General features: G+C 47.7%; 4 protein-coding genes across 6 annotated transcripts; all 4 read left to right on the forward strand.

The window, feature by feature from the left end:
- Positions 1-13,507: 13,507 nt before the first annotated feature.
- Positions 13,508-23,177, forward strand: LOC119976337 (zinc-binding protein A33-like). Of its 2 annotated transcripts, none has more exons than XM_038816802.1 (6): positions 13,508-13,623; positions 14,007-14,101; positions 15,969-16,202; positions 16,999-17,021; positions 17,107-17,225; positions 22,285-23,177. In XM_038816802.1, exons 2-6 carry the CDS (start codon positions 14,096-14,098, stop codon positions 22,797-22,799), a joined length of 897 nt encoding a protein of 298 aa, XP_038672730.1. In that variant the 5' UTR covers positions 13,508-13,623; positions 14,007-14,095; the 3' UTR covers positions 22,800-23,177. The 2 variants fall into 2 exon arrangements, with proteins under 2 accessions (XP_038672730.1, XP_038672732.1); XM_038816804.1 differs by having other exon boundaries at positions 22,315-23,177.
- Positions 23,178-28,949: 5,772 nt separating this feature from the next.
- On the forward strand, positions 28,950-37,102 carry LOC119976328 (zinc-binding protein A33-like). 2 transcript variants are annotated; one of them, XM_038816784.1, is made up of 6 exons: positions 28,950-29,403; positions 29,799-29,894; positions 30,660-30,893; positions 31,681-31,703; positions 31,789-31,907; positions 36,019-37,102. In XM_038816784.1, the coding sequence occupies exons 1-6, from the start codon at positions 29,008-29,010 to the stop codon at positions 36,573-36,575; spliced, it is 1,425 nt and encodes a 474-aa protein (XP_038672712.1). In that variant the 5' UTR covers positions 28,950-29,007; the 3' UTR covers positions 36,576-37,102. The 2 variants fall into 2 exon arrangements, with proteins under 2 accessions (XP_038672712.1, XP_038672713.1); XM_038816785.1 differs by having other exon boundaries at positions 36,043-37,102.
- A 3,813-nt stretch (positions 37,103-40,915) lies between these two features.
- LOC119976498 (zinc-binding protein A33-like) lies at positions 40,916-48,777 on the forward strand. The gene is made up of 7 exons (XM_038817042.1): positions 40,916-41,374; positions 41,757-41,852; positions 43,153-43,344; positions 43,738-43,839; positions 44,163-44,185; positions 44,271-44,389; positions 47,971-48,777. Exons 1-7 carry the CDS (start codon positions 40,979-40,981, stop codon positions 48,501-48,503), a joined length of 1,461 nt encoding a protein of 486 aa, XP_038672970.1. The 5' UTR covers positions 40,916-40,978; the 3' UTR covers positions 48,504-48,777.
- A 5,118-nt stretch (positions 48,778-53,895) lies between these two features.
- LOC119976343 (zinc-binding protein A33-like) lies at positions 53,896-63,566 on the forward strand. Its single transcript, XM_038816812.1, has 6 exons — positions 53,896-54,345; positions 54,729-54,824; positions 56,059-56,292; positions 57,084-57,106; positions 57,191-57,309; positions 62,806-63,566. The coding sequence occupies exons 1-6, from the start codon at positions 53,950-53,952 to the stop codon at positions 63,336-63,338; spliced, it is 1,401 nt and encodes a 466-aa protein (XP_038672740.1). The 5' UTR covers positions 53,896-53,949; the 3' UTR covers positions 63,339-63,566.
- Positions 63,567-70,240: the final 6,674 nt, after the last annotated feature.

Below are 70,240 nucleotides of genomic sequence, written 5' to 3' on the forward strand. Positions count from 1 at the left end.
AATAAAGCCTAGAATACTATATGCTTCATTAACTGCTCTCTCCGTCTGTCCTGCTACCTTAAATGATCTATATGCATATACACCCAGGTCCCTCTGGACTGACCCCTCTTAAGAATTGGTCCTTGTATTTTATATTGACTGTCCATGTTCTTCCTACCAAAATGCATCACCTCACACTTTTCGGCAGTGAACATGAGAACATAACATAAGAAATAGGTGCAGGGGTAGGCCATTCAGCCCTCCAGGTGGCCCTGCCCCTCAACATAATCATAGCTGATCTCTTTGTGGTCAAAGCTCCACTTTCCTGCCTCTCCCCCCAAAACCATTGACTCTCGTTGATCAAATCGTTGTTGAACCTCGCCTTGGATGTATTCAATGAGCCAACCTCCACTGCTCACTGCAGCCGGGAATTTCAAAACGCGAACGACCCTCTGTGAGAAGAAATTCCTCCTCATCTCCACCCGAAAGGGGAGAAGCCTTGCTGTAAAACTGAGCCCCCAGGTATCAAATGAGGGAACCTTCTATGCTCCCTTTCCCATTGATGTGTCATGACTCACGACCTCTCCCTTGAGGTGAGTCGCCCTTTAGGCCTGAGGCCTACCCCTCTGATACAAACACATAATAATCTATTGGTGCTGTGTGATAGACCTCACAAGACCCACGGGATGACCCAAATGATCTCCCTGTGGGGCTTGTGGTGTACAAGCTCCCCCGCCCCCCCCCCCCCCCCCCCCCGTTGAGGGATGGAGGCCTTGCAACTTGTGCTTGGTTAATCTAGTGCTTAATAGCCGGCCCTGATTGGGACCGGCATGATTGATAGTCCCGGCTGGGACCCATGTGCTGCAGGCCCATTTGCGGCCTTTAATTTGATTTTCCAAATAAACCTAAATTTATACCACCTTTCCGGGACGCCTGAACATTTTATGCTGGCGATGAGGAAAAAAAGAACAGCTACAATTCTGGACGTGTGGACTGCATTTGAATTTTCAACAAGGGAACAAGGTCAGAGCAAATTTTAAAACGCCGCTTTGGAGTCTTTGGAGGCAGGCATATGAGCCCAGTATGCCGAATAAATGCGGTATTATTTACAGTTGAATGCAATTATAGGAGACGACCAACAAACGGTGATCCTCTTGACCGGTCCAACATTCAGTGTGATCAATACCCTTACCTATCCGGCAGCCTCCAGATTCAAAGACCTTTCTTTGATGGTAGGTCCATCAATGACAGACCATCATGAACCCAAACTATCAGTGATAGTGCAGGTGTACTGGTTCAACACAGTCAGCCGACCTCAGGGGAGTCGGTCACGGAATTCCTGAATGGCCTGTATAGCTGGACGGAAAGCTACATCATCTTTGACATGGACCAAGTCCGGCAAAATGCCCGTGCTGCAGGTTTCTCCACAATCGCCGGACTGACCATGGCTGCCAGCTGAGTGGGGTTGGCTGTGTGAGATGTTTAAGTGCTGCTCAACTTTGTTAACGGGGGTGGCTGACGAGCGCGGTCCCGGCGAATCGGCTGGCGAGCCTTCATTTGCATTGTGAAGCCCGTGGGGTCTCGTTAAGTGGATCAATTAACGTTGTATTGCATTTCCAGCCTCGCCAGGCTAGATGCCAGGAAGCTCGCAGCAGTTCCCGCTCGCTACCACACTCGGAAATCTCCAGAGAATCACACTCTTTGATTCACAGAATCACACAGTGCAGAACAGGCCATTCAGCCCATCAAGTCTGTGCTGACATGTGAAAAAAAAGACCTGCCCGACCGACCTAATCCCATTACCAGTACGTGACCCATAGCAATGAATATTATGACGTGCCAAGGGCTCACCCAGCTGCTTCTTACACGACGTGAGGCAACCCACCTCTACCACCCTCTCTGGCAGTGCATTCCAGACCGTCACCACCCTCTGGGTACTCACATCTCCTCTAATCTCCTGCCCCTCACCTTCAACTTCTGTCCCCTCGTGTCTGACCCTTAAACTGAGGGGACCAGCTGTTCCCTACCCACCCTGCCCATGCCCCTCATAATCAGTCAGAGCGACAGCAAATTACATTTATTTTTAGAAAAACATTTTATTAGGGTATTTATAGTTTTTATTATAATAACAATAACAACAACATGAACAGAGTATATTAGACATTTCCATCCTTGACACCTTAGGTCTCTACATTCGGAGGCTTCCAGTCCCTCCACATCAACTGTATCCATCTCCAAGCTACCAGGGAGGCAAAGGCTAAAATGTCAGCCTCTCTCGCACCTGGACTCCCGGCTCTCCAACACTCCAAAGATCGCCATCTCTGGACTCGGCACCACCATTGTTTTAAGTACCGTGGACATGACATCAGCGAAACCTTGGCAAAAGCTTCTAAGCTTCAGGCATGCCCAAAACATGTGGACATGATTTGCTGCCCCCCCCCCCCCCCCCCCCCCCCCCCGCTCGCCTCACAACCTGTCCTCTATCCCAAAAAACCTGTTCATCTGGGCCACTCTCCTGTGTGCCCGTTGGACTACCTTAAATTGTATCAGGCTGAGTCTGGCACGTGATCAGGATGTTAACCCGACCTAAGGCATCCGCCCACAGCCCCGCCTCTATCTCTCCCCCTAGCTCATCTTCCCACCTGCCCTTTAGCTCCTCTATCTGAATTTCCTCCAACTCCATAAGCTCTTTGTAAATATCCGATACCTTCCCCTCTCCCTCCCCCATTCTGGAAACTACCCTGTCCTATATCCCACGTGGTGCAGGAACGGGAAGGTCGGAACCTGCCTTCTCAAAAAATCCCATACCTGCAGATACCTAAAACCATTCCCTGCTGGCAGTTCAAATTTCTCCTCCAAATCCTTCAAACAGGGGAAGCTCCCATCTATAAATAAATCTCCCATCCTCTCAATCCCTGCTCTCTGCCATTTCCCGAAACCTTCCATCTAGCCTTCCCGGTACAAACCGATGGTTATTGTAAATCGGGGCCCAGACCAATGCTCCCTCCGCTCTCCTATATTTCCTTCACTGCCCCCAGACTCTCAGGGCCGCCACCACCACGGGGCTTGTGGAGTACCGGGCCGGTGAGAATGGCAGAGGTGCTGTAATCAGTGCCCCCAGATTTGTGTCCTTGCATGATGCCGCCTCTACGCACTCCCACTCTGAACCCCTACCCCAGTACCCACTTCCTAATCATGGCTATATTTGCCACCCAGTAGTAGTTACAGAAGTTCGGCCGTGCCAACCCACCCTCCACCCGACTACACTCCAGCAACACTTTCTTCACTCGTGAGGTTTTACCCGCCCACACAAAGCCCAAAATCACCCTATTTATAAAGCCGGGGAGGCACTGAAAAACAAACAGAAATCTGGGGAGGACCGTCATTTTTACGGTCTATCCGCTCCCCACCAGTGACAGCGGGAGCATGTCCCATCTCCCAAAGTCCTCCTTCATCTGCTCCACCAGCCGGGACAAGTTTAACTTGTGCAGTGTCTCCCATTCCCGAGCCACCTGGATTCCCAGATAGCGAAAGCTCCTTCCCACCATTCTAAACGGCAGCTCTCGCAGTCTCCTCTCCTGCCCCCGCGACTGAATCGCGAACATCTCACTTTTCCCCATTTTCAATTTCTACCCCGAAAACCGACCAAAATCCCCGAGGATCCGCATAATCTCCCCCATCCCCCCTAACGGGTCAGAAATATACAGGAGCAGGTCGTCCACATAAAGCGAGATTCAGTGTTCCCCCCACCACAGACCAGCCCATTCCAGTTCCTAGAAGCTCTTAACGTCTTTGCCAATGGCTCTATGGCCAGAGGGAGAGGTCACACCCTTGCCTTGTCCCCCGGTGCAGTTTAAAATAGCCCGACATCAGCCGATTCGTTCGCACGCTTACTACTGGTGCCTGATACAGCAACCGCACCCAATCAATGAAGCCCTGTCCAAACCCAAACTTTCCTAACACCTCCCACTCCACCCGGTCAAAGGCCTTCTCCACGTCCATCGCAACCACCATCTCCATCTCTCCCCCCCCCCCCCCCCCCCGACTCTGAGGACATCATGATAATGTTTAGGAGCCTTCCAACATTGGCCCAGAGTTGCCTTCCCTTCACAAACCCCATCTCTTCTTCCCCGATCAGCTCCGGAACACAGTCCTCTATCCTTGTGGCCAAAATTTTAGCCAGCAGTTTGGCGTCCACATTCAGTAGGGAGATTGGCCTGTATGACCTGCAGAGCTCAGGGTCCTTCTCCCACTTTAGAATCAATGAGATCGAGGCCTGTGACATTGTTGGGGAAAGGACACCTCGCTCCCTTGCCTCATTAAATGTCCTCACCAGCAGCGGGCCCAACATCTCCGAGAACTTCTTGTAAAATTTCAGTGGGTAGCCATCCAGGCCCGGGGCCTTACCCGACTACAGGCCCTCCAGACCGTCCATTATTTCCTCAATTTCAATTGGGGCCCCCAACCCTTCCACCAATCCTTCCACCATCTTCAGGAACTTCAACTGACCCAGGTACTGCCTCATCCCCTCCAACCCAGCCGGGGGTTCTGACTCATATAACTTGCTATAAAACTCCTTAAACACCTCACTCACCCCCACTGGGTCCAGGACCCCATTCCCACCTCTGTCCTTTACTCTCCCTATCTCCCTGGCCGCCTCCCTTTTCCTCAGCTGCCCTGCTAGCATCCTCCTGGCCTTCTCCCCATAATCACATACCGCCCCCCTCGCCTCCCGCTATTGCTCCAATGCCTTCTCTGTAGATAACAGGCCAAACTCCATCTGTAGCCTCTGCCGCTCCCTCAGTAACCCCACCTCTGGAACCTCCGAATATCTCTTATCCACCTGGAGTATCTCCCCAACCAACCTATCCCTCTGTGCTCGTTCCGCCTTTTCTCATTGGGCTCATATCGAGATTAGCTCCCCCCTAACCACTGCCTTCAGAGCTTCGCACTCCGTTGCTGCCGAGACGTCCCCCCCATGTCATTTATTTCCAAATTGTTCTGGATGGACTTGCTCACCCGCCCACACACCCCCTCATCTGCTAATAGTCCCACATCCAACCTCCATAACGGGCGCTGCCCTCTCTCCTTACTCACCCGTAAATCCACCCAAAGTGAGGCATGGTCCGACACAGCGATCGGCAAATACTCGGTATCAACCACCCCCGCCAGTAACGCCGTGCTCAGGTAGTCGATCCGAGAATATACTTTGTGGGCATGGGAGAAAAAAGAAAACTCCTTAACTCTTGGCCGTCCAAAACTCCATGGATCTACCCCCCCCCACCCCCCCCCCTCCCTGCCCCCCACCTGCTCCATGAACCCCTTTAGTTCCTTCGCTACGGCTGGCACCCTCCCTGTCCTAGATTTTGACTGGTCCAACCCTGGGTCAATGACTGTATTGAAATCTCCCCCCATTATCAGATTATAAGATTCTAGATCCGAGATCTTACCTAACACCCGCTTCATAAATTCCACATGGTTCCAATTTGGTGCATATACATTCACAAGTACCAGCCGCATCCCCTCAAGCTTCCCACTCACCATGATGTAACTGCCCCCCGCGTCCGACACAATTCTCCCTGCCTCGAATGCCACCCGTTTGTTGATCAGGATCGCGACCCCCACCTGGTCTGAAAGTCCAGCCCTGAATGAAATACTTGGCCGACCCACCCCTTCCTCAATCTGCTCTGGTCTATAACCTTGAGGTGTGTCCCTTGTAACATTGCCACATCCGCCTTCAGTCCCCATAGATGCGCGAACACACGAGTCCTCTTAACCGGCCCATTTAGCCCTCTGACGTACCAAGTGATCAGCCTAGTGGGGGGGAAGGGGTGGGCCACCTGCCAATCAGCCATCGCCCTTCATAGGCCAGCCTCCAGCTCACGTCCCTCACCTCCTCGGGTATCCGCCGTCCTCGACCTCCCTATTGTCCCCTAGCAACAGTTCCTCCCCTGTCAGCAGAGTTGCTCCCCCACCCCTCCCCCCATTAGCAGCACCACAATCCCAACCCCCCCATACCAAGCTTATCACCTGCTCACCCCCCACTGCGCTTCCGTAAACTAGCTCACCTAGCTAGCCTGGTAGCTCCCGCCCATGGTGCCAGACACCTTTTCTCTCTATGTTCTCCTTCCCACCACCCCCCTACTCCCCCCCGGCTTGGACATACATATTCAGAGCATCACAGTCCCCAGTAAACAAACAGCAAATAGTAGAAAAAATCCTTCCATCCATCACCCACCAGTATAGTTACTTTACTTTTCTGAGCAACTGCTCAAACATCTTAACAAAATGAAAATCAAAGAAAAAGGAAGGGGCAAAAAATACAATAAAAAAAAACAAGCACTGCATATCCAGGACCTCACATAAATAACTTTAAGCCAATTCGACCCCGCAATGCCCTCCCTCATGGTTCAGTGTCCTTCGACCCCTGCCCACCTTTTGTCCTTGATAAAGTCCATAGTTTCGTCCGGTGATTCAAAGTAAAGGTCCTGGCCCTCAAACGTGACCCAAAGACGCGCTGGTTACAACATCCCGAACTTCACCCCCTTCTTGATGAGGGCCGATTTTGCCCTATTAAATCCGGCTCGCCTTCTGGCCAGTTCCACGCCCAGGTCCTGGTAGATGCGCAACTCACAGTCCTCCCACTTCCAGCATCTGCTTGGCCCACCACAAAATCTGATCCTTGCCCAGGAAACGGTGCATCCCCACCACAATCACCCTCGGCTGTTCCTTCGCATGCGGCTTCCTCGCAAGCACTTGATGCGCTCTGTCCACCTCCAAGGGTCGCGTAAACGTCCCCTCTCCCTTCAACCTTTCCAGCACACTTGCCACATATGCCTTCGCGTCTGATCCCTCACTACCCTCTAGGAGGCCTACGATCCTCAGGTTCTGTCACCTGGACCTGTTCTCCAAATCCTCCACCTTATCCTGCAGTCTTTTCTGGTGGTCCTTCATCAGCCCCACCTCAGCCTCCAACCTGGTTAGATAGTCCTCGTGCTCGGACACCTTTTCCTCCACCTTCTGGATCGCCCGTCCATGGGTTTCTAGCTCCTGTTCCACCCGATCAATCGATGCCTTAATCGGGTCTAGTGTATCCTTCTTTAGCTTGGCGAAGCTCTCCTCAAACAACTTTACCAGCTGTACCATCGACCACTGTGCCACCGCACCAGGATCCTGCGCCCCCGCCAGGCTTTCCTGCGCTACCGGTTCTGCACGCACCTTCTTTGCTCGACTGTGTCTCCTTGTAAGGCCACTTCTAGTCCAATGCTCCATACACTGGTGGGGAATTTCTCCTCACTGTCTCTCTCTCTCTCTCCACCAATTATTCCATTAAATTCCGACAAAATCAGGAGAAAAGGACCAATAGCTCCGTCACAAGCGGGAGCTACCAAATGTGCGACCTCCGACTCCATGGTCACAACTGGAAGCCAGCAAATGACATTTATACAGCACCTTCTGGCCGTCACCACTGTTGTATTATATTGTATGTACTGGTATTACGGTAATGCCCCTGTACTACAGATACGGGGGTAGATCCCTGCCTGCTGGCTCCGCCCAGTAGGTGGAGTATAAATATGTGTGCTACCCGTACAACAGCCATTTCGCCAGCTACTGTAGGAGGCCGCACATCTCTGTGTAATAAAGCCTCGATTACTCTCTACTCGTCGTAATTGATAGTGCATCACAGCTTTAATGTAGTTAGCAGACAGCAGGCAGCTGAAAGGATAATCTCAATGTTGGTGACAAAGTAATTCCAGATGTGGAGATAAGAACATAAACATAAGAACATAAGATTTAGGAGCAGGCGTAGGCGATATGGCCCCTCGAGCCTGCTCCACCATTCAATGAGATCATGGCTGATCTTTTGTGGACTCAGCTCCACTTTCCGGCCCGGACACCATAACCCAAAATCCCTTTATTCTTCAAAAAACTATCTATCTTTACCTTAAAAACATTTAATGAAGGAGCCTCAACTGCTTCACTGGGCAAGGAATTCCATAGATTCACAACCCTTTGGGTGAAGACGTTCCTCCTAAACTCAGTCCCTAAATCTACTTCCCCTTATTTTGAGGCTATATCCCCTAGTTCTGCTTTCACCCGCCAGTGGAAACAACCTGCCCGCATCTATCCTATCTATTCCCTTCATAAAATTCAAATGTTTCTATAAGATCCCCCCTCATCCTTCTAAATTCCAACGAGTACAGTCCCAGTCTACTCAACCTCTCCTCATATTCCAACCCCTTCAGCTCTGGGATTAACCTAGTGAATCTCCTCTGCACACCCTCCAGTGCCAGTATTTCCTTTCTCAAGTAAGGAGACCAAAACTGAACACAATACTCCAGGTGTGGCCTCACTAACACATTATACAATTGCAACATAACCTCCCTAGTCTTAAACTCCATCCCTCTAGCAATGAAGGACAACATTCCATTTGCCTTCTTAATCACTTGTTGCACCTGTCAACTAACTTTCTGTGACTCATGCACTAGCACACCCAGGTCTCTCTGCACAGCGGCATGCTATAATATTTTATCATTTAAATAATAATCCCGTTTTCTGTTATTCCTACCAAAATGGATAACCTCACATTTTTCAAAATTGTATTCCATCTGCCAGACCCTAGCCCATTCACTCAACCTATCCAAATCCCTCTGCAGACTTCCAGTATGCTCTGCACTTTTCGCTTACCACTCATCTTAGTGTCATCTGCAAACTTGGACACATTGCCCTTGGTCCCCAACTCCAAATCATCTATGTAAATTGTGAACAATTGTGGGCCCAACACGGATTCCTGAGGGACACCACTAGCTCCTGATTGCCAACCAGAGAAACACCCATTAATTCCCACTCTTTGCTTTCTATTAATTAACCAATCCTCTATCCATGCTACTACTTTACCCTTAATGCCATGCATCTTTATCTTATGCAGCAACCTTTTGTGTGGCACCTTGTCAAAGGTTTTCTGGAAATCCAGATATACCACATCCATTGGCTCACCGTTATATACTGCACTGGTAATGTCCTCAAAAAATTCCACTAAATTAGTTAGGCACGACCTGCCCTTTATGAACCTATGCTGCGTCTGCCCAGTGGAACAATTTCTATCCAAATGCCTCGCTATTTCTTCCTTGATGATAGATTCCAGCATCTTCCACTACTGAAGTTAAGCTCACTGGCCTATAATTACCTGGTCTCTGCCTGCCTCCTTTTTTAAACAGTGGTGTCACGTTTGCTAATTTCCAATCCACCGGGACCACCCCAGAGTCTAGTGAATTTTGGTAAATCATCATTAGTGCATCTGCAATTTCCCTAGCCATCTCTTTTAGCACTCTGGGATGCATTCCATCAGGGCCAGGAGACTTGTCTACCTTTAGCCCCATTTGCTTGCCCATCACTACCTCCTTAGTGATAACAAGATGGACTGGGGTGGGCACAGTAAGGAGTCCACAACACCAGGTTAATGTCTAACAGGTTTATTTCAAATCACAAGCTTTCAGAGTGCTGATCGAGGTCATTTCAAGCAAACCTGTTGGTCTTTAACCTGGTGTTCTCTGATCGTGTTTTTGGGATCCTTAAGGGGGAGGGGGAGCAGCCCCAAGTCGTGGTCCACATAGGTACCAACGACATAGGTAGGAAGAGAGATGGGGATTTGAGACAGAAATTTAGGGAGCTAGGGTGGAAGCTGAGAGCTAGAACAAACAGAGTTGTTATCTCTGGGTTGTTACCCGTGCCACGTGCTAGTGAAGTGAGAAATAAGGAGAGAGAGGAGTTGAACATGTGGCTACAGGGATGGTGCAGGAGGGAGGGTTTTGGTTTCCTGGATAATTGGGGCTCATTCTGGGATAGGTGGGACCTCTACAAACAGGATGGTCTTCACCTGAACCAGAGGGGTACCAATATTCTGGGGGGGAGATTTGCTAGTGCTCTTCGGGGGGGTTTAAACTAATTCAGCAGGGGGATGGGAACCTAAATTGTAGTCCCAGTGTACAGGATGTTGAGAGTAGTGAGGTCAGGGATAGGGTTAAAAGTTCAAAAGAGGGCACCGGCAAGCAGGACGCTGGTTTGAAGTGTGTCTACTTCAACGCCAGGAGCATCCGGAATAAGGTGGGTGAGCTTGCAGCATGGGTTGGTACCTGGGATCTCGATGTTGTGGCGATTTCGGAGACATGGGTAGAGCAGGGACAGGAATGGTTGTTGCAGGTTCCAGGATTTAGATGTTTCGGTAAGAACAGAGAAGATGGTAAAAGAGGGGGGGGGTGTGGCATTGTTAATCAAGGAAAGTATTACGGCGGTAGAAAGGACGCTTGAGGACTCGTCTACTGAGGTAGTATGGGCCGAGGTTAGGAACAGTAGAGGAGAGGTCACCCTGTTGGGAGTTGTCTATAGACCTCCGAATAGTACCAGAGATGTAGAGGAAAGGATTGCAAAGATGATTCTCGACAGGAGTGAGAGTAACAGGGTAGTTGTTATGGGGGACTTTAACTTTCCAAATATTGACTGGAATACTATAGTTCGAGTACTATAGATGGGTCAGTTTTTGTGCAGTGTGTGCAGGAGGGTTTTCTGACACAGTATGTAGACAGGCCAACAAGGGGCGAGGCCACATTGGATTTGGTACTGGGTAATGAACCCGGCCAGGTGTTAGATTTAGATGTAGGTGAGCACTTTGGTGATAGTGATCACAACTCGGTTATGTTTACTTTAGCAATGGGCAGGGATAGGTATATACCGCAAGGCAAGAATTATAGCTGGGGGAAAGGCAATTATGATGCTATTCGGCAAGATTTAGGATGTATAGGATGGGGAAGGAAACTGCAGGGGATGGGTACAATCGAAATGTGGAGCTTTTTCAAGGAACAGCTACTGCGTGTCCTTGATAAGTATGTACCTGTCAGGCAGGGAGGAAGTTGTCGAGCAAGGGAACCGTGGTTTACTAAGGAAGTTGAAGCACTTGTCAAGAGGAAGAAGAAGGCTTATGTTCGGATGAGACATGAAGGCTCAGTTAGGGCACTTGAGAGTTACAAGTTAGCCAGGAAGGACCTAAAGGGAGGGTTAAGAAGAGCGAGGAGAGGACACGAAAAGTCGTTGCCGGATAGGATCAAGGAAAACCCTAAGGCTTTCTATAGGTATATCAGGAACAAAAGAATGACTAGAGTAAGATTAGGACCAATCAAGGATAGTAGTGGAAAGTTGTGTGTGGAATCAGAGGAGATAGGGGAAGCGTTAAATGGATATTTTTCGTCAGTGTTTACACTGGAGAAAGACAATGTTGTCGAGGAGAACACTCAGGTTCAGTCGACCAGGCTAGATGGAATTGAGGTTCAAAAGGAGGAGGTGTTAGCAATTTTGGAAAATGTCAAAATAGATAAGTCCCCTGGGCCAGATGGGATTTATCCTAGGATTCTCTGGGAAGCCAGGGAGGAGATTGCAGAGCCTTTGTCCTTGATCTTTACGTCGTCTTTGTCGACAGGAATAGTGCCGGAAGACTGGAGGATAGCAAATGTTGTCCCCTTGTTCAAGAAGGGGAGTAGAGACAACCCTGGTAATTATAGACCTGTGAGCCTTACTTTGGTTGTGGGTAAAATGTTGGAAAAGGTTATAAGAGATAGGGTTTACAATCATCTTGAAAAGAACAAGTTGATTAGCGATAGTCAACACGATTTTGTGAAGGGTAGGTCATGCCTCACAAACCTTATTGAGTTTTTTGAGAAGGTGACCAAACAGGTGGATCAGGGTAAAGCTGTTGATGTGGTGTATATGGATTTCAGTAAGGCGTTTGATAAGGTTTCCCACGGTAGGCTATTGCAGAAAATAAGGAAGTATGGAATTGAAGGTGATTTAGCGGTTTGGATCAGTAATTGGCTAGCTGAAAGAAGACAGAGGGTGGTGGTTGATGGCAAATGTTCATCCTGGAGTTCAGTTACTAGTGGTGTACCGCAAGGATCTGTTTTGGGGCCACTGCTGTTTGTCATTTTTATAAATGACCTGGAAGAGGGTGTAGAAGGATGGGTTAGTAAATTTGCAGATGACACGAAGGTCGGTGGAGTTGTGGATAATACTGAAGGATGTTATAGGATACAGAGGGACATAGATAAGCTGCAGAGCTGGGCTGAGTGGTGGCAGATGGAGTTTAATGCGGAAAAGTGTGAGGTGGTTCACTTTGGAAGGAGTAACAGGAATGCAGAGTACTGGGCTAATGGCAAGATTCTTGGTAGTGTCGATGAACAGAGAGATCTCGGCATCCAGGTACATAAATCCCTGAAAGTTGCCACCCAGGTTAATAGGGCTGTTAAGAAGGCATATGGTGTGCTAGCCTTTAGAAGCAGGGGGGTTGAGTTTCGGAACCACAAGGTCATGCTGCAGCTGTACATAACTCTGGTGCGGCCGCACCTGGAGTACTGCGTGCAGTTCTGGTCACCACATTATAGGAAGGATGTGGAAGCTTTGGAAAGGGTTCAGAGGAGATTTACTAGGATGTTGCCTGGTATGGAGGGAAGGTCTTACGAGGAAAGGCTCAGGAAATTGAGGTTGTTTTCATTAGAGAGGAGAAGGCTGAGAGGTGACTTAATAGAGACATATAAGATAGTCAGAGGGTTAGATAGGGTGGACAGTGAGAGTCTTTTTCCTCGGATGGTGATGACCAACACGAGGGGACATAGCTTTAAATTGAGGGGTGATAGATATAGGACAGATGTCAGAGGCAGTTTCTTTACTCAGAGAGTAGTAGGGGTGTGGAACGCCCTGCCTGCAATAGTAGTAGACTCGCCAACTTTAAGGGCATTTAAGTGGTCACTGGATAGACATATGGATGAAAATGGAATAGTGTAGGTCAGATAGGCTTCAGATGGTTTCACAGGTCGGCGCAACATCGAGGGCCGAAGGGCCCATACTGCGCTGTAGTGTTCTATGTTCTATGTTCTATGGTGTTTGAAGAAATTCAAGAGCACCTCCCTTCTTTGTGTTGAGGATGTGGTTGGGGTGGGGGAGATTTGCAGGGGAGGGAACTGTTTTAAAGACTGGTGTGGTTCACAGAGAAAAGGAAATAATGTTATAAATCTGACTTTATAAAAGTAAAAAAGGCTCCAGACACAATAAAGGGGTTAGTTTGATTTAGTTACAAAGTTCCTGACACTGAGTGTGTCACTGATCACGTGAAGTGAAATCCAGGAAGTGGAACGCTGAACAGGAATTGAAAGTGAAAGAGCTGGAACAGGGAAGGAGAGAGAGACTCTGGGCACTGAGATGGCATCTCCAGATCTCACACAGGAACTAACCTGTCCCATCTGTCTGGAGATATTCACCCACCCGGTGTTTCTGGAATGTGGGCATCATTTCTGCAGCTCCTGCATCTCCCAGAGTTGGCAGAAGGTCCCGGGAGATGTTTCCTGCCCCCAGTGTCGACAGGTCTTCACCCAGAGGAACGTCAGGCCCGCTCGGACCCTCATTAACATCGTGGAGAAGGTTAGAGAGGTGAAGGTGAAGGTGACACAGCCACAGGAGGAGTTTTACTGTCAGGAACACGAGGAGAAGCTGAAACTCTTCTGCGAAGATGAACACAAAGCGATCTGTCTGGTGTGTGGGATGTCCAGAGCTCATAAGACGCACAGTGTGATCCCAATAAAGGAGGCAGCCCAGATCTTCAAGGTACTGGATCACTGCTCCTGCCACAGGTAGATGGGGAAGAGGGACAGGGTGTAAGTCACAGAGAGAGAGAGTGTTTGTAGAATGTGGGGAGGGGAAGAGAGAGCGGGAGAGACAGGGATAGGGAAGGGGAGAGGGATGTTGAAAGAGGAGAGGGTTGGAGCGAGTAGAGGATTGATTGAGGAGGGGAATTAACCTGGAGGAGGATAATTGCAACAAACAGAATTAATCCACAGCTTCTACTTTGTTTATTGAGTGTAATCAATCCTGAGAATATCTCCTTCTCTACCTCACTGGCCTCACTCTATTTAAACACAGCAAACTCCCCCAGAAGGTGACAATGATTGTTTCCTTTGACAAACCCATTTGTGTCCTTTCTGTCTCAGAACAAGTTAGAAACATCATTGGAAACTCTGCAGAAGCAAATGGACCTCAGTCTTCACAGTAAAAGAGAACGAGAGGATGGATTTTCCACATGAAGGTAGGAGAGTGTCCTTTAGGCTTTGTGTAAACTTCCCTGTGTTTGTTATTCAGAGTGAGTGAGCTTCTCACACAGTCAGAGAGAGAGTTTTACTGAATAAAATCCAAAGTACACTGCGGGCTTCTCCCTGAACTGCAATATAAGGGACCGTCTGTAAATTGCAGATTATTATAACAATGTTTAACTGTATTATTTTCTCTCTCAAGCCAATCCCATCGATTGATGAAATAAATCATGTGTGTAACTCACTCCCGGGGATCCATTATTCTATATATGAACCATCGATTAGAATCCCCTCGATTAGATTCCAGTCTGTAACTCACTCCCGGGGATCCATTATTCTATATATGAACCATCGATTAGAATCCCCTCGATTAGATTCCAGTCTGTAACTCACTCCCAGGAATCCATTATTCTATATATAAACCATCTCAACCCCTCGATTAGATTCCAGTCTGTAACTCACTCCCAGGTATCCATTATTCTATATATAAACCATCTCAACCCCTCAATACGATTCCAGTCTGTAACTCACTCCCAGGTATCCATTATTCTATATATAAACCATCTGAACCCCTCGATTAGATTCCAGTCTGTAACTCACTCCCAGGTATCCATTATTCTATATATAAACCATATGAATCCCTCGATTCGATTCCAGTCTGTAACTCACTCCCAGGTATCCATTATTCTATATATAAACCATCTCAACCCCTCGATTCGATTCCAGTCTGTAACTCACTCCCAGGTATCCATTATTCTATATAAAAACCATCTATACCCCTCGATTAGATTCCAGTCTGTAACTCACTCCCAGGTATCCATTATTCTATTTTTAAACCATCTCAACTCCTCGATTCGATTCCAGTCTGTAACTCACTCCCAGGTATCCATTATTCTATATATAAACCATCTGAACCCCTCGATTAGATTCCAGTCTGTAACTCACTCCCAGATATCCATTATTCTATATATAAACCATCTGAACCCCTCGATTAGATTCCAGTCTGTAACTCACTCCCAGGTATACATTATTCTATATATAAACAATCTCAACCCCTCGATTCGATTCCAGTCTGTAACTCACTCCCAGGTATCCATTATTCTATATATAAACCATCTCAACCCCTCGATTCGATTCCAGTCTGTAACTCACTCCCAGGTATCCATTATTCTATATAAAAACCATCTATACCCCTCGATTAGATTCCAGTCTGTAACTCACTCCCAGGTATCCATTATTCTATATATAAACCATCTGAACCCCTCGATTCGATTCCAGTCTGTAACTCACTCCCAGGTATCCATTATTCTATATATAAACCATCTCAACCCCTCGATTCGATTCCAGTCTGTAACTCACTCCCAGGTATCCATTATTCTATATATAACCCATCTATACCCCTCGATTAGATTCCAGTCTGTAACTCACTCCCAGGTATCCATTATTCTATATATAAACCATCTATACCCCTCGATTAGATTCCAGTGTGCAACTCACTCCCAGGTATCCATTATTCTATATATAATCCATCTGAACTTCTCGATTAGATCCAGTCTGTAACTCACCCCCAGGCATCCATTATTCTATATATAAACCATCTGCATTCCGCGATTAGATTCCACTCAGTGACTCAGTCCTTGATGCCTATTATTTAATAATAAACTATTGGAATCACTATATCATGTTTGTAACTCAGTCCCACATAGCTAAAGTTCCATCAAACTGTTCAGCAGACAGTGGAGCTGATATTGTTTGTTATCCTTGCTGGATATAAATTTTTATCCCTATATCCCAGTGGACAGAGACCATGGAGACTGGGATTATAAACGTTGTTTATTCCGTTCTGTCTTCAATCTGCTCCAGGCTGAAGTTGACAGACTGAGAAATGAAATCAACAGTGAATTTGAAAAGATGCACAAGTTCCTGTTTGAGAAGGAGGAGCTGATGAAAGCAGAGTTGGAGAGAAAAAGCAATAAAATATTCGAGGAAATGGAGAACAATTTAACCAAAACCATGGATGAAATCTCTTCTCTTGAAGCAGCAATAAGAGATCTTAAATCGAGGCTGGAGGTACAACTGGCCCCAGAGTTCCTCAAGGTACAAAATCTCTTTGTCTTGTCCAGTGAAACATTCCAGAGACGGAGGGCAGGCACTCTGACCTTTAACCTCTGGGTTTGGATTTAGGCCTCAGTCTGATTGGTTGGATGATTGTCTCTTTGTGCTGTCAGTAAGGGTCCAATGGGAAATGAGGTGAGATAATCTCAGTGTAATTCCTATACACAGCGTAACCACGGCGCTGATTGATGATTGGACTCCGAGAGAGATGGGCTGGGAACTGGAGATGTTTACACTGCTGCAGATGGAGTTCTACTGAGATCTGCTGAGGACTGGGTTAAAGTGCATTATTGCAGGGGTAGATGGAGCTATGGTTAGAGAGATAAGAATGGGAGCGGGTGAGGGTAGAACGCCCAGCTGGACAACAGTGGAGAGGAGATGGAGGAGGATGGCTGTGATTGACCAGTGTCAAAGGCTGCAGGCAGACCGAGAATAATGAGGAGGGAAAGTTTGTAAGGATGGGTTTTTTGGGGAGAGGGGTGAAGATGTAGATTTAAATGAGAGAGAGAGAGACAACACCTGAAGAGATTAAACAGTTTCCAATCCCAGCTAACATGGGGGCCAGGAGCGGAGGTTGGGAGATCAGTAGTTTTGGGAATAGGATGGAGGGGACAGGAAGTGGGTCTTATGGACAAGATGAGCTCCGAAGAGGGAATGAAAGGAAAAAGTAAAAGTTATTTTCTAATTGAAATCTTGGTCTCTCAATTTATACTCGAGATTTACAACAAGAATTCTTTAATCTGACTCGATCATATCTATTCTGTTCCTTTCCCCTCAGGATATTCAAGACCTGTTGATGAGGTAAGCAGATATAAAGAAACAGTTTTGTGATGTGATCACTGCTGTCTCTCTAACACACACTGATTTCCAGTACCTGTTTTTACAGGAGTCAGATGGAGTTTCACAAGCCTGGAACTGTCTCCACTCAGTTACCTGTGGCTATCGCTGGTGAACCATTCAAATACATCAAAGTGTGGAGGGAAATGAGAGCAGTGATTTCACCAGGTATCATTCTCTGTATATTACTGTCTCCCTGCTGTTATCCACGTGATTAATGAGGTTTAGACACACTGATGAAATGATCAGAAGATCAGAAGGAATAAGAACAGGAGTGGTCCAGCCCAGTGAACCGGCTCTTATTTTTGATCAGATCATGTCTGATCTAATTGGGGCCTTTACTCCACTTTCCTGCCTGTCCCAGATGACCCTTAACCCCCTTGTTGATGAACAATTATGGAACTCGGTCATGAATCAATGACCCAGCCTCTGCTGCTCTCTGTGGTACAGAATTCCAAAGACTAATATCCCTCTCCGAGAAGGAATTCCTCCTCATCTCTGTCTTCAATAGAGGCCCCTTCATTGTATGCTGTGTCACCTACACCTCGATTGGACCCAGAGATCAAATCGTCCTCCCAGCATCTACCCTGGTGAAGGAATCCCCTCAGAATGTTATGTTTCAATAAGATAACCTCTTATTCTTCTAAACTCCAGTGAGTACAGACCCAACCAGCTCAACCTTTCCTCATAAGTCAATCCCTTCATCCCAGGAATCAGCCCAGTGAACCTTCTCTGAACTCTGTCCAATGAGAGTGTCTCCCTCCTGATGTAAGGAGATCAGATCTGAACACAGTACTCAAGCTGCAGTCTCACCAATCCCCTGTAAAGTTGGAGCAAGTCTTCCCTACTTTACACTCCATCCCTTTTCCAATTAAGGCCAACATTCCATTTCTTTCCCACATTCCTTGCTGTCCCTGGACACTAACTTTTAGTGATTGATGTACAAGGTCCCCCAGATCCCTCTGTACTGCAGCATTCTGCTGTCTCTTTCTATTGAAATAATTTGCTGCTTTTCTATTCTTCCTGCCAAGGTGGACAACCTCCCATTTCCCACATTATACTCCATCTGCTAAATCTTTGTCCACTCACTTAACCGGTCCTATATCCCTCCGCAGACACTTTGTATCCTCCTCACAACTTCCCGACCTCGCTTTGTGGCATCAGAACATTTGGCTCCAGCATATTCAGTTTCTTCATCCAATCAGGAATATTGATCATAAATAGTTGTATCCCCATCACTGATCAGTAATCTCGGGAATTTGCAAAGATTACAACCAATGAATCCACTTTCTCTCCAGCCCCTCCTTTAATATCCTGGGATGCAGGACATCAGGTCCAGGGGACAAGTTGCCTTTAATCCTGTTAGTTTTGCAGATATTTTTTCTCTGGTGATCATGATTGTTCACAATTTATCCCTCCTGCTTTTCCCCAACACTGGATGACCCCAGGTGTTGTTCTGTGTATGTTGTTGGGTATTTTTCTTTCCCCAGGTAATAGGAAAACATTTATTTAACAATATTTTAACATTTCTGAGGGACTTTGCCAGACCTCAGCACTGAGCACTGATTGGTCCCCACATGCCCCGTTGCTATGACTGATACTCTTCCCCTCACTCCGTACACCAGTTACCATGACTACATTATATAAGACCATAAGACATAGGAGTGGAAGTAAGGCCATTCGGCCCATCGAGTCCACTCCACCATTCAATCATGGTTGATTTCAACTCCATTTACCCGCGCTCTCCCCATAGCCCTTAATTCCTCGAGAAATCAAGAATTTATCAATTTCTGTCTTAAAGACACTCAATGTCCCGGCCTCCACCGCCCTCTGTGGCAATGAATTCCACAGACCTACCACTCTCTGGCTGAAGAAATTTCTCCTCATCTCTGTTCTAAAGTGACTCCCTTTTATTCTAAGGCTGTGCCCCCGCGTCCTAGTCTCCCCTGCTAATGGAAACAACTTCCCTACGTCCATCCTATCCAAGCCATTCATTATCTTGTACGTTTCTATTAGATCTCCCCTCAACCTCCTAAACTCCAATGAATATAATCCCACGATCCTCAGACGTTCATCGTATGTTAGGCCTACCATTCCTGGGATCATCCGTGTGAATCTCCGCTGGACCCGCTCCAGTGCCAGTATGTCCTTCCTGAGGTATGGGGCCCAAAATTGCTCACAGTATTCTAAATGGGGCCTAACTAGTGCTTTATAAAGCCTCAGAAGTACATCCCTGCTTTTATATTCCAAGCCTCTTGAGATAAATGACAACATTACATTTGCTTTCTTAATTACGGACTCAACCTGCAAGTTTACCTTTAGAGAATCCTGGACTAGGACTCCCAAGTCCCTTTGCACTTTAGCATTATGAATTTTGTCACCGTTTAGAAAATAGTCCATGCCTCTATTTTTTTTTCCAAAGTGCAAGACCTCGCACTTGCCCACGTTGAATTCCATCAGCCACTTCTTGGACCATTCTCCTAAACTGTCTAAATCTATATCCCCTTCTGTGGCCAAGGACAGGAACTCCCAACTTAGGCAGACATCACCTTCTGTCTCTCCCTCAGCACTTTGCCTTGCTGTGAATGGAATTCAGTTCAGAGAAGTGTGTGGTTAATGTATTGGGAGGGGGAAGATGTGGCAAGGGAATAGACAATAAGTGGTAAGATAGTGAGAGGTGTGGAGGAACAGAGGGAGATTTGAATTTATGTCCACAGATTCAGGACAGGTGGATAAGGTGGTGAAGATAACACACCGGATATTTTCCTGGACTGACCACGGAATAGACAATAAGCGCTGGGAGCTAATGTCAGAACTTTAGAAAACACGTTAGTCCACAGCTAGAGCACTTTGTATCTTTCTGGTCAGTGTGTTGGAGAAGTTACCGAGGAGATTAATGAGGGTGTTGGCTGGTTCAGAGAACTTGAGTTCTGAGTTATGATTGGATGGATTGGGATTGTTTTCATTGGATCAGAGGAGACTGAGGGGAGATTTAATTGAGGTGTATAAAATTAGGAGTGTCCAGATAGAGTGGAAAGGAAATCCCGAGTCCCATTGCCTCGGGGTCCCTGATCAGAGAGAATAGATACAGGGTTAGAGGGAGGAGGGTTAAAGAGATTATTTTCACTCAGAATGTGGTCTGAATCTGGAACTCACAGCCTGAAAGGGTGTTGGAGGCAGAAACCCTGGTAACATTTATAAAGTAATCAGATCTGCGCTGAAAGTGCCGTAACCGACTGAGTTACGGAGCAGAAACTGGAAACCGGGATTGGGCTGGAGAATTATTTTTCAGCCGAATCTCACAGGTTGGTCTGAAATTGCCTCTTTCTGTGAATCCCAGACTGTTTACATAACAGGAAGTGACCATTCGGCCCATTGTGTTCCTGCTAGCTCACCAACTTACCCAGGGTCATCCCTTCACCTTTTTCTCTGTCGCTCTGCAGATTTAAGTTCTTCAGTTAATGATTCAATTCCATATGAAAGCTGTGATTGAATCTGATTCCACCACAGTGCATTCCTGATCCTAAACACTCGCTGTGTGAATAGGTTTTCCCTCACGTTAATGTGGCTTCTTTTGTCAATCAGTTTAAATTCTGTGTCCTCTGGTTCTCTTCTCTCAGGGGAACCACCTCAGCTTCTCCAATCTGTGTCCGTAACTGAAGTTCCTCCTCCCAGGAATCATTGTGGTGAATGTTTCCTGCACTCTCTCTAATGCCCTCACATCCTCCCTCAGAGTGTGTTCCCAGATCAGAGTTGAGGGTTAACCAGTGTTTATACAGATATAACTTTGTCACTCTATTCTGTGTTAATAAAGCCTAAGATGCTGCATTCTTTATTAACCACTCTCTCTCCTTGTCCTGTCACCGCTAATTGTGAAATGATATCCTGTGCATCAAGATTTGGGTCATTAATTTACATCAGGAAAGTCAGAACCCTTTGAATACCAATGTATATCTATCTTCAGTCTGAACAAGCAACAACTGTCATTCACCCCGTTTCATATCCATGTTGCTACTGTCCTCGTTATTCTGTATATTTTCTATGTTTCTGCCTGTTAGGGTGACTGTTCCCCTGTTGCCACGGAGACTAGGGAACATACGAGGAGGTTAAAGAGCAAAACCGTGTATTGAGATATTGAAGTTATTTCTCTGTCATTCAGATGTCAATTTTCCACCGGGATCACTCCTTCCAGCTCTACAGCCCCCTTGTCCTGGCTGAGATCTCAGAGGGGGGTGTAGGGCTGGAGGAGGAGAGCCCACCCACTTGTCCTGACTGAGATCTCAGAGGGGGGTGTAGGGCTGGAGGAGGAGAGCCCACCCACTTGTCCTGACTGAGATCTCAGAGGGGGGTAGGGCTGGAGGAGGAGAGCCCACCCCCTTGTCCTGACTGAGATCTCAGAGGGGGGTGTAGGGCTGGAGGAGGAGAGCCCACCCACTTGTCCTGGCTGAGATCTCGGAGGGGGGTGTAGGGCTGGAGGAGGAGAGCCCACCCCCTTGTCCTGGCTGAGATCTCGTAGGGGGTTGTTGGGCTGGAGGAGGTGACAGAGATAGGGGGCGTGATTTACGGCTCCCCACGCCGGGTGGGAGAATCGCGGGAGGGCCGGGCGACTAATTTCACGCCCCCCCCCCCCGCGATTCTCCCACCCACCCGCTCGGAAGAATCGCAGTTCGCCGTTTTTCACGGCAACCGGCGATTCTCCGACCCGGATGGGCCGAGCACCCGGCCGTTCGGGACCATTTCACGACGGCGGCAACCACACCTGGTCGCTGCCATCGTGAAAACGCCATAAGATGCCCGTTTGAAACTTGGCCGAGTTCACGACGGCCTTCACGATTTTTCCCGGGAGCGGAGAATCTCGTCCAGGGTGTGGGCAGTGAGAATTCAAAGTTCGAGTCATGTCTGGGTTCAAAGCTGATGAGGATCAGTGAGCACTGTGGGGGCTGAAATTATCAACAGGTGACAACCAGTGTCAGATTCCAGTAGATTGATTTCAGGGCGGTGACTGACTTCCTACAACTTGTCTTAACCGAGGTCCTGGACTGGAGAGAGATCTTTATTCTCAGTGAATTGATGCTGATCTGCGCTGGGTGAATGGAGCTGAGGGAATGGGGAGGAATTTCTTCAGACACTCTGTCCCTGAGCTTCCACAGTTCCTGGGCTGAGGAAAGTGGTGATGTCCCATCACCGTCTGTACACGTCCCGTCATTCACTCCTATTTTTCTCACAGTAACAGCTTCCCAATCATGTTCTCTTCCAGTTCCAGCATCTCTCACCCTGGACCCAGAGACAGCAAACAACCTACTCATCATTTCCCAGGATCTGACTAGTGTGAGGGACGGAAATGAGGAGCAAGCTCGACCTGATCATCCGGGAAGATTTGATAAACGCTTCTATGTGTTGAGTTCCCAGAGTTTCACGTCAGGGAGACACTACTGGGAGGTGGGTCTTGGAAACAAACCTCGCTGGATTGTGGGTGTCTGCAGAGAGTCTGTCAACAGGAAAGAACTAATCATTCCTTCACCTGAGAATGGATTTTGGGTCATCGCCCGGCTTCCTGACTGCAAATCATTGAAAATCCCGGATGCCATCTCGCAGCTGAAAGTGAAACCCCGGAAGTTGGGAATTTACCTGGATTATGAGGGAGGACAGGTATCATTTTATGATGCTGAGGACATGTCTCACCTGTACACCTTCACTGACACATTCACCGAGAAACTCTATCCCATCTTTAATCCCTTATAATAATTGCTCTGGTGATAACTCTGAGCCACTCACACTGCTCTCTGGGTAACGCAGTGGGAGACGCTTTGGGAGGTCGGAGTTTTAGTGAGAAGCCTGATTCACTGTCTGAACAGCTCATGTTGTCCTGATTCTCTGCTGTGTGCTGTCAGGGGGTGAGTGTGTTTCTGTATTGTTTATTCTGTAAATTTAACTCAGATTCTCCACCCATCCCACTGTCCCGATCTCAATCTAATGGGACCCATAAACACTGGGCTGGTATAGAATGAAGCAAAATCTCCTGAATTGTGGTAACTGTGCCCAGCTCTCGAACAATTCATTGTGAATCTTTATTTTGTTTCCTCCCTTGAATAAATATTTTATTTGAAGACGGGACTGACACCTGGTGTGATGATTATTGATTCAGTGAATGAGCAGAAAGAATGTTTTTTCACTCCTCTATGGGATGTGGGTGTCGCTGGCTGAGCCCTCGTTGCCCATCCCTAATTGCCCTTTGAGAAGGTGGTGTAGGTACACCCACAGTGCTGTTAGGGAGGGAGTTCCAGGATTTGGACCCAGCGACAGTGAAGGAACAGCCAATATGTTTCCAAGTCAGGATGGTGAGTGACTGGAAGGGAACCTCCAGGTGGTGGTATCAGGAAAGAGAATATCAGAATAGGTTCCGGAGTACGACATGTGACCATTCGGGAAGATCCTGTCTGAACATCAACACCGACTCCACTTTCCCATCCTATCCCTTCATTCCCTTTGTACTCAGGAATATATCGATCTATGTGTTGAATATACTCACTGACATCTCACCGAGGTGGAGAATTCCAAAGATTCCCAACTCTCTCTGCGGAAGGAATTTCTCCTCATCTCAGTCTTAAATGGACGACCCCTTATCCTGATTCTGTGACCCCTCGTTCTAGACCAATCTCAGCATCTACCCTGTCAGGATCTCTGAGAATTGTACATGTTTCAATAAGATCATCTCTTATTCTTCTAAACTTCAAAGAATATAGAGCCATCCAACTCAATCCCTCCTCATATCGGAAAACCCTTTCATCTCAAGAATCAATTCCGTGAACCTTCATTGCTCCCTCTAAGGTAAGTATATGTTTCCTCAGGTAAGGAGACTGAAACTGTCCACAGCCCTCCAGCTGTGACCACACTCAATCCCTGTTACATTGCAGCAAGACTTATTCTCTTATACTTCAACCCCATTGTAATAAAGGCTAAGATACCATTTCCCTCCCTAATTGTTCACTGTCTCTGCTTGTTACCTTTCTCTGTTTCAGTGTATTTCGGGGTGTTGCCATTTAGGGTAGGTGGGGATAGGTTTAGGGATCTGGGGGTCCAGGTGACAGGGGAGGGGAGCGACAATGCATAAGTGGAACTTAACAAAGTTGGTGGAGGAGATAAAGGAGGACTTTAGGATGTGGGATACACAGCGCCTGATGCTGGCAGGAAGGGTCCAAGTGGTTAAAGTGAATGTCTTGCCAAGGTTGTTATTTGGATTTCAGATGCTCCCGATGTTTATTCCAAAGGCTTTCTTCCGGAGTTTGGTCAATGTAATTTGGGAGTTTATTTGGGCGGGGAAGGTGCCAAGGGTGAAGTGGGCCCTGATACAGAGGCAGGGAGAGAAAGGGGACTTGGCGTTACCGAACCTGCTGTACTATTATTGGGTGGTGAATGTGGAGAAAGTGAGGTGATAGTGGGAGGGAGAGAGGCCGGAATGGGTTAGGATGGAGGAGGAATCCTGTAGGGGGCCCAGCTTCAGGGCCATGGTAACGGTGGCACTACCGTTGTCACCGAGGGGATATACGGAGAGCCGGGTTGTACAGTCCACGGTTAGGGTGTGGAACCAGCTGAGGAGACACTTTAGGATGGAGGGGATGTCGGTGCTAATACTGTTGTGTGTGAACCACGGATTCAAACCGGGGGAGACGGATGGCATGTACAGGAGGTGGAGAGAGGTGGGGTTGATGAGGGCCAGGGGTTTATATTTAGAGGAGAGGTTCGCCAGTCTGGAAGAGCTGTGGGAGAGGGTGGAGCTCCCGAGGGGGGGGGGGGGGGGGTGATTTTAGGTATTACCAAGTGAGGGGCTTTGCATGGAAGATGTGGAAAGAGTTCCCCAGGCTGCCGAAGTCGCCCTATTGGAATGGCTGCTGCTTCCGGACGTGGAGGAGGAGGGGAGGATTGGGGACATATTGGGAGAGCAGGGGGAATGCACATGGTGAGGATTAAGGAGAAATGGAAGGAGGAGTTGGGGGTAGATAGGGGAATGGGGAATGAGGCGCTGGGCGGGGTGAATTTGGCCTCTTGTGCGCTTATGAGTTACAGACTGGAATCTAATCGAGGGGTTCAGATGGTTTATATATACAATGATGGATATCTGGGAGTGAGTTACAGACTGGAATCTAATCGAGGGGTTTAGATGGTTTATATATAGAATAATGGACATCTAGGAGTGAGTTACAGACTGGAATCTAATCGAGGGGTTCAGATGGTTTATATATAGAATAATGGATATCTGGGAGTGAGTTACAGAGTGGAATCTAATCGAGGGGTTCAGATGGTTTATATATAGAATAATGGATATCTGGGAGTGAGTTACAGACTGGAATCTAATCGAGGGGTTCAGATGGTTGAAATATAGAATAATAGATATCTTGGAGTGAGTTACAGACTGGAATCTAATCGAGGGGTTCAGATGGTTTATATATAGAATAATGGATATCTGGGAGTGAGTTACAGAGTGGAATCTAATCGAGGAGTTCAGATGGCTTATATATACAATAATGGATATCTGGGATTGAGTTACAGACTGGAATCTAATCGAGGGGTTCAGATGGTTGATATATAGAATAATAGATATCTGGGAGTGAGTTACAGACTGGAATCTAATCGAGGGGTTCAGATGGTTGATATATAGAATAATAGATATCTGGGAGTGAGTTACAGACTGGAATCTAATCGAGGGGTTTAGATGGTTGATATATAGAATAATAGATATCTGGGAGTGAGTTACAGAGTTGAATCTAATCGAGGTGTTCAGATGGTTTATATACAATAATGGATACCTGGGAGTGAATTACAGACTGGAATCTAATTGAGGGGTTCAGAAGGTTTATATATAGAATAATAGAACATAGAACAGTACAGCACAGAACAGGCCCTTCGGCCCTCGATGTTGTGCCGAGCAATGATCACCTTACTCAAACCCACGTATCCACCCTATACCCGTAACCCAACAACCCACCCCTTAACCTTACTTTTTTAGGACACTACGGGCAATTTAGCATGGCCAATCCACCTAACCCGCACATCTTTGGACAGTGGGAGGAGACCGGAGCACCCGGAGGAAACCCACGCACACACGGGGAGGACGTGCCGACCCCGCACAGACAGTGGCCCAGCCGGGAACCGAACCTGGGAACCTGGAGCTGTGAAGCATTTATGCTAACCACCATGCTACCGTGCTGCCCCTAATGGATAGCTGGGAGTGAGTTACAGACTGGAATCTAATCGAGGGGTTCAGATGGTTTATATATAGAATAATGGATACCTGGGAGTGAGTTACAGACTGGAATCTAATCGAGGGGTTCAGATGGTTTATATATAGAATAATGGATACCTGGGAGTGAGTTACTGACTGGAATCTAATCGACGGGTTCAGATGGTTTATATATAGAATAATGGATACCTGAGAGTGCGTTACAGACTGGAATCTAATCGAGGGGTTCAGATGGTTTATATATAGAATAGTGAGCAGCACGGCAACACAGTGGTTAGCACTGTTGCTACACAGTTCCAGGGTCCCAGGTGCAATTCCCTGCTTGGGGCACTCTCTGTGTGGAGTCTCCACATTCTCCCTGTGTCTGTGTGGATTTCCTCCGGGTGCTCCGGTTTCCTCCCACAAGTCCCGAAAGATGTGCTGTTAGGAAATTTGGACATTCTGAATTCTCCCTCTGTGTACCCAAACAGGCGCCAGAACGTGGCGACTAGTGGCTCTTCACAGTAACTTCATTGCTGTGTTAATGTAAGCCTACTTGTGACAATAATAAAGATTATTATTATTATATTTATTGCCTCACTCAATCTGGTCTCCAACTGAAAGGCAGCTGACAGTGCAAGTGGTCATTCACAGCACTGCCAGCAGATGGCGGCGCTGCTCCATGTAAAGCCCTTCCAGCCAACATGGGGAAAGTGTGGGTCAGGGTGAGAGATCAAGGGGGGGGGGGGGATTTTGGGAAGCGCTTCTTCACACAAAGGTTATAAAAGCAAGGCGAGTAAATGTGGTTCAGATACAGATCAGCTGTGAGCTAACTGAATGGTGCAACAGGCTGGAGGGGCTCAATACCCAACACCTTTTGATAAAATTATCACTTTGACATGAGGATCTCAGGATATTTTTTTAAAGATGAGAGACTTGTAAATATTGGGAGACGGAAGGATTTGTGTATCCATGAAGCAGAGAATGTTTATTTTAGTGTATTTCATTCCAAATAAATTCAATAATGGAAAAACAAGCAACCTGGGGAACATTCCCCCCAGCCACAATGTTACAATCTGTACAAATGTTTCCATTTTACACATTCCCCCTCCTCGCGATGAACAATTCCTCAAACGTGGCCACCGAAGATCCCCACCGTTTGGGGATCAGAATCCCCTCAGATATGGGAGTTACTGAGGAATCCAATAGGGAATTCTGGAGAAACATCTTTACCCAGAGCGGGATTAGAATGAGGAGGTCACTGCCGTTCACTGGGAACAGGGCAGGGGACTGGGGTAAAATAGAGGGAGTGTGTCCTTGCCACCAGTTCAGTGCTGGACTCACTCTGACTGGGTTTGGGGATGGATACGAGGCCCTTGTTTCAGGTGAAGCAACATTTTAAAGTCTGGGCTCGATGGCAGCATTTACACTCACAGTGACTCCCAGTGGGAGTCAATGGAAAGGGATATTGTCCAGAGTGTTCAACAAGAGGCTGATTCACTGTCTCCCATTGAGTGCTGCCACCCCAGTCGAATATCCTATTAAAGAGCATCACTGTCTCAGTAACATGTCTTGTGAGATGATCACAAACTGTGGGTGAGACAATAGCATAATCAGCATCACGATTTATCCAAACTAACAGAAGATTAACAAGTGGATGGAGCAGGAGGTGAACAGGAATTTAAAGATGTTATTGGTCAGTCAATGTCCCAGTTCCTGATGTGTAAATGTGATCTGGTGGCTGACAGAGCCTGTCCCTTCATCACTCTCCAGTAAATGGATGCTCTGCACAGCTAGGGTGTCTGTGTCTGGGTGTCTGTGTGTGTGTGTTACCTAAACTCTGCACCAACTTTCCATCTTCCTGTCCAGAAGCTGATCAGAGAGGTTCCGGCAGGATTGAGGGGGAAAAGATGGCCCAGGATTTGGGAGGGAGGGAGAGAGACTCTCCAGGAATTTGGAGAACAAGGGGGAGGTTGGAGATGGGGGTGGACATGTTCAAATAGATGTTTTTTGTCAGAATGAGGGTCAGATGGTGACAGGATGGAGAGAGGATAAGGAGGGGCTCAGGGATGAGATGGATTTGGAAAGGACTTGGGGGGAGGGAGAGAAGAGAAACTAGAGAAAGATGTGGGGGTGAAGGGGGGATGTTTGGTCAGTGGGTTGGGGGGGGCAGGAGGTTAGTAAGAGAAACAGCTGTAAGGATGGTCTGGATTGTAATTAAGAAAGCCATTGCTGAGTTCCTCACACGGGGGAGATGAGGGATGTGGGGAAAGGGGGGAGAGAGTTTTCAAGGGGTGGGTTTGTAGAGAGAGAAGAGAAATAATGTTATAAATCTGACTTGATAAAAGTGAACAAGGCTCCAGACACAATAAAGGGGTCAGTTTGATTTAATTCGAATACATCTGTTGGTCTTTAACCTGGTTAAAGAAATTCAAGTGCTCCTCCCTTCGAGTTGTGGGCGTGGGGCGTGGGGAGGGGGGGAGAGAGATTTGCAGGGGCGAGAAGGGTTTTAATGACTGGTAATGAACAGGAATTAGTCTCATAAAGCTGACTTTATAAAAATGAAAAAGGCTCCAGACACAATAAAGGGGTCAGTTTGATTTAATTCCAAAGTTGCTGACACTGAGTGTGTCACTGATCACGTGAAGTGAAATCCAGGAAGTGCAGAACTGAACAGGAATTGACAGTGAAAGAGCTGGAACAGGGAAGGAGAGAGAGACTCTGGGCACTGAGATGGCATCTCCAGATCTCACACAGGAACTAACCTGTCCCATCTGTCTGGAGATATTCACCCACCCGGTGTCTCTGGAATGTGGACATCATTTCTGCAGCTCCTGCATCTCCCAGAGTTGGCAGAAGGTCCCGGGAGATGTTTCCTGCCCCCAGTGTCGACAGGTCTTCACCCAGAGGAACGTCAGGCCCGCTCGGACCCTCATTAACATCGTGGAGAAGGTCAGAGAGGTGAAGGTGACACAGCCACAGGAGGAGTTTTACTGTCAGGAACACGAGGAGAAGCTGAAACTCTTCTGTGAAGATGAACACAAAGCGATATGTCTGGTGTGTGGGATGTCCAGAGCTCATAAGACGCACAGTGTGATCCCAATAAAGGAGGCAGCCCAGATATACAAGGTACTGGATCACTGCTCCTGGCACAGGTAGATGGAGAAGAGGGACAGGGTGTAAGTCACAGAGAGAGAGAGAGAGAGAGAGAGTGTTTGTAGAATGTGGGGAGGGGAAGAGAGGGCGGGAGAGACAGGGATAGGGAAGGGGAGAGGGATGTTGAAAGAGGAGAGGGTTGAAGCGAGTAGAGGATTGATTGAGGAGGGGAATTAACCTGGAGGAGGATAATTGCAATAAACAGAATTAACCCACAGCTTCTACTCTGTTTATTGAGTGTAATCAATCCTGAGAATATCTCCTTCTCTACCTCACTGGTCTAACTCTATTTAAACACAGCAAACCCCTCCAGAAGGTGACAATGATTGTTTCCTTTGACAAACCCATTTCTGTCCTTTCTATCTCAGAACAAGTTAGAAACATCATTGGAAACTCTGCAGAAGCAAATGGACCTCAGTCTTCACAGTAAAAGAGAACAAGAGGATGGGATTTTCCACATGAAGGTAGGAGAGTGTCCTTTAGGCATTGTGTAAACTTCCCTGTGTTTGTTATTGAGAGTGAGTGAGCTTCTCACACAGTCAGAGAGAGAGTTTTACTGAATAAAATGTTGCTGCTCCAAAGTACACTGCGGGCTACTCCCTGAACTGCAATATAAGGGACCGTCTGTAAATTGCAGATTATTATAACAATGTGTAAATATCTTATTTTCTCTCTCAAGCCAATCCCATCGATTGATGAAATAAATCATGTCTGTAACTCACTCCCAGGTATCCATTATTCTATATATAAACCATCTAAACCCCTCGATTAGATTCCAGTCTGTAACTCACTCCCAGGTATCCATTATGCTATATATAAACCATCTGAACCCCTTGATTCGATGCCAGTCTGTAACTCACTCCCAGGTATCCGTTATTCACTTTTATACAATGTGAACCCCTCAATTAGATTCCAGTCTGTAACTCACTCCCAGGTATCCATTATTCCATATGTAAACCATCTGAATTCCACAATTAGATTCCACTTAGTGACTCAGCCCTTGATGTCTATTATTTCATAAATAACCACTGGATTCACTTTACAATGTTTGTTTGTAACTCACTCCCAATTAGCCAATATTCCATCAAACTGTTCAGCCGGCAGTGAGCTGTTATTGTTTGTTATTCGTACTGGATATAAATTTTTATCCCTATATCCCAGTGGACAGAGACAAGGGACTCTGGGATTATAAATGTTGTTTATTCCGTTCTGTATTCAATCTGTTCCAGGCTGAAGTTGACAGACTGAGAAATGAAATCAACAGTGAATTTGAAAAGATGCACAAGTTCCTGTTTGAGAAGGAGGAGCTGATGAAAGCAGAGTTGGAGAGAAAAAGCAATAAAATATTCGAGGAAATGGAGAACAATTTAACCAACACCATGGAGGAAATCTCTTCTCTTGAAGCAGCAATAAGAGATCTTAAATCGAGGCTGGAGGTACAACTGGCCCCAGAGTTCCTCAAGGTACAAAATCTCTTTGTCTTGTCCAGTGAAACATTCCAGAGACTGAGGGCGGGCACTCTGACCTTTAACCTCTGGGTTTGGATTAGGCCTCAGTCTGATTGGTTGGATGATTGTCTCTTTGTGCTGTCAGTAAGGGTCCAATGGGAAATGAGGTGAGATAATCTCAGTGTGATTCCTATACACAGCGTAACCACGGCGCTGATTGATGATTGGACTCCGAGAGAGCTGGGCTGGGAACTGGAGATGTTTACACTGCTGCAGATGGAGTTCCACTGAGATCTGCTGAGGACGGGTTAAAGTGCATTATTGCAGGGGTGATGGGGCTATGGTTAGAGAGATAGGAATGGGAGCAGGTAAGTGCAGCACGCCCAGCTGGACAACAGTGGAGAGGCGATGGAGGGGGATGGTGTGATCGACCGTGTCAAAGGCTGCAGACAGACCAAGAATAAAGAGGAGGGAAAGTTTGTAAGGATGGGTTTTTTGGGGAGAGGGGTGAAGATGTAGATTTAAATGAGAGAGAGACAACACCTGAAGAGATGAATCAGTTTACAATCCCAGCTAACATGGGGGCCAGGAGGGGCGGTTGGGAGATCAGTAGTTTTTGGGAATAGGATGGAGGGGACAGGAGGTGGGTCTGATGGACAAGATGATCTCAGAGAGGGAATGAAAGGAAAAAATAAAAGTTATTTTCTAACTGAAAACTTGGTCTCTCAATTTCTACTCGAGATTTACAACAAGAACTCTTTAATCTGACTCGATCATATCTATTCTGTTCCTTTCCCCTCAGGATATTCAAGACCTATTGATGAGGTAAGCAGATATAAAGAAACAGTTTTGTGATGTGATCACTGCTGTCTCTCTAACACACACTGATTTGCCAGACCTGTTTTTACAGGAGTCAGATGGTGTTTCACAAGCCTGGAACTGTCTCCACTCAGTTACCTGTGGATATCGCTGGTGAACCAGTCAAATACCTCAAAGTGTGGAAGGAAATGAGAGCAGTGATTTCACCAGGTATCATTCTCTGTATATTACTGTCTCCCTGCTGTTATCCACGTGATTAATGATGTTTGACACACTGATGAAATGATCAGAAGATCAGAAGGAATAAGAACAGGAGTGGTCCAGCCCAGTGAACCTGCTCTGATTTTTGATAAGATCATGTCTGATCTAATTGGGGCCTTTACTCCACTTTCCTGCCTGTCCCAGATGACCCTTAACCCCCTTGCTGATCAACAATCTATGGAACTCGATCATGAATCAATGACCCAGCCTCTGCTGCTCTCTGTGGTAGAGAATTCCAAAGACTAATATCCCTCTCCGAGAAGGAATTCCTCCTCATCTCTGTCTTCAATAGAGGCCCCTTCATTTGATGCTGTGTCACCGACACCTCGATTGTCCCAGAGATCAAACATCCTCCCAGCATCGACCCTGGTGAAGGAATCCCCTCAGAATGTTATGTTTCAATAAGATAACCTCTTATTCTTCTAAACTCCAGTGAGTACAGACCAACCAGCTCAACCTTTCCTCATAAGGCAATCCCTTCATCCCAGGAATCAGCCCAGTGAACCTTCTCTGAACTCTGTCCCATGGGAGTCTCTCCCTCCTGATGTAAGGAGATCAGATCTGAACACAGTACTCAAGCTGCAGTCTCACCAATCCCCTGTATAGTTGGAGCAAGTCTTCCCTACTTTACACTCCATCTCTTTTCCAATAAAGGCCAACATTCCATTTGTTTTCCTCATTCCTTGCTGTACCTGGACACTAGCTTTTAGTGATTGATGTACAAGGTCCCCCAGGTCCCTCTGTGCTGCAGCATTCTGCTGTCTCTTTCTATTGAAATAATTTGCTGCATTTCTATTCTTCCTGCCAAGGTGGACAACCTCCCATTTTCCCACATTATACTCAATCTGCTAAATCTTTGCCCACTCACTTAACCGGTCTATATCCCTCCGCAGACACTTTGTATCCTCCTCACAACTTCCCGAACTCACTTTGTGGCATCAGTAAATTTGGCTACAGTATTTTCCATTTCTTCATCCAATCGGGAATATTGATCATAAATAGTTGCATCCCCATCACTGATCAGTAATCTTGGGAATTTGCAAAGATTACAACCAATGCATCCACTTTCTCTCCCGCCCCTCCTTTAACATCCTGGGATGCAGGACATCAGGTCCAGGGGACAAGTTGTCTTTAATCCCATCGCTTTTCCAGATACTTTTTCTCTGATGATCATGATTGTTTTAAGTTTATCCCTCCCTTTCCTTCCTGCTTTTCCCCAACACTGGATGACCCCAGCTGTTGTTCTCTGTATATTGTTGGGTATTTCTCTGTCCCCAGATTATAAGAAAACATTTATTTAATGATATTGCCAGTCCTCAGCACAGAGCTCCGATTGGTCCCCACATGCCCTGTTGCTAAGACTGATACTCTTCCCCTCACTCCATATACCAGTTACCATGACTACATTCTGTCCCCTTCTGTGACCCAAGGACAGGAACTCCCAACCTAGGCAGACTTCGCCTAATGTCTCTTCCTCAGGATTTTGTCTTGCAGTTCAGAGAAGTGTGAGGTTAATGTATTGGGAGAGGGAAGATATGACAAGGGAATAGACAATAAGTGGTAAGATACTGAGAGGTGTGGAGGAACAGAGGGAGATTTGAGTTTACCTCCACAGATTCAGGACAGGTGGATAAAGTGGTGATGATAACACACCGGATATTTTGCTGTACTGACCAAGGAATAGAGAATAAGAGCAGGGATGTAATGTCAGAACTTTATTAAACACTAGTTAGTCTAGAACTTGAGTACTTTATATCTTTCTGGTCAGTGTGTTGGAGAGGTTACCAAGGAGATTAATGAGGGTGTTGGATGGTTCAGAGAACTTGAGTTCTGAGTTATGATTGGATAGATTGGGGTTGTTTTCATTGGATCAGAGGAGAAGGAGGGGAGATTTAATTGAGGTGTATAAAATTAGGAGTGTCCAGATAGAGTGGAAAGGAAATCCCGAGTCCCATTGCCTCGGGGTCCCTGATCAGGGAGAATAGATACAGGATAAGAGGGAGGAGGGTTAAAGGGATTATTTTCACACACAATGTGATCTGGATCTAGGACTCTCAGCCTGAAAGGCTGATAGAGGTAGAAACCCTCATAACATTTATAAAGTAATCAGATCTGCACTGAAAGTTTTGTAACCAAAAGAGATATGGAGCAGGAAGCTGGAAACCGGGATTGGGCTGGAGAATTCTTTTTGAGCCGAATCTCACAGTTTGCTCTGAAATGACCTCTTTCTGTGAATCCCAGAATATTTACAAAACGAGAAGTGACCATTCGGCCCATTGTGTTCCTGCTAGCTCACTGCAAGACCAACTCACCGAGGGCCATTCCTTCACCTTTTTCTCTGTAGCTCTGCAGATTTTTCTTCTTCAGTTAATGATTCAATTCCATATGAAAGCTGTGATTGAATCTGATTCCACCACAGTGCATTCCTGATCCTAAACACTCGCTGTGTGAAAAGGTTTTCCCTCACGCTAATATGGCTTCTTTTGTCAACCAATTTAAATTCTGTGTCCTCTGGTTCTCTTCTCTCAGGGGAACCACCTCAGCTTCTCCCATCTGTGTCCGTAACTGAATTTCCTCCTCCCAGGAACCATCGCGCTGAATGTTTCCTGCACTCTCTCTAATGCCCTCACATCCTCCCTCAAAGTGTGTTGCCCAGATTAGAATTGAGGGTTAACCAGTGTTTTATACAGATATAACTTTGTCACTCTATTCTGTGTTAATAGATGCTGCATTCTTTATTAACTACTCTCTCTCCTTGTCCTGTCACAGCTAATTGTGAAATGATATCCTGTGCATCAAGGTTTGGGTCATTAATTTACATCAGGAAAGTCAGAACCCTTTGAATACCAATGTATATCTATCTTCAGTCTGAACAAGCAACAACTGTCATTCACCCCGTTTCATATCCATGTTGCTACTGTCCTCGTTATTCTGTATATTTTCTATGTTTCTGCCTGTTAGGGTGACTGTTCCCCTGTTGCCACGGAGACCAGGGAACATACGAGGAGGTTAAAGGGCAAAACCGTGTATTGAGATATTGAAGTTATTTCTCTGTCATTTAGATGTCAATTTTCCACCAGGATCACTCCTTCCAGCTCTACAACCCCCTTGTCCTGACTGAGATCTCAGAGGGGGGTGTAGGGCTGGAGGAGGAGAGCCCACCCCCTTGTCCTGACTGAGATCTCAGAGGGGGAGGGGGAGGGGGGGGGGGGGTGTAGGGCTGGAGGAGGAGAGCCCACCCCCTTGTCCTGACTGAGATCTCAGAGGGGGTGTAGGGCTGGAGGGGGAGAGCCCATCCCCTTGTCCTGACTGAGATCTCGGAGGGGGGTGTAGGGCTGGAGGAGGAGAGCCCACCCCCTTGTCCTGGCTGAGATCTCGGAGGGGGTGTAGGGCTGGAGGAGGAGAGCCCACCCCCTTGTCCTGACTGAGATTTCGGTGGGGTGTGTAGGGCTGGAGGAAGTTACAGAGATACTGACTGGGGGGGAATGCCGTATAGACATTTATGTTTGAGATATATCTGGGTCAGAAGGCGATGACGGTCAGTGAGAATGGGGTCTTGGGAATGGGGAAGATGAGGAGGGTCACGAGGGGGGAAGGTGGTTGGTGATGGGTGTATGGGTCTTGGTGGAAGTTATGACTGTGGGCAGCAGAATTTGGATGAGCTCACGCTTCCGTTTCGAGTTCCACGTTGAAAATAAATGAACGCACATCCAGACTCCCCCTTAACTGTTGTGTACAGGGCAGTGAGACAGTTAATGTTTCAATCACATTCACACATTGAAACATATGTCAACACTGTCCAACAAATGTCACTACAGGCTGGACATAGGGCGGTGACCGAGTTCCTACAATTTGGCTTCACCGAGGTCCTGTACTGGAGAGAGATCTTTATTCTCAGTGAATTGATGCTGATCTGTGCTGGGTGCTGGGAATGGGGGAGAAATTTCTTCAGACACTCTGTCCCTGAGCTTCCACAGTTCCTGGGCTGAGGAAAGTGGTGATGTCCCATCACCGTCTGTACACGTCCCGTCATTCACTCCTGTTTTTCTCACAGTAACAGCTTCCCAATCATGTTCTCTTCCAGTTCCAGCATCTCTCACCCTGGACCCAGAGACAGCAAACAACGGACTCATCATTTCCCAGGATCTGACTAGTGTGAGGGACGGAAATGAGGAGCAAGCTCGACCTGATCATCCCAAAAGATTTGATGAAAACTTAGATGTTTTGAGCTCTCAGAGTTTCACATCAGGGAGACACTACTGGGAGGTGGGTCTTGGAAACAAACCTGGCTGGGTTGTGGGTGTCTGCAGAGAGTCTGTCAACAGGAAAGGAGAGATCACAGAGTCACCTGAGAATGGATTCTGGGTCATCGCCCGGACTGAAGACTGCAAATCATTGAAAATCCCGGATGTCATCTCCCAGCTGGAAGTGAAACCCCGGAAGTTGGGAATTTATCTGGATTATGAGGGAGGACAGGTGTCATTTTACGATGCTGAGGACATGTCTCACCTGTACACCTTCACTGACACATTCACCGAGAAACTCTATCCCATCTTTAATCCCTGTAATAATGACTATGGTGATAACCCTGACCCACTCACACTGCTCTCTGGGTAACACAGTGGGACACGTTTTGGGAGGTCGGAGTTTTAGTGAGAAGCCTGATTCACTGTCTGAACAGCTCATGTTGTCCTGATTCTCTGCTGTGTGCTGTCAGGGGGCGAGTGTGCTTCTGTATTGTTTATTCTGTAAATTTAACTCAGATTCTCCACCCATCCCACTGTCCCGATCTCAATCTAATGGGACTCATAAACACTGGACTGGATCAAATTTGCCTGAAGGGGGGTTGGAGGAGGGCTTTGAGGTCCGGTGGAGACCGTTCATGGCTAGATTTGAGGAGCTGTTTGTTGCGGGTGAGGATAGGGGAGGGAGTAAATGGGGGAAAACTGTAGAGACTGTTTACTTTGTTGGATGTGAAGAATATTTTGTTGAATATGTTTGGAACAAAATATATTTTTTCAAAAACACTGGACTTGTATAGAAAGAACCATAATCTCCTGAATTGTGTTCCAATTGTGGCACAATTCATTGTGAATCTTTATTTTGTTTCCTCCCTTGAATAAATATTTTATTTGAAGACGGGACTGACACCTGGTGCGATTCAGTGAATGAGCAAAGAATGTTTTTTCACTCTTGTAAGGGATGTCGCTGGCTGAGCCCTCATCCCTAATTGCCCTTGACAAGGTGGTGTTGAGCTGCCTTAGAACATAGAACAGTACAGCACAGAACAGGCCCTTCGGCCCTCGATGTTGTGCCGAGCAATGATCACCCTACTCAAACCCACGTATCCACCCTATACCCGTAACCCAACAACCCCCCTAACCTTACTTTTTTTAGGACACTACGGGCAATTTAGCATGGCCAATCCACCTAACCCGCACATCTTTGGACTGTGGGAGGAAACCGGAGCACCCGGAGGAAACCCACGCACACACAGGGAGGACGTGCAGACTCCGCACAGACAGTGACCCAGCCAGGAATCGAACCTGGGACCCTGGAGCTGTGAAGCGATTATGCTAACCACTATGCTACCGTGCTGCCTTCTTGACCCCGCAGCAGTCCCTGTGGTGTAGGTACACCCATAGTGCTGTTAGGGAGGGAGTTCCAGGATTTTGACCCAGCGACAGTGAAGGAACGGCCAATATGTTTCCAAGTCAGGATGGTGAGTGACTGGAAGGGAACCTCCAGGTAGGGGTACAAGGAATAAGAATATCAGAATAGGTTCCGGAGTAGGACATATAATAGCAATCTTTATTGTCTCAAGTAAGCTTACATTAATACTGCAATGAAGTGACTATGAAAATCCCCTAGTCACCACATTCCGGTGCCTGTTCGGGTACAAGGAGGGAGAATTAAAAATGTCCAAATTATCTAACAGCACGTCTTTTGGGATTTGTGGGAGGAAACTGGAGCACCCGGAGGAAACCCAAGCAGACACAGGGGGAACGTGCAGACTCTGTACAGACAGTGACCCAAGCCGGGAATCGAACAAGGGAGGAAACAAAATAAAGATTCACATGTGAAGCAACAATGCTTACCAGTGTGCTGTACGCCTGGGACCATTCAGTAAGATCCTGTCTGAACATCGACACCGACTCCACTTTCCCATCCTATCCCTTCATTCCCTTTGTACTCGGGAATATATCGCTCTCTGTGTTGAATATACTCACTGACATCTCACCGAGGGAGAGAATTCCAAAGATTCACAACTCTCTCTGAGGGAAGGAATTTCTCCTCATCTCAGTCTTAAATGGACGACCCCTTATCCTGATTCTGTGACCCCTCGTTCTAGACCAGGGGTGGGCAAACTACGGCCCGCGGGCCGCATGCGGCCCGCCAAAGGTATTTCTGCGGCCCACCAAGTCATTAAAAAAAAAATTTTTTTAAATTTAAAAAAAAATTTTTTTTTTTTTTTTTTAAATTTTTTTTAAGGTTAATGGGGGGGGGGGCTGTTGGGTTACTTACTGGTATAGGGTGGATACGTTGACTTGAGTAGGGTGATCATTGCTCGGCACAACGTCGAGGGCCGGAGGGCCTGTTCTGTGCTGTACTGTTCTATGTTCTATAATGAGGCGCCCAGAATCATAACCGGGTGAAGTAATTATTTTACTTAATATTCTATGTGGCCCTTTGTGAATTGTGAATTTCTGAATGTGGCCCTTGCACGGAAAAGTTTGCCCACCCCTGTTCTAGACCATTCTCAGCATCTACCCTGTCAGGATCTCTGAGAATTGTATATGTTTCAATAAGATCATCTCTTATTCTTCTAAACTTCAAAGAATATAGAGCCATCCAACTCAATCCCTCCTCATATTGGAAACCCTTTCATCCCAAGAATCAATTCCGTGAACCTTCATTGCTCCCTCTAAGGTAAGTATATGTTTCCTCAGGTAAGGAGACTGAAACTGTCCACAGCCCTCCAGCTGTGTCCACACTCAATCCCTGTTACATTGCAGCAAGACTTATTCTCTTATACTTCAACCCCATTGTAATAAAGGCTAAGATACCATTAACCTCCCTAATTGTTCACTGTATCTGCTTGTTAACTTTCTGTGCTTCATGGATACACAAATCCCTCTGATTCCCAACATTTAAAACTCATTTTTAAAAAATATCCTGAGATCCTCATGTCAAAGTGATAATTTTATAAAAAGGTGTTGGGTATTGAGCCCCTCCAGCCTGTTCCACTATTCAGTTCGCTCACAGCTGGTCTGTATCTGAACCACATTTACTCACCTTCGTTTTATAACCTTTGTGTGAAGAAGCGCTTCCCGAAATCCCCCCCTTGATCTCTCTCACCCTGATCCACACTTTCCCCATGTTGGCTGGAAGGGCTTTACATGGAGCAGCGCCGCCATCTGCTGGCAGTACTGTGAATGACCACTTGCACTGTCCGTTGCCTTTGAACTGGAGGTTCGATTCAGTGAGGACGATACCCTTGTTTCAGGTGAAGCAACATTTTAAAGTCTGGGCTCGATGGCAGCATTTACACTCACAGTGACTCCCAGTGGGAGTCAATGGAAAGGGATATTGTCCAGAGTGTTCAACAAGAGGCTGATTCACTGTCTCGCATTGAGTGCTGCCACCCCAGTCGAATATCCTATTAATGAGCATCACTGTCTCAGTAACATGTCTTGTGAGATGATCACAAACTGCGGGTGAGGCAACAGCAGAATCAGCTTCACGATTTGTTCAAACTAACAGAAGATTAACAAGCGGGTGGAGCAGGAGGTGAACAGGAATTTAAAGATGTTATTGGGCAGTCAATGTCCCAGCTCCTGATGTGTAAATGTGATCGAGTGACTGACAGAGCCTGTCCCTTCATCACTCTCCAGTAAATGGAAGCTCAGCCCAGGTAGGGTGGCTGTGTCTGTGGATGCCTGTGTGTGTGTCAGGGTCTGTGTTTGCATGTGTGTGTGTGTGTGAGGGTGTGTGTGTGTCAGGGTCTGCTTGTGTGTGCATTTGTGTGTGTGTGTCAGTGTTTGGGTCTGTTTGTGTGAGGGTCTGTGTGTCACGGTCTCTGGGACTGGGACTGGAGACTCCCCTCAGGACAGTTTCCAGCATTTTGATTCAGTCAGAGACAGCAACAAATTACATTTATATAGCGCCTTCAATGCAGGAAAACATCCAAAGGGACTCGAAAGCAGCGTCAATCAGACAACAATATTTGAGACTGAATCTGTTCTTCCAGACGCTTCTCCCCACAGGCAGAGAATGTGCAGCATCTGAGAAATGAGCAGCTCCAACACACCATTGTCCCTGTTCACTCCAGTTACAGAAACTCTGCAATAACTTTCCATCTTCCTGTTCAGAAGCTGATCAGAGAGGTTCCGGCAGGATTGAGGGGGGAAAAGATGGGCCCGGATTTGGGAGGGAGAGAGAGAGACTCTCCAGAAATTTGGAGAACAAGGGTGAGGTTGGAGATGGGGGTGGACATGTTCAAAAAGATGTTTTTTGTCAGAATGAGGGTCAGATGGTGACAGGGTGGAGAGAGGATAAGGAGGGGCTCAGGGATGAGATGGATTTGGAAAGGACTTGGGGGGAGGGTGAGGAGAGAAACTAGAGAAAGATGTGGGGGTGAAGGGGGGATGTTTAGTCAGTGGGTTGAGGGGCAGGAGGTTAGTAACAGAAACAGCTGTAAGGATGGTCTGGATTGTAACTAAGAAAGCCATTGCTGAGTTCCTCACACAGGGGTGTTGAGGGAGGTGGGGAAAGGGTGAAAGAGATTTCAAGGGGTGGGTTTGTAGAGAGAGAATAGAAATAATGTTATAAATCTGACTTTATAAAAGTGAAAAAGCCTCCAGACACAATAAAGGGGTCAGTTTGATTTAATTCCAAAGTTCCTGACACTGAGTGTGTCACTGATCACGTGAAGTGAAATCCAGGAAGTGCAGAGCTGAACAGGAATTGACAGCGAAAGAGCTGGAACAGGGAAGGAGAGAGAGACTCTGGCCACTGAGATGGCATCTCCAGATCTCACACAGGAACTAACCTGTCCCATCTGCCTGGAGATATTCACCCACCCGGTGTCTCTGGAATGTGGACATCATTTCTGCAGCTCCTGCATCTCCCGGAGTTGGCAGAAGGTCCCGGGAGATGTTTCCTGCCCCAAGTGTCGACAGGTCTTCACCCAGAGGAACGTCAGGGCCGCTCGGACCCTGAGTAACGTCGTGGACAAGTTCAGAGAGGTGAAGGTGACACAGCCACAGGAGGAGTTTTACTGTCAGGAACACGAGGAGAAGCTGAAACTCTTCTGTGAATATGAACACAAAGCGATCTGTGTGGTGTGTGGGATGTCCAGAGCTCATAAGACGCACAGTGTGATCCCAATAAAGGAGGCAGCCCAGATATACAAGGTACTGGATCACTGCTCCTGGCACAGGTAGATGGGGAAGAGGGACAGGGTGTAAGTCACAGAGAGAGAGAGTGTTTGTAGAATGTGGGGAGGGAAGAGAGGGCGGGAGAGACAGGGATAGGGAAGGGGAGAGGGATGTTGAAAGAGGAGAGGGTTGGAGCGAGGAGAGGATTGATTGAGGAGGGGAATTAACCTGGAGAAGGATAATTGCAATAAACAGAATTAACCCACAGCTTTTACTTTGTTTATTGAGTGTAATCAATCCTGAGAATATCTCCTTCTCGACCTCACTGGTCTAACTCTATTTAAACACAGCAAACCCCTCCAGAAGGTGACAATGATTGTTTCCTTTGACAAACCCATTTGTGTCCTTTCTGTCTCAGAACAAGTTAGAAACATCATTGGAAACTCTGCAGAAGCAAATGGACCTCAGTCTTCACAGTAAAAGAGAACGAGAGGATGGGATTTTCCACATGAAGGTAGGAGAGTGTCCTTTAGGCTTTGTGTAAACTTCCCTGTGTTTGTTATTGAGAGAGAGTGAGCTCCTCACACAGTTAGAGAGAGTTTTACTGAATAAAATGCTGCTGCTCCAAAGTACACTGCGGGCTGCTCCCTGAACTGCAATATAAGGGAGCGTCTGTAAATTGCAGATTATGATAACAATGTGAAAATGTCTTAATTTCTCTCTCAAGCCAATCCTATCGATTGATGCAATAAATCTTGTCTGTAACTCACTCCCGGGGATCTATTATTCTATATATAAACCATCTGAACCCCTCGATTATATTCCAGTCTGTAACTCGCACCCAGGTATGCATGGGGCAGCACGGTAGCATGGTGGTTAGCATAAATGCTTCACAGCTCCAGGGTCCCAGGTTCGATTCCCGGCTGGGTCACTGTCTGTGTGGAGTCTGCACGTCCTCCCCGTGTGTGCGTGGGTTTCCTCCGGGTGCTCCGGTTTCCCCCCACAGTCCAAAGACGTGCGGGTTAGGTTGATTGGCCATGCTAAATTGCCCGTAGTGTCCTTAAAAGTACGGTTAAGTGGGGGGTTGTTGGGTTACGGGTATAGGGTGGATACGTGGGTTTGAGGAGGGTGATCATTGCTCGGCACAACATCGAGGGCCGAAGAGCCTGTTCTGTGCTGTACTGTTCTATGTTCTATGTTCTATGTATATATAAACCAACTGAACCCCTCGATTAGATTCCAGTCTGTAACTCACTCCCAGGTATCCATTATTCTATATATAAACCATCTGAACCCTTCGATTAGATTCCAGTCTGTAACTCAGTCCCAGGTATCCATTATTCTATATATAAACCATCTGAACCCCTCAATTAGATTCCAGTCTGTAACTCAGTCCCAGGTATCCATTATTCTATATATAAAGCATCTGAACCCCTTGATTAGATTCCAGTCTGTAACGCACTCCGAGGTATCCATTATTCTATACATAAACCATCTGAACCCCTCGATTAGATTCCAGTCTGTAACTCACTCCCAGGTATCCATTCTGAATTCCTCAATTAGATTCCACTTAGTGACTCAGCTCTTGATGTCTATTATTTCATAATTAACCACTGGAATCACTTTACAATGTTTGTTTGTAACTCAGTCCCACATAGCCAAAGTTCCATCTAACTGTTCAGCAGACAGTGAGCTGTTATTATTTGGTATCCTTGCTGGATATAAATTTTTATCCCTATATCCCAGTGGACAGAGACCAGGGACACTGGGATTATAAACGTTGTTTATTCCATTCTGTATTCAATCTGTTCCAGGCTGAAGTTGACAGACTGAGAAATGAAATCAACAGTGAATTTGAAAAGATGCACAAGTTTCTGTTTGAGAAGGAGGAGCTCATGAAAGCAGAGTTGGAGAGAAAATGCAATAAAATATTTGAGGAAATGGAGAACAATTTAACCAAAACCATGGATGAAATGTCTTCTCTTGAAGGAGCAATAAGAGATCTTTAATCGAGGCTGGAGGTACAAGAGGCCCCAGAGTTCCTCAAGGTACAAAATCTCTTTGTCTTGTCCAGTGAAACATTCCTGAGACTGAGGGCGGGGACTCTGACCTTTAACCTTCGGGTTTGAGTGAGGCCTCAGTCTGATTGGTTGGATGATTGTCTCTTTGTGCTGTCAGTAAGGGTCCAATGGGAAATGAGGTGAGATAATCTCAGTGTGATTCCAATACACGGCGTAACCACGGCGCTGATTGATGATTGGACTCCGAGAGAGCTGGTCTGGGAACTGGAGATGTTTACACTGCTGCAGATGGAGTTCTACTGAGATCTGCTGAGGACGGGTTAAAGTGCATTATTGCAGGGGAGATGGAGCTATGGTTAGAGAGATAACTGAGGGTAGAACGCCCAGCTGGACAACAGTGGAGATGCGGTGGAGGAGGATGGCGTGATCGACCGTGTCAAAGGCTGCAGACTGATCGAGAATAATGAGGAGGGAAAGTTTGTAAGGATGAGTTTTTTGGGGAGAGGGGTGAAGATGTAGATTTAAATGAGAGAGAGAGACAACAGCTGAAGAGATGAAACAGTTTACAATCCCAGCTAACATGGGGGCCAGGAGGGGAGGTTGGGAGATCAGTAGTTTTGGGAATTGGATGGAGGGGACAGGAGGTGGGTCTCATGGACAAGATGAGCCCCGAGAGGGAATGAAAGGAAAAAGTAAAAGTTATTTTCTAATTGAAATCTTGGTCTCTCAATTTTTACTCGAGATTTACAACAAGAACTCTTTAATCTGACTCGATCATATCTATTCTGTTTCTTTCCCCTCAGGATATTCAAGACCTGTTGAAGAGGTAAGCAGATTTAATGAAACAGTTTTTTGATGTGATCACTGCTGTCTCTCGAACACACACTGATTTCCAGACCTGTTTTTTACAGGAGTCAGATGGAGTTTCACAAGCCTGGAACTGGCTCCACTCAGTTACCTGTGGCTATCGCTGGTGAACCATTCAAATATATCAAAGTGTGGAGGGAAATGAGAGCGGTGATTTCACCAGGTATCATTCTCTGTATATTACTATCTCCCTGCTGTTATCCACATGATTAATGAGGTTTGACACACTGATGAAATGATCAGAAGATCAGGAATAAGAACAGGAGTGGTCCAGCCCAGTGAACCTTCTCTGATTTTTGATAAGATCATGTCTGATCTAATTGGGGCCTTTACTCCACTTTCCTGCCTGTCCCAGATGACCCTTAACCCCCTTGCTGATCAACAGTCTATGGAACTCGATCCTGAATCAATTGCCCAGCCTCTGCTGCTCTCTGTGGTAGAGAATTCCAAAGACTAATATCCCTCTCCGAGAAGGAATTCCTCCTCATCTCTGTCTTCAATAGAGGCCCCTTCATGTAATGCTGTGTCACCTACACCTCGATTGTCCCAGAGATCAAGCATCCTCCCAGCATCTACCCTGGTGAAGGAATCCCCTCAGAATGTTATGTTTCTATAAGATAACCTCTTATTCTTCTAAACTCCAGTGAGTACAGACCCATCACTGATCAGTAATCTTGGGAATTTGCAAAGATTACAACCAATGCATCCACTTTCTCGCCAGCCCCTCCTTTAACATCCTGGGATGCAGGACATCAGGTCCAGGGGACGAGTTGTCTTTAATCCCATCGCTTTTCCAGATACTTTTTCTCTGATGATCATGATTGTTTTAAGTTTATCCCTCCCTTTCCTTCCTGTTTTTCCCCAACACTGGATGACCCCAGCTGTTGTTCTCTGTATATTGTTGGGTATTTCTCTGTCCCCAGATTATAAGAAAACATTTATCTAATGATATTGCCAGTCCTCAGCACAGAGCTCCGATTGGTCCCCACATGCCCCGTTGCTAAGACTGATACTCTTCCCCTCACTCCATATACCAGTTACCATGACTACATTCTTTCCCTTCTGTGACCCAAGGACAGGAACTCCCAACCTAGGCAGTCTTCGCCTAATGTCTCTTCCTCAGGATTTTGTCTTGCAGTTCAGAGAAGGGTGAGGTTAGTGTATTGGGAGGGGGAAGATGTGGCAAGGGAATAGACAATAAGTGGTAAGATAGTGAGAGGTGTGGAGGAACAGAGGGAGATTTGAGTTTATCTCCACAGATTCAGGACAGGTGGATAAAGTGGTGACGATAACACACCGGATATTTTGCTGTCCTGACCAAGGAATAGAGAATAAGAGCAGGGATGTAATGTCAGAACTTTATTAAACACTAGTAGTCTACAACTAGAGTACTTTATATCTTTCTGATCAGTGTGTTGGAGAGGTTACCAAGGAGATTAATGAGGGTGTTGGCTGGTTCAGAGAACTTGAGTTCTGCGTTATGATTGGATAGATTGGGGTTGTTTTCATTGGATCAGAGGAGGCTGAGGGGAGATTTAATTGAGGTGTATAAAATTAGGAGTGTCCAGATAGAGTGGAAAGGAAGTCTCGGGGTCCCTGATCAGGGAGAATAAATACAGGATAAGAGGGAGGAGGGTTAAAGGGATTATTTTCACACACAATGTGATCTGGATCTAGGACTCTCAGCCTGAAAGGTTGATAGAGGCAGAAACCCTCATAACATTTATAAAGTAATCAGATCTACAGTGAAAGTTTTGTAACCAAAAGAGTTACGGAGCAGGAACTGGAAACTGGGATTGGGCTGGAGAATTCTATTTCAGCCGAATCTCACATGTTGCTCTGAAATTGCCTCTTTCTGTGAATCCCAGAATAGTTACAAAACTATGCATTCCCGATCCTAAACACTCGCTGTGTGAACAGATTTTCCCTCACGCTAATGTGGCTTCTTTTGTCAATCAGTTTAAATTCTGTGTCCTCTGGTTCTCTTCTCTCAGGGGAACCACCTCAGCTTCTCCAATCTGTGTCCGTAACTGAATTTCCTCCTCCCAGGAATCATTGTGGTGAATGTTTCCTGCACTCTCTCTAATGCCCTCACATCCTTCCTCAAAGTGTGTTTCCCAGAACAGAGTTGTTGGTTAACCAGTGTTTAGACAGATATAACTTTGTCACTCTATTCTGTGTTAATAAAGCCTAAGATGCTGCATTCTTTATTAACCACTCTCACTCCTTGTCCTGTCACCGCTAATTGTGAAATGATATCCTGTGCATCAAGGTTTAGGTCATTAATTTACATCAGGAAAGTCAGAACCCATTTGAATACCAATGTGTATCTATCTTCAGTCTGAACAAGCAACAACTGTCATTCACCCCGTTTCATATCCATGTTGCTACTGTCCTCGTTATTCTGTATATTTTCTATGTTTCTGCCTGTTAGGGTGACTGTTCCCCTGTTGCCACAGAGACTAGGGAACATACGAGGAGGTTAAAGGGCAAAACTGTGTATTGAGATATTGAAGTTATTTCTCTCTCATTTAGATGTCAATTTTCCACCAGGATCACTCCTTCCAGCTCTACAACCCCCTTGTCCTGACTGAGATCTCAGAGGGGGGGGTGTAGGGCTGGAGGAGGAGAGCCCACCCCCTTGTCCTGGCTGAGAGCTCGGAGGGGGGGGTGTAGTGCTGGAGGAAGTGACAGAGATAGGGGGCGCGATTCTCGGCTCCCCACGCCGGGTGGGAGAATCGCGGGAGGGCTGGGCGACTAATTTCACGCCCCCCACGATTCTCCCACCCACCCGCTCGGAAGAATCGCAGTTCGCCGTTTTTCATGGCAACCGGCGACTCTCCGACCCGGATGGGCCGAGCGGCCGGCCGTTCGCGACCATTTCACAACGGCAGAAAGTACACCTGGTCGCTGCCGTCGTGAAATCGCCTTGAGATGCCCGTTTGGGGCTTGTAGGGAGCCTGGTGGGGACTGAGCACCACGACTGTTCTCGGGAGGGGACAGGCCCACGATCGGTGCCCACCGATGATCGGGCTGGCGTCTCAACGGGACGCATTATTTCCCCTCCGCCGCCCCGCAAGATCAAGCCCCCACATCTTGCTGGGCGGCTGAGGGGAAGACGGCAACCGTGCATGTGCGGGTTGGAGCCGGGCAATCTGCGCATGCGCGGCTGACATCACATAGGCGCCGCCGTCCCGTCATTCTCGGCGCGCCGCCTTGACGCAAGCTCCTAGCCCCCCCCGGGTGAGGGTGAATACGGTGAGAGGAGCGGCCTCCGAGGCCGTCGTGAAACTTGGCCGAGTTCACGACAGCCTTCACGATGTTTCCCGGGAGCGGAGAATCGCGCCCAGGGTGTGGGCAGTGAGAATTTTAAGATCGAGGCATTGCTGGGTTCAAAGCTGATGAGGATCAGTGAGCACTGGGGGGGCTGAAATTATCAACAGGGGACAACCAGTGTCAGATTCCAGTAGATTGAGCTCAGGGCGGTGACTGACTTCCTACAACTTGTCTTACCCGAGGCCCTGTACTGGAGAGAGATCTTTATTCTCAGTAAATTGATGATGATCTGTGCTGGGTGAATGGAGCTGAGGGAATGGGAAGGAATTTCTTCAGTCACTCTGTCCCTGAGCTTCCACAGCTCCTGGGCTGAGGGAAGTGGTGATGTCCCATCACCGTCTATACACGTCTCGTCATTCACTCCTGTTTTTCTCACAGTAGCAGCTTCCCAATCATGTTCTCTTCCAGTTCCAGCATCTCTCACCCTGGACCCAGAGACAGCAAACAACCGACTCATCATTTCCCAGGATCTGACTAGTGTGACGTACGGAAATGAGCAGCAAGATCTCCCTGAACATCCAGGAAGATTTGATAAATGCTTCTATGTGTTGAGTTCCCAGAGTTTCACATCAGGGAGACACTACTGGGAGGTGGGTCTTGGAAACAAACCTCTCTGGGGTGTGGGTGTCTGCAGAGAGTCTGTCAACAGGAAAGGAGACATCACACGTTCACCTGAGAATGGATTCTGGGTCATCGCCCGGCACCCTGACTGCAAATCATTGAAAATCCCGGATGTCATCTTCCAGCGGAGAGTGAAACCCCGGAAGTTGGGAATTTACCTGGATTATGAGGGAGGACAGGTATCATTTTACGATGCTGAGGACATGTCTCACCTGTACACCTTCACTGACACATTCACCGGGAAACTCTATCCCATCTTTAATCCCTGTAATAATAACTCTGGTAATAACTCTGAGCCACTCACACTGCTCTCTGGGTAACGCAGTGGGAGACGTTTTGGGAGGTCGGAGTTTTAGTGAGAAGCCTGATTCACTGTCTGAACAGCTCATGTTGTCCTGATTCTCTGCTGTGTGCTGTCAGGGGGTGAGTGTGTTTCTGTATTGTTTATTCTGTAAATTTAACTCAGATTCTCCACCCATCCCACTGTCCCGATCTGCCCATAAACACTGGGCTGGTATAGAATGAAGCAAAATCTCCTGAATTGTGGTAACTGTGCCCAGCTCTCGAAAAATTCATTGTGAATCTGTATTTTGTTTCCTCCCTTCAATAAATATTTAATTTGAAGACGAGACTAACACCTGGTGTGATGATTATTGATTCAGTGAATGAGCAGAAAGAATGTTTTTTCACTCCTGTATGGGATGTGGGTGTCGCTGGCTGAGCCCTCGTTGCCCATCCCTAATTGCCCTTGAGAAGCTGGTGCAGGTACACCCACAGTGCTGTGTGATGAATGTAACTTGGTAATTCACACTGTATCTTTGTAAGCGCAGTAGCGTTATCCGACCACTAGGGGGAGTAGCTCTGGGAATGCTCAGGAGTTTGGACAGGGCTCCACCCTTGGCTCCGCCCACGACTCCTCCCCCTTGTGCTGCTGAATAAATACCCTTGTCCAGAGTCAGCCTGCAGTTCACCGAGAGTTCATCAATGGGTAACAGGCTGGCTCTGTAGTAAGTAGAATAAAACCACTGTTCATATTGGAAAGCACGTGTCTGGTGAATTGATGGTTCCATCATGCTGTTAGGGAAGGAGTTCCAGGATTTGGACCCAGCGACAGAGAAGGAGTGGCCGATATGTTTCCAAGTCAGGATGGTGAGTGACTGGAAGGGAACCTCCAGGTGGTGGTATCAGGAATGAGAATATCAGAATAGGTTCCGGAGTAGGACATGTGGCCATTCTGGAAGATCCTGTCTGAACATCAGCATCGACTCCACTTTCCCATCCTATCCCTTCATTCCCTTTGTACTCAGGAATATATCGATCTCTGTGAGGAATATACTCACTGACATCTCACCGAGGGAGAGAATTCCAAAGATTCACAACTCTCTCTGAGGGAAGGAATTTCTCCTCATCTCAGTCTTAAATGGACGGCCCCTTTATCCTGATTCTGTGACCCCTCGGTCTAGACCAGTCTCCATCTATCCTGTCAGGATCTCTGAGAATTGTATATGTTTCAATAAGATCACCTCTTATTCTTCTAAACTCCAAAGAATATAGAGCCATCCAACTCAATCCCTCCTCATAACGGAAAACCCTTTCATCCCAAGAATCAATTCTGTGAACCTTCATTGCTCCCTCTAAGGTAAGTATATGTTTCCTCAGGTAAGGAGACTGAAACTGTCCACAGCCCGCCAGCTGTGTCCACACTCAATCCCTGTTACATTGCAGCAAGACTTATTCTCTTATACTCCAACCCCATTGTAAAAAAGGCTAAGATACCATTTCCCTCCCTAATTGTTCACTGTATCTGCTTGTTACCTTTCTCTGCTTCAGTTTATTTCGGGGTGTTGCCATTTAGGGTAGGTGGGGATAGGTTTAGGGATCTGGGGGTCCAGGTGACAGGGGAGTGAGCGACAATGCATAAGTGGAACTTAACAAAGTTGGTGGAGGAGATAAAGGAGGACTTTAGGATGTGGGATACACAACGCCTGATGCTGGAGGGAAGGGTCAAAGTGGTTAAGGTGAATGTCTTGCCAAGGTTTTTATTTGGATTTCAGATGCTCCCGATTTTTATTCCGAAGGCCTTCTTCCGGAGTTTGGTCAATGTAATTTGGGAGTTTATTTGGGCGGGGAAGGTGCCAAGGGTGAAGTGGGCCCTGATACAGAGACAGGGAGAGAAAGGGGACTTGGCGTTACCGAACCTGCTGTACTATTATTGGGTGATGAATGTGGAGAAAGTGAGGTGATAGTGGGAGGGAGAGAGGCCGGAATGGGTTAGGATGGAGGAGGAGTCCTGTAGGGGGCCCAGCTTCAGGGCCATGGTAACGGTGGCACTACCGTTGTCACCGAGGAGATATACGGAGAGCCCGGGTGTACAGTCCACGGTTAGGGTGTGGAACCAGCTGAGGAGAGACTTTAGGATGGAGGGGATGTCGGTGCTAATGCTGTTGTGTGTGAACCACGGATTCAAACCGAGGGAGACGGATGGCATGGACAGGAGGTGGAGAGAGGTGGGGTTGATGAGGGCCTGGGATTTATATTTGGAGGAGAGGTTCGCCAGTCTGGAAGAGCTGTGGGAGAGGGTAGAGCTCCGGAGGGGGGAGTGATTTCAGGTATTTCCAAGTGAGGGGCTTTGCACGGAAGGTGTGGAAAGGGTTCCCCAGGCTGCCAAAGTCGCCCTATTGGAACGGCTGCTGCTTCCGGATGTGGAGAAGGAGGGTAGGATTGGAGACATATTGGGGGGGAGCAGGGGGAATGCACATGGCGAGGATTAAGGAGAAATGGGAGGAGGGGTTGGGGGTAGATAGAGGAGTGGGGAATGAGGCACTGGGCGGGGTGAATTTGATCTTTCGTGAAAGAGTTCCAGACTGGAATCTAATCGAGGGGTTCAGATGGTTTATATATAGAATAATGGATATCTGGGAGTGAGTTACAGAGTGGAATCTAATCGAGGGGTTCAGATGGTTTATATATAGAATAATGGATATTTGGGAGTGAGTTACAGACTGGAATCTAATCGAGGGGTTCAGATGGTTTATATATAGAATAGTAAGCAGCACGGCAACACAGTGGTTAGCACTGTTGCTGCACAGTTCCAGGGTCCCAGGTGCGATTCCCTGCTTGGGCCACTGTCTGTGTGGAGTCTGCACGTTCTCCCTGTGTCTGTGTGGGTTTTTTCCGGGTGCTCCGGTTTCCTCCCACAAGTCCCGAAAGATGTGCTGTTAGGTAATTTGGACATTCTGAATTCTTCCTCTGTGTACCTGAACAGGCATCGGAATGTGGCGACTAGGGGCTTTTCACAGTAACTTCATTGCTGCGTTAATGTAAGCCGGCTTGCGACAATAATAAAGATTCTTATTATTATATTTATGGCCTCACTCAAAGTCTCCAACTGAAAGGCAGCTGACAGTGCAAGTGGTCATTCACAGTACTGCCAGCAGATGGCGGCACTGCTCCATGTAAAGCCCTTCCAGCCAACATGGGGAAAGTGTGGGTCAGGATGAGAGAGATCAAGGGGGGGATTTCGGGAAGCGCTTCTTCACACAAAGGTTATAAAACCAAGGTGAGTAAATGTGGTTCAGATACAGCTCAGCTGTGAGCGAACTGAATGATGTACCATCGATTGCACGCGAGGCGAGTGATTTACCAAAGTCTGGCTTTAATTAACTAGAACACAGCTCTGCGATCGTCTACAGTGGAAAGGGACGATCGTCAGGCGTCTGAGCATTTATACCTCGTTAATAGAGGCGTGGTTAACTCAGCCTCTCGGCCAATCGGTCGAGAGGCACATGACCGACCAGGGCCAATGGTAAGCCGACGTTCTGGCCCAATGGCAGACGAGTATGCAGATCATATCATCACACTGAATAGTGGAACAGGCTGGAGGGGCTCAATAACCAACACCTTTTGTAAAATTATCCACTTTGACATGAGGATCTCAGGATATTTTTAAAAGCTGAGAGACTTGTAAATATTCGGAGACGGAGGGATTTGTGTATCCATGAAGTAGAGAACGTTTATTTTAATGTAATTTTATTCCAAATAAATTCAATAATACAAAAACAAGTAACCTGGGGAACATTCCCTCCAGCCCACAATGTTACAATCTGTACAACTGTTTCCATTTTACCCATTCCACCCCCCTCACGACGAACAATTCCTCAAACGTGGCCACCGAAGATCCCCACCGTTTGTGGATCAGAATCCCCTCAGATATGGGAGTTACTGAGGAATCCAATAGGGAATTCAAGAGAAACATCTTTACCCAGAGAGGGATTAGAATGAGGAGGTCACTGCCGTTCACTGGGAACAGGGCAGGGGATGGGGGTAAAATAGAGGGAGTGTGTCCTTGCCACCAGTTCAGTGCTGGACTCACTCTGACTGGGTTTGGGGATGGATACGAGGCCCTTGTTTCAGGTGAAGCAACATTTTAAAGTCTGGGCTCGATGGCAGCATTTACACTCACAGTGACTCCCAGTGGGAGTCAATGGAAAGGGATATTGTCCAGAGTGTTCAACAAGAGGCTGATTCACTGTCTCCCATTGAGTGCTGCCACCCCAGTCGAATATCCTATTAATGAGCATCACTGTCTCAGTAACATGTCTTGTGAGATGATCACAAACTGTGGGTGAGACAATAGCAGAATCAGCATCACGATTTGTCCAAACTAACAGAAGATTAACAAGCGGATGGAGCAGGAGGTGAACAGGAATTTAAAGATGTTATTGGGCAGTCAATGTCCCAGCTCCTGATGTGTAAATGTGATCTGGTGGCTGACAGAGCCTGACCCTTCATCACTCTCCAGTAAATGGAAGCTCAGCCCAGCTAGGGTGTCTGTGTCTGGGTGTCTGTGTGTGTGTGTTACCTAAACTCTGCACCAACTTTCCATCTTCCTGTCCAGAAGCTGATCAGAGAGGTTCCGGCAGGATTGAGGGGGGAAAAGATGGGCCCGGATTTGGGAGGGAGAGAGAGAGACTATCCAGGAATTTGGAGAACAAGGGGGAGGTTGGAGATGGGGGTGGACATGTTCAAAAAGATGTTTTTTGTCAGAATGAGGATCAGATGGTGAGAGGGTGGAGAGAGGATAAGGAGGGGCTCAGGGATGAGATGGATTTGGAAAGGACTTGGGGGGACGGAGAGAAGAGAAACTAGAGAAAGATGTGGGGGTGAAGGGGGGATGTTTGGTCAGTGGGTTGGGGGCAGGAGGTTAGTAACAGAAACAGCTGTAAGGATGGTCTGGATTGTACCTAAGAAAGCCATTGCTGAGTTCCTCACACGGGGGGTTGAGGGATGTGGGGAAAGGGGGGAGAGAGTTTTCAAGGGGTGGGTTTGTAGAGAGAGAAGAGAAATAATGTTATAAATCTGACTTGATAAAAGTGAAAAAGGCTCCAGACACAATAAAGGGGTCAGTTTGATTTAATTTGAATAAATCTGTTGGTCTTTAACCTGGTTAAAGAAATTCAAGAGCTCCTCCCTTCTTCGAGTTGTGGGCGTGGGGGGGGGGGGGGGGGGGAGATTTGCAGGGGCGAGAAGGGTTTTAATGACTGGTGTGGTTCACAGAGAACAGGAATTAATCTCATAAAGCTGACATTATAAAAATGAAAAAGGCTCCAGACACAATAAAGGGGTCAGTTTGATTTAATTCCAAAGTTGCTGCCACTGAGTGTGTCACTGATCACGTGAAGTGAAATCCAGGAAGTGGAACGCTGAACAGGAATTGACAGTGAAAGAGCTGGAACAGGGAAGGAGAGGGAGACTCTGGCCACTGAGATGGCATCTCCAGATCTCACACAGGAACTAACCTGTCCCATCTGTCTGGAGATATTCACCCACCCGGTGTCTCTGGAATGTGGACATCATTTCTGCAGCTCCTGCATCTCCCAGAGTTGGCAGAAGGTCCCGGGAGATGTTTCCTGCCCCCAGTGTCGACAGGTCTTCACCCAGAGGAACGTCAGGCCCGCTCGGACCCTCATTAACATCGTGGAGAAGTTCAGAGAGGTGAAGGTGACACAGCCACAGGAGGAGTTTTACTGTCAGGAACACGAGGAGAAGCTGAAACTCTTCTGTGAAGATGAACACAAAGCGATCTGTGTGGTGTGTGGGATGTCCAGAACTCATAAGACGCACAGTGTGATCCCAATAAAGGAGGCAGCCCAGATATACAAGGTACTGGATCACTGCTCCTGGCACAGGTAGATGGGGAAGAGGGACAGGGTGTAAGTCACAGAGAGAGAGAGTGTTTGTAGAATGTGGGGAGGGGAAGAGAGGGCTGGAGAGACAGGGATAGGGAAGGGGAGAGGGATGTTGAAAGAGGAGAGGGTTGGAGCGAGTAGAGGATTGATTGAGGAGGGGAATTAACCTGGAGAAGGATAATTGCAATAAACAGAATTAACCCACAGCTTCTACTTTGTTTATTGAGTGTAATCAATCCTGAGAATATCTCCTTCTCTACCTCACTGGTCTAACTCTATTTAAAAACAGCAAACCCCTCCAGAAGGTGACAATGATTGTTTCCTTTGACAAACCCATTTGTGTCCTTTCTGTCTCAGAACAAGTTAGAAACATCATTGGAAACTCTGCAGAAGCAAATGGACCTCAGTCTTCACAGTAAAAGAGAACGAGAGGATGGGATTTTCCACATGAAGGTAGGAGAGTGTCCTTTAGGCTTTGTGTAAACTTCCCTGTGTTTGTTATTGAGAGTGAGTCAGCTTCTCACACAGTCAGAGAGAGAGTTTTACTGAATAAAATGCTGCAGCTCCAAAGTACACTGCGGGCTGCTCCCTGAACTGCAATATAAGGGACCGTCTGTAAATTGCAGATTATGATAACAATGTGAAAATGTCTTAATTTCTCTCTCAAGCCAATCCTATCGATTGATGCAATAAATCTTGTCTTTAACTCATTCCCGGGGATCTATTATTCTATATATAAACCATCTGAACCCCTCGATTATATTCCAGTCTGTAACTCACACCCAGGTATGCATGGGGCAGCACGGTAGCATGGTGGTTAGCATAAATGCTTCACAGCTCCAGGGTCCCAGGTTCGATTCCCGGCTGGGCCACTGTCTGTGTAGAGTCTGCACGTCCTCCCCGTGTGTGCGTGGGTTTCCTCCGGGTGCTCCGGGTTCCTCCCACAGTCCAAAGACGTGCGGGTTAGGTGGACTGGCCATGCTAAATTGCCCGTAGTGTCCTTAAAAGTAAGGTTAAGGGGGGGGGGGGGGGGTTGTTGGGTTACGGGTATAGGGTGGATACGTGGGTTTGAGTAGGGTGATCATTGCTCGGCACAACATCGAGGGCCGAAGGGCCTGTTCTGTGCTGTACTGTTCTATGTTCTATGTATATATAAACCAACTGAACCCCTCAATTAGAGTCCAGTCTGTAACTCACTCCCAGGTATCCATTATTCTATACATAAACCATCTGAACCCCTCGATTAGATTCCAGTCTGTAACTCACTCCCAGGTATCCATTATTCTATATATAAACCATCTGAACCCTTCGATTAGATTCCAGTCTGTAACTCACTCCCAGGTATCCATTATTCTATATATAAACCACCTGAACCCCTCAATTAGAATCCAGTCTGTAACTCACTCCCAGGTATCCATTCTGAATTCCTCAATTAGATTCCACTTAGTGACTCAGCCCTTGATGTCTATTATTTCATAATTAACCACTGGAATCACTTGACAATGTTTGTTTGTAACTCACTCCCATATAGCCAATATCCCATCAAACTGTTGAGCAGACAGTGGGCTGTTATTATTTGTTATCCTTGCTGGATATAAATTTTTATCCCTATATCCCAGTGGACAGAGACCAGGGACACTGGGATAATAAACATTGTTTATTCCGTTCTGTATTCAATCTGTTCCAGGCTGAAGTTGACAGACTGAGAAATGAAATCAACAGTGAATTTGAAAAGATGCACAAGTTCCTGTTTGAGAAGGAGGAGCTGATGAAAGCAGAGTTGGAGAGAAAAAGCAATAAAGTATTCGAGGAAATGGAGAACAATTTAACCAAAACCATGGAGGAAATCTCTTCTCTTGAAGCAGCAATAAGAGATCTTAAATCGAGGCTGGAGGTACAACTGGCCCCAGAGTTCCTCAAGGTACAAAATCTCTTTGCCTTGTCCAGTGAAACATTCCAGAGACTGAGGGCGGGGACTCTGACCTTTAACCTCTGGGTTTGGATTAGGCCTCAGTCCGATTGGTTGGATGATTGTCTCTTTGTGCTGTCAGTAAGGGTCCAATGGGAAATGAGGTGAGATAATCTCAGTGTGATTCCTATACACAGCGTAACCACGGCACTGATTGATGATTGGACTCCGAGAGAGCTGATCTGGGAACTGGAGATGTTTACACTGCTGCAGATGGAGTTCTACTGAGATCTGCTGAGGATGGGTTAAAGTGCATTATTGCAGGGGTGATGGAGCTATGGTTAGAGAGATAAGAATGGGAGTGGGTGAGGGTAGAACGCCCAGCTGGACAACAGTGGAGAGGCGGTGGAGGAGGATGGCGTGATCGACCGTGTCAAAGGCTGCAGACAGACCGAGAATAATGAGGAGGGAAAGTTTGTAAGGATGGGTTTTTTGGGGAGAAGGGTGAAGATGTAGATTTAAATGAGAGAGAGAGCGGCAACACCTGAAGAGATGAAACAGTTTACAATCCCAGCTAACATGGGGACCAGGAGGGGAGGTTGGGAGATCAGTAGTTTTTGGGAATTGGATGGAGGGGACAGGAGGTGGGTCTCATGGACAAGATGATCTCCGAGAGGGAATGAAAGGAAAAAATAAAAGTTATTTTCTAACTGAAATCTTGGTGTCTCAATTTCTACTCGAGATTTACAACAAGAACTCTTTAATCTGACTCGATCATATCTATTCTTTTTCATTCCCTTCAGGATATTCAAGACCTGTTGATGAGGTAAGCAGATATAAAGAAACAGTTTTGTGATGTGATCACTGCTGTCTCTCTAACACACACTGATTTCCAGACCTGTTTTTACAGGAATCAGATGGTGTTTCACAAGCCTGGAACTGTCTCCACTCAGTTACCTGTGGATATCGCTGGTGAACCATTCAAATATATCAAAGTGTGGAGGGAAATGAGAGCAGTGATTTCACCAGGTATCATTCTCTATATATTACTATCTCCCTGCTGTTATCCACGTGATTAATGAGGTTTGACACACTGATGAAATGATCAGAAGATCAGAAGGAATAAGAACAGGAGTTGTCCAGCCAATTGAACCTGCTCTGATTTTTGATCAGATCATGTCTGATCTGATTGGGGCCTTTACTCCACTTTCCTGCCTCCCAGATGACCCTTAACCCCTTGTTGATCAACAATCTATGGAACTCGGTCATGAATCAATGACCCAGCCTCTGCTGCTCTCTGTGGTAGAGAATTCCAAAGACTAATATCCCTCTCCGAGAAGGAATTCCTCCTCATCTCTGTCTTCAATAGAGGCCCCTTCATTTTATGTTGTGTCACCTACACCTCGATTGGCCCAGAGATCAAACATCCTCCCAGCATCTACCCTGGTGAAGGAATCCCCTCAGAATGTTATGTTTCAATAAGATAACCTCTTATTCTTCCAAACTCCAGTGAGTACAGACCAACCAGCTCAACCTTTCCCCATAAGGCAATCCCTTCATCCCAGGAATCAGCCCAGTGAACCTTCTCTGAACTGTGTCCAATGACAGTCTCTCCCTCCTGATGTAAGGAGATCAGATCTGAACACAGTACTCAAGCTGCAGTCTCACCAATCCCCTGTAAAGTTGGAGCAAGTCTTCCCTACTTTACACTCCATCCCTTTTCCAATAAAGGCCAACATTCCATTTGTTTTCCTCATTCCTTGCTGTACCTGGACACTAACGTTTAGTGATTGATGTACAAGGTCCCCCAGATCCCTCTGTACTGCAGCATTCTGCTGTCTCTTTCTACTGAAATAATTTGCTGCTTTTCTATTCTTCCTGCCAAGGTGGACAACCTCCCATTTTCCCACATTATACTCCATCTGCTAAATCTTAGTCCACTCACTTAACCGGTCTATATCCCTCCGCAGACACTTTGTATCCACCTCACAACTTCCCAACCTCACTTAGTGGCATCAGAAAATTTAGCTACAGTACATTTTGTTTCTTCATCCAATCGGGAATATTGATCATAAATAGTTGTATCCCCATCACTGATCAGTAATCTCGGGAATTTGGAAATATCACAACCAATTAATCCACTTTCTCTCCAGCCCCTCCTTTAAAATCCTGCGATGCAGGACATCAGGTCCAGGGGAGAAGTCGTCTTTAATCCCATTAGTTTTCCAGATACTTTTTCTCTGGTGATCATGATTGTTTTAAGTTTATCCCTCCCTTTTCCCTCCTGCTTTCCCCCAACACTGGATGACACCAGGTGTTGTTCTCTGTATAATTTGGGGTATTTTATTTCCCCAGGTTATAAGAAAACATTTATTTCATGATCTTTTGACATGTCTAAGGGACATTGCCAGACCTCAACACTGAGCACTGATTGGTCCCCACATGTCCCGTTGTCAACACTGATACACTCGGGCAGCATGGTGGCGCAGTGGTTAGCATTGCTGCCTCACGGCGCCGAGGTCCCAGGTTCGATCCCGACTCTGGGTTACTGTCCCTGTGGAGTTTGCACATTCTCCCCGTGTATGTGTGGGTTTCACCCCCACAACCTAAAAGATGTGCAGGGGAGGTGGATTGGCCAGGCTAAATTGCCCCTTAATAAAAAATAATATTAAAAAACACTGATACACTTCCCTTCACTCCATATACCAGTTACCATGACTACACTCTGTCCCCTTCTGTGACCAAGGACAGGAAATCCCAACTTAGGCAGACTTCACCTTCTGTCTCTTCCTCAGGGTTTTTGTAAATGGAACTCAGTTCAGAGAAGTGTGAGGTTCATGTATTGGGAGAGGGAAGATAAAGCAAGGGAATAGACAATAAGTGGTAAGATAGTGAGCGTTGTGGAGGAACAGAGGGAGCTTTGAATTTATGTCCACAGATGCCGGACAGGTGGATAAAGTGATGCAGATAACACACCGGATATTTTCCTGTACTGACCACGGAATAGAAAATAAGAGCAGCGAGATAATGTAGGAACTTTATTAAACACTAGTTAGTCTACAGCTAGAGTACTTTGTATCTTTCTGGTCAGTGTGTTGGAGAGGTTACCGAGGAGATTAATGAGGGTGTTGGATGGATCAGAGAACTTGAGTTGTGAGTTATGATTGGATGGATTGGGATGGTTTTCATTGGATCCGAGAAGGCTGAGGGGAGATTTAATTGATGTGTATAAAATTAGGGGTGTCCTGAGTGGAAAGGAAGCCCCGAGTTCCATTACCTCGGGATCCATGATCAGGGAGAGTAGATACAGGGTAAGGGGGAGGAGGGTAAAAGGGGATTATTTTCACTCAGGGTGTGGTCTGGATCTGGGAAAGGAAGATTGAGGCAGAATCGCTCATCACATTTATAAAGTAATCAGATCAACACTAAAGGTGCCGACAGGGTTACGGAGCAGGAACTGGAAACCGGGATTGGGCTGGAGAATTAATTTGCAGCCGAATCAGGTTGGTCTGGAATTGCGTTTTTCTGTGAATCCCAGAATGTTTACAAAACAGGAGGAAACCAATCGGCCCATTGTGTTCCTGCTAGCTCGTTGCAAGATCAACTCCCCAGGACCATTCCTTCACCTTATCTCTGTACCTCTGAAGATTATATAGATACATAGAAGCAGGAGGAGGCCTTTTGGCCCTTCAAGCCTGCTCCGCCATTCATCACGATCATAGCTGATCATCCAACTCAATAGCTTAAACCTGCTTTCTCCCTTAATCTTTTGATTCCATAATCTGGTTAACCTTCGCTGCACTCCCTCGACAGCAAGAACATTGTTTCTCAGAAAAGGAGACCAAAACTGCACACAATTCCCAGGTGTGGCCTCACCAAGGCCCTGTATAATTGCAGCAACACATCCCTGCTTCTATACTCGAAACCTCTTGCAATGAAGGCCAACATACCATTAGCCTTCTTTACAGCCTGCTGCACCTCCAGCATGCTTACCTTCAGCGACTGGTACACAAGGACATCCAGGTCCTTCTGCACACTCCCCTCTCCCAATGTACACACACCCAGGTAGTAATCTGCCTTCCTGTTTTTGCTTCCAAAGTGAATAACCTCACACTTATCCAAATTATACTGCATCTGCCATTTTTTTGCCCACTCGCCCAACCTGTCCAGATCATGCTGTAGCATCCCTGCATTCTCGTCACAGTTCACAATTTGAAGAATAAAGGGGTATGGTGTTCGGGTGCGAAATTTTAGCTGAGTCCACAATTGATTAGCCATGATCTCATTGAATGGCGGAGCAGGTTCGAAGGGCCAGATGGCCTACTCCTGCTCCTAGTTCTTATGTTATGTTCATCATCCCACCCAACTTGGTATCATCTGCAAACTTTGAGATGTTACATTTTGTTCCCTCATCCAAATCATTCATATATATTGTGAATAGCTGAGGTCCCAGCACCGATCCCTGTGGTACCCCACTGGTTACTGCCTGCCAATTTGAAAAGCCATTAATTCCTACTCTGGTTTCCTCTCTGCCAACCAGTTTTCTATCCACCTCAATACATTTCCCCCATCCCATGCGCTTTCATTTTGCACAATAATCTCTTATACAGGACTTTGTCAAACGCCTTCCGAAAGTCCAAATATACCACATCGACTGGCTCCCCCTTGTCAACTGTACTGGTTACCTCTTCAAAGAATTCCAATAGATTTGACAAGCATGATTTCCCTTCATAAATCCATGCTGACTCTGACTGATCCTGCCATTGATTGTTCCTCATCAGTTAATAATTCAATTCCATATGAAAGCAGTGATTCAATCTGATTCCACCACAGTGCATTCCTGACCCTAAACACTTGCTGTGTGAATAGGTGTTTCCTCGCGCTGATATGGCTTCTTTTGTCAATCAGTTTAAATTCTGTGTCCTCTGGTTCTCTTCTCTCAGGGGAACCACCTCAGCTTCTCCAATCTGTGTCCGTAACTGAAGTTCCTCCTGCCAGGAATCATTGTGGTGAATGTTTCCTGCACTCTCTCTAATGCCCTCACATCCTCCCTCAAAGTGTGTTGCCCAGAACAGAGTTGAGGGTTAACCAGTGTTTTATACAGATATAACTTTGTCACTCTATTCTGTGTTAATAAAGCCTAAGATACTGCATTCTTATTAATCACTCTCTCTCAACTTGTCCTGTCACTGCTAATTGTGAAATGATGTTCTGTACATCAAGGTTTAGATCATTAATTTACACCAGGAAGAGTCGGGTGCGAACACTGACCCCTGTGAACACTGATGTATAATCTATGTCCGGTCTGACAACAACCAACAACTCATTCACCCCATTTCATATCCATGTTGCTGCTATCCTCGTTATTCTGTACATTTTCTCTGTTTCTGTCTGTTAGGGTGACTGTTCCTCTGTTGCCACGGAGACCAGGGAACATACGAGGAGATTACAGAACAAAACTGTTGTATTGAGAGAGCTGAAGTAACTTCTCCGTCATTTAGATGGGAATTTTCTACTGGGATCACTCCTTCCGAGTGTGAATGGAATTCCCAGTGGGAATGTAGCTGTTGTCCGTGTTATACCATCACTGAGTCAGAAAGCTGTAGATTTTTGTCCCATTCCAGAATCTGGAGCAGGAAGTCCAGACTGACAATCCCAGCTCAGTACTGAGGAAGTGCTGCAGTATTGGAGGAGCCTCTTTCAGCTGAGACATTACATCTTCTCAGCTGGAGAGCAATGATCCAGTGGCTGGAGTTTGAAGAGGAGGAGGAGAGATCACCCCCTTGTCCTGGCAGAGATCTCAGAGGGGGGTGGAGGGCTCGAGTGGGAGAGCCCACCCCCTTTGTCCGAGCTGAGATCTCGAAGGGGGTGTAGGGCTGGAGGAGGAGAGCTCACTCCCTTGTCCTGGCTGAGATCTCGGAGAGGGGTTGTAGGGCTGGAGGGGGAGAGCCCACCCCCTTGTCCTGACTGAGATCTCAGAGCGGGGTGGAGGGCTGGAGTGGGAAAGCCCACCCCCTTGTCCTGACTGAGATCTCGGAGGGGGATGGAGGGCCGGAGGGGGAGAGCCCACTCCCTTGTCCTGGCTGAGATCTCGGAGGGGGGTGTAGGACTGGAGGAGGTGACAGAGATGGAGTGTGGGCAGTGAGAATTTTAAGTTCGAGGCATTGCTGGGTTCAAAGCTGATGTGGATCAGTGAGCACTGGGGGGGCTGAAATTATCAACAGGGGACAACCAGTGTCAGATTCCAGTAGATTGAGTTCAGGGCGGTGACTGACTTCCTACAACTTGTCTTAACCGAGGTCTTGTACTGGAGAGAGATCTTTATTCTCAGTGAGTTGATGCTGATCTGTGCTGGGTGAATGGAGCTGAGGGAATGGGGAGGAATTTCTTCAGACACTCTGTCCCTGAGTTTCCACAGTTCCTGGGCTGAGGAAAGTGGTGATGTCCCATCACCGTCTGTACATGTCTCGTCATTCACTCCTGTTTTTCTCACAGTAACAGCTTCCCAATCATGTTCTCTTCCAGTTCCAGCATCTCTCACCCTGGATCCAGAGACAGCAAACAACCGACTCATCATTTCCCAGGATCTGACTAGTGTGAGGCACGGAAATGAGGAGCAAGATCTCCCTGAACATCCGGGAAGATTTGATCAATATGTCTATGTGTTGAGTTCCCAGAGTTTCACATCAGGGAGACACTACTGGGAGGTGGGTCTTGGAAACAAACCTTACTGGATTGTGGGTGTCTGCAGAGAGTCTGTCAACAGGAAAGCAGACATCACAGAGTCACCTGAGAATGGATTCTGGGTCATCGCCCGGCTTGCTGGCTGCAAATCATTGAAAATCCTGGATGCCATCTCCCAGCTCAAAGTGAAACCCCGGAAGTTGGGAATTTACCTGGATTATGAGGGAGGACAGGTGTCATTTTACGATGCTGAGGACATGTTTCACCTGTACACCTTCACTGACACATTCACCGAGAAACTCTTTCTCATCTTTAATCCCTGTCATAATAACTCTGGTAATAACCCTGAGCCACTCACACTGCTCTCTGGGTAACACAGTGGGACACGTTTTGGGAGGTCGGAGTTTTAGTGAGAAGCCTGATTCACTGTCTGAACAGCTCATGTTGTCCTGATTCTCTGCTGTGTGCTGTCAGGGGGCGAGTGTGTTTCTGTATTGTTTATTCTGTAAATTTAACTCAGATTCTCCACCCATCCCACTGTCCCAATCTCAATCTAATGGGATCCATAAACACTGGGCTGGTATAGAATGAAGCAAAATCTCCTGAATTGTGTTTTTTTTTAATTTAAATGTTTTTATTCTCTATTTTCACATTTTCCTTCAAAATTCACACCCCACCCACAGATAGTAAACGGTAACAAATAGAAGATCAATCCCCTTAACAATAACAACGATCCCATCCTCCACCACCCCAAACAACGGCCCACCTGTCAATATATGCATCCAATAAAATAAACCCTCCCACAAAGGAGAAAAAGAAAAAGGAATCCGGGACCGCCCATGGTCACCATGGAGTCCACTACCCCCTCCTCCCCTCCACACTCAATGCCGTCGAACCTCTGAAAGAGTGCCGCACATGATACCCAGGAGTTGTAAACCCCCACCACCCCCAACTCCTCACCCCCACTGCCTCTTGTAAAGCTCCTCCCCCCAACCTCAGTTCCTTCCCCCCTTTCCACCCCGGCTAGACCACTCGGACCCTGTTCTGCCAGGCTCCGATGGCCGCAGCCCCTCCCCCCACCTCACTCCCGTTCACTGGCTGGCTTAGACCAGCCAACGTGGAGACCCCCGCCCGGGTCCCTGTCCCCCTTGCCCGACCCTAGGAAAGCCCAAAAATCCCCTTTTAGCACACAAACCCCGCATATCCACCTACACCCCAAAGAGCCCTCTCTTCGAGTGAAAGTCCCAGCACTTCCCTTGTCCAAATATGTACATCATTGGCTCCTTTAGCCCATACACCCGCACGCAGTCATGAGGTTACATCGGCACATGGTCATTTCTCAAATTCTTAGTTCTGCCACAGTCCTTCTCCCTTCGCAAACTCCTCCGCTGCTTCCGCCGTTGCAAAATAAAAGTCCTTGAGCTTGTAAGTAACCCTCAGCTTCGCTGGATATACAATGCCTGCACTGCATCTTGCTAATGTACAGTGCCCTCTTCACCCGGTTGAACGCCGCCCGCCTCCTTGCCAGCTCCACCGTAAGTCCTGGTATACACGTATACCAGCTCCAGCCCACTGCACCACCCGCTTCTGCTTGGCCCAGCACAGGACCTTCTCCTTCACACTGTACCTACGGAAGCACAGAGTCACTACCCTTGGCAGCTCACTCGCCTTTGGTACAGGCCTCCACCACCGATGAACCCGATCCAGTTCATATCGGGAGGGATCCTCCCCCTCCCCCAATAGTTTCACAAGCATCGCAACAAAATACTCAGTCGCCCTCGTCCCTTCAACTCCTTCGTGCAGCCCCACAATCCTCAAATTCTGTCACCTGGATCTGTTTTCCAGGTCTTCCATTTCTCCTCGCAGATCCTTATTAATCTCCACACCTTCCGCATCTCCTTCCCCATCGAGGTAAGTTGATCACCGTGCTGCAATAACGTCTCCTCCACTTCCTTATGCACCTCCCCTTGCTCCCGCACCTCCAACACTGCGCTCACCAACGCCGTCGTCACCTGGGAAACCATCTCCTCCACCAGCACACTCAAAACCTCCCTCATCTCCTTCCTCATTGTCTCCATGTATTTGTAAACTGCCTTTCGAATTCCACAGCCATTACCTTAGTTATTTCTTCAGCCGTAAGCAATGCGGCCTCCCCGGTGCTCCAGCCTCCATTTTCCTTGGTGACCCCGCGGTGACCTTTCTACTCCAAGACGAACTTTCAGCTGTTTTCACAGCCGTTTTCTTACTGGCCCTCGACATATCCCTTCCCTGTGCTTTCTCCTGGCCTTCACCGCCTTCGCTGCCCCTAGGACCGGGCGTCAATCCCTGACAATGCCGTTCCCGAACGGGAGCCCTCCAACGCCCGGCTGGCTCCCACCCGCCGTCACCGGGAAGTCAGCCGTCACCCGCTTCTTCAAGGGCCTTGGTGAGATCTTTTCACAGTTGTTCCCTCTGCTGCTGGAATTCAGCTTTAATAAAGGCCCTCAAGTCAGCTTGAGGCCTTTAAGCTCGCCCTTCCCCCGCCTGCATGCTGGAAGAGGCTTTTGTCATTGCTGCAGCTTCAGCCAAATCTTTCACTGTTTCTGCAGGTCTGTTAACCAAGAAACATACCTTTCCTGGGGGAAAGTACTCCTCCAACATTCACCTACGCCTTTTCATCAAAATTCCACCCCGTGTTGATTAAAAAAGAGCTCTTTTCTGTAACCTTGGGCAGGAGCCGCCTTGTGTGTGACCACTTACTCCATGGTGCACACCAGAAGCCCTCCTGAATTGTGGTAACTGTGCCCAGCTATCGAACAATTCATTGTGAATCTGTATTTTGTTTCTTCCCTTGAATAAATATTTTATTTGAAGACGGGACTGACACCTGGTGTGATGATTATTGATTCAGTGAATGAGCAGAAAGAATGTTTTTTCAGAACGCAGGCCAGGAGCGGCAGCGGCCACGACCGAAGCGGGGCCCAGCCGGCAGTACGGAGGGCGGGGAGGAGCGGCGTGCGGCAGCCCAAACGGAGCAGCGGGGAACGACCCACCCCCCCCCAAACAAAGCCCAAAAGAAAACAGGGAGAGAGGGGGGAGGGGGGAATATATTACTTTCTCTCTTTTTACACTCTCCTCTCACATCCAAAACAAGCCCACCAGAGAGGAGTTGTATAAAGGGGGGGGGGGGGGGGGGGGGGGGGGGGGGGGGCGGTACACAGGGAGCGAGAGGCTGGGGGGGGGGGGGGGGGATACTTGGAAGGAGGGATAAAGGAGGTTAGAAAAGGAACAGGACAACAAAGTGCCACAACCAAGGGCCCGAAACAAGGAACCGCTGCAAGCACCCACCCAGTACGGTCTGTGGGCGAAGGGGGCCCCCAGAGTGCAGGGGACTACCCGCGTGGCGGACACACAGTGGACGGCCATGGCAGATGCCCCCGGGACAGGGGGGAAATCCCGGAGCGCAGAGACCCGACCGCGTGGAGAGAACAGCAATAGCGGCCATCCTGGACGGCCCCCTAACAAAGGGAAACCCCGGAGGGCAGGGGCGCATCCACCAGGTAAGTATGGTTAATCCCACAGGAGCAAGGGGCCAGAAGCCCCCCACCAGGATAGTCACCTGGAAGGTAAAGGGACTTAACAGCCCAGTGAAGAGATCCAGATTCCTCACCCACCTCAGAAATATGAGGGCCGACATAGTCTTCCTCCAAGAGACGCACCTGAGGGAGCAGGACCAACTGCGGGTAAGAAAGGGCTGGGTGGGACAAACCTACCATTCCTGCTATGGGACAAGGGCCAGGGGGGTGGCGATCTTGATCGGCAAGAGGACGATGTTTAGGGCGACAAGGACGGTAACAGACCCGGGGGGACAGTACGCCATGGTCAGCGGGGCCCTGGATGGGGCACCGGTGGTACTAGTCAACGTGTACGCGCCCAACTAGGACGACACGAGTTTCATCAAAAAGACCATGGCAGAAATCCCAGACATAGCAACGCATTGACTAATCATGGGGGGGGACTTTAACTGTACAGGACCCAAAGACGGACAGATCAAACCCCAAAACGGGGAAAACCTCAAGCATGGCAAGGGAACTCAGTCACTTTATGGGGCAGATGGGAGCGGTGGACTCCTGGAGGTTCGCCCACCCAGGGGAGAAGGAATTCTCCTTCTTCTCCCCAGTACACAACGTATACACCAGAATTGACTTCTTTGTGGTGGGGAAGACGGTGCTTCCAGGGATAGACAAAGTGGAATACTCCGCAATTGTGATATCAGACCACGCTCCGCATTACATGGACGTGCGGCTAGAGACGGGAAAGGCCCAGCGCCCCACATGGATGTTGGACGGTGCCTTACTAGCTAACAAGGCCTTCAGTGAAAGGATAGTGCGGGTTATAGCAGAGTACACGGAGAACAACCAAAACAGGGAGGTCTCGCCCTCCACGTTCTGGGAAGCGCTAAAGGCCGTACTAAGAGGGGAAATTATCGCTTTCAAAGCACAAAGAGATAGTGAGGAAAGGGTGGCTGGGCAGAAGCTAGTCGACTCCATACTGGAGGTAGACTGTAAATACTCCGAGGCCCTGACCATAGAGCTCCTGGCAGAGAGGAAGGAACTACAAAGGAACTGTGACCTGCTCTCCACCAGGAAAGCAGTGCACCAACTCCGCCAGGGCGCATGGGACCCTGTACGAACACGGAGACAAAGCCAGCCGCCTGTTGGCACACCAGCTGAGAAAGCAGGCAGGCCACCAGAGAAATTGCAAAAATCGTGGGTACCCGGAGGCACGTTGGAAATGGAACCAGAAAAGATTAACAAAACCTTCAAGGCCTTCTGCCAAGAGCTGTACACCTCAGAGCCCCCAAGGGGGGAGTCTGGGATGAAACGGTTCCTTGATGGACTGGACATTCCAGTCATGGGGGAGGGCAGAAAATGGGGCCTGGAAGCACCACTAGCACTGGGAGAGATCATGGACAGCATAAGCTCCATGCAGACGGGGAAGGCGCCAGGACCGGACGGATTCCCGGCGGACTTCTACAAAAAATTTGCGACAGCGCTGGCCCCGCACCTGCGGGAGATGTTCACAGACTCGCTAGCTAGGGGCACACTGCCACCCACGTTAGCACAGGCCTCAATCTCACTGATACCTGAGAAAGACAAAGACCCAACGGAATGTGGGTGATGCAGACCCATCTCACTGCTAAACGCAGACACCGCAAGTGGGGGGGGGGGGGGGGGGGGGGGGGCAGCACTAACGGGACTGCCGTTTAAACAAGCCCAACACAAATTTCGCCAACTGGGGATCCAAATAGCCCATGACGGGAAAGGGATCCACAATTGGAACCTCACCAGCCTGACGGAGGAAGTAAAAAAGGACCTGCAAAGATGGAACACACTCCCGCCTCCCTCGCGGGGAGAGTCCAGACGATCAAAATGAACGTCCTGCCCAGGTTCCTCTTCCTGTTTAGATCCATTCCGGTCTACATCCCCAAGGCCTTTTTCAAAGCGCTGGACAAACTTATCATGGCGTTCGTATGGGGGGGTAAAAATGCTAGGATCCCAAAGAAGGTCCTACAAAAAACAAAATGCACTCCCAAACCTACAATTCTACCACTGGGCGGCAACAGCCGAGCGAGTAAGGGGATGGATACAGGAGCCAGAGGCCGAGTGGGTGCGCGTGGAGGAGGCCTCCTGTGTGGGGACCTCCCTCCGGGCCCTCGCCACGGCAGCACTCCCATCCCCACCCAAAAAACATTCCAGCAGCCCAGTGGTGACAGCCACCCTCCAATCCTGGAACCAACTGCGGCAGCAATTTGGCCTGACCAATTTCTGACAAAGCTCCCATCTGCAACAACCATAGGTTCACACCAGCACTGACTGACGCCACCTTCAAAAGGTGGAGGCAGGACGGAGGGACACTGACAGTCAGGGACCTATACACGGATGGCAGGGTCGCAACACTGGACGAACTGACAGAGAAATTTTGGCTAGCCAGGGGGAACAAGCTACGGTATCTGCAGCTCAAAAACTTCATACGAAAGGAGACAAGGACGTACCCACAACCGCCACGACAGACACTACTGGAAGACCTACTGGACGCAAGTATCCTAGATAAAGGGAACTGTAGTGACATGTACGACCGACTGACAGAAAGGGCCGACACCGTACTGGACACAACAAGAAAGAAATGGGAGGAGAACCTGGGGATTGAGATAGGGTGGGGACTCTGGAGCGAAGCACTGCATAGGGTCAACTCCACCTCCACATGCGCAAGGCTCAGCCTGACACAGCTAAAAGTGGTACATAGAGCCCACCTAACAAGAACCCGTATGAGTAGGTTCTTCCCGGTGGTGGAGGATAGATGTGAACGGTGCCAAGTAGGCCCGGCCAACCATGCCCACATGTTCTGGTCTTGCCCCAGACTGGTGGAGTACTGGACAGCCTTCTTCGAGGCTATGGCCAAAGTGGTGGGGGTGAGGGTGGAGCCATGCCCGAAAGTGGCGGTCTTCGGGGTCTCGGCCAACCAGATCTATTCCTGGGGAGGAGGACGGACGCCCTTGCCTTTGCCTCCCTGATCGCCCGCTGTCGAATCCTGTTTGGCTGGCGGTCAGCAGCACCGCCCAGAGCTGCAGACTGGCTGTCCGACCTCTCGGAATCTCTCCAAATGGAGAAAATCAAATTCTCCATCCGAGGGTCAGACGACGGCTTCCACAGAACGTGGGAGCCATTCACACGACTGTTCCAGGACCTGTTTGTGGCCAACGAACAAGAGGAAGAATAGCCAGGTAGTCAAGAATCAGCGGAAATTAGTCAAGAATCAGGGGAGGGTAGCCAAGGCATGAAAGGGAGAGAGGGACTGGGAGGGAGGGAGGTTGGGAGGGGGAGGGGGGGGGGGGGGGGGGCTAGACCTGAGGAAAGAAAGGCGAACCACAGGGGGGAGGGGGGGTGACAGCTGAACCTGAGAAGGGAGGGGCGAACCGGGGAGGGAGGGGGGACAGGAGAGGAGAACCAGCGGGATGGGGCTGGGGGCAGGGAAACGGGAGCTGGAAGGAAGGCATGGGGGTGCCAAAACGTGCTTGACATCTCCAGGAGCGGGGAACAAGGAGGTTGGGGATGGAGGTCGGGAGGAGCAGCGGAGGCGAGCGGGGGACGGCGGCGAGATCCGTCCGGGAGAGGCGGGCGACAGCGGCACGCGACCCAGCCAGGTGTCGCACACTCTCCCCGGCACCCAAATGTATATTTGCCCCCCCCCCCCCCCCCCCCCCCCCCCCCCCCCCCCACCGCAAACAGTCGCGTAC

Source organism: Scyliorhinus canicula, chromosome 13 (assembly GCF_902713615.1).
Source record: "Scyliorhinus canicula chromosome 13, sScyCan1.1, whole genome shotgun sequence".
NCBI classification, from domain to species: domain Eukaryota; kingdom Metazoa; phylum Chordata; class Chondrichthyes; order Carcharhiniformes; family Scyliorhinidae; genus Scyliorhinus; species Scyliorhinus canicula.

What these genes read in the sequence shown, in the direction of transcription:
- LOC119976343 (XM_038816812.1), top strand. Translation starts at nt 53,950, where the DNA reads ATGGCATCTCCAGATCTCACACAGGAACTAACCTGTCCCATCTGTCTG. An exon ending in AGGCAGCCCAGATATACAAG is followed by an intron (nt 54,346 to 54,728) that starts GTACTGGATCAC and finishes TTTCTGTCTCAG; the next exon opens with AACAAGTTAGAAACATCATT. An exon ending in GAGAGCAGTGATTTCACCAG is followed by an intron (nt 57,310 to 62,805) that starts GTATCATTCTCT and finishes GTTCTCTTCCAG; the next exon opens with TTCCAGCATCTCTCACCCTG.
- LOC119976337 (XM_038816802.1), top strand. An exon ending in ATTCAAGACCTGTTGATGAG is followed by an intron (nt 17,022 to 17,106) that starts GTAAGCAGATAT and finishes CTGTTTTTACAG; the next exon opens with GAGTCAGATGGAGTTTCACA. An exon ending in GAGAGCAGTGATTTCACCAG is followed by an intron (nt 17,226 to 22,284) that starts GTATCATTCTCT and finishes TTTTTCTCACAG; the next exon opens with TAACAGCTTCCCAATCATGT.
- LOC119976498 (XM_038817042.1), top strand. Translation starts at nt 40,979, where the DNA reads ATGGCATCTCCAGATCTCACACAGGAACTAACCTGTCCCATCTGCCTG. An exon ending in AAGGAGCAATAAGAGATCTT is followed by an intron (nt 43,345 to 43,737) that starts TAATCGAGGCTG and finishes AACTGAGGGTAG; the next exon opens with AACGCCCAGCTGGACAACAG. An exon ending in GAGAGCGGTGATTTCACCAG is followed by an intron (nt 44,390 to 47,970) that starts GTATCATTCTCT and finishes GTTCTCTTCCAG; the next exon opens with TTCCAGCATCTCTCACCCTG.
- LOC119976328 (XM_038816784.1), top strand. Translation starts at nt 29,008, where the DNA reads ATGGCATCTCCAGATCTCACACAGGAACTAACCTGTCCCATCTGTCTG. An exon ending in ATGGGATTTTCCACATGAAG is followed by an intron (nt 29,895 to 30,659) that starts GTAGGAGAGTGT and finishes AATCTGTTCCAG; the next exon opens with GCTGAAGTTGACAGACTGAG. An exon ending in TGGCCCCAGAGTTCCTCAAG is followed by an intron (nt 30,894 to 31,680) that starts GTACAAAATCTC and finishes CTTTCCCCTCAG; the next exon opens with GATATTCAAGACCTATTGAT.